The sequence below is a fragment of the Muscardinus avellanarius genome (assembly GCF_963383645.1).
Source record: "Muscardinus avellanarius genome assembly, chromosome: 12".
NCBI classification, from domain to species: domain Eukaryota; kingdom Metazoa; phylum Chordata; class Mammalia; order Rodentia; family Gliridae; genus Muscardinus; species Muscardinus avellanarius.
In genome coordinates, this window is record NC_137798.1 from 25,133,281 (window position 1) to 25,194,228 (window position 60,948).

At 40.8% G+C, this 60,948-nt stretch overlaps 2 protein-coding genes across 4 annotated transcripts; both read right to left on the reverse strand.

Annotated features, from left to right (window-relative positions):
• Positions 1–33,050: 33,050 nt before the first annotated feature.
• On the reverse strand, positions 33,051–49,724 carry TTC5 (tetratricopeptide repeat domain 5; the record flags this gene model as incomplete). Of its 3 annotated transcripts, none has more annotated exons than XM_080707265.1 (10): positions 33,051–33,170; positions 35,484–35,628; positions 39,837–40,051; positions 40,189–40,335; positions 41,002–41,058; positions 43,477–43,568; positions 44,242–44,392; positions 44,773–44,984; positions 45,837–45,969; positions 49,659–49,724. In XM_080707265.1, the coding sequence occupies 10 exons, from the start codon at positions 49,707–49,709 to the stop codon at positions 33,051–33,053; spliced, it is 1,323 nt and encodes a 440-aa protein (XP_080563391.1). The 3 variants fall into 3 exon arrangements, with proteins under 3 accessions (XP_080563391.1, XP_080563392.1, XP_080563393.1); XM_080707266.1 differs by having other exon boundaries at positions 44,218–44,392; positions 49,659–49,709; XM_080707267.1 differs by lacking the exons at positions 43,477–43,568; positions 45,837–45,969; positions 49,659–49,724 and having other exon boundaries at positions 44,773–44,816.
• A 3,486-nt stretch (positions 49,725–53,210) lies between these two features.
• Positions 53,211–59,582, reverse strand: CCNB1IP1 (cyclin B1 interacting protein 1; the record flags this gene model as incomplete). Its single annotated transcript, XM_080707486.1, has 3 exons — positions 53,211–53,413; positions 57,717–58,050; positions 59,286–59,582. 3 exons carry the CDS (start codon positions 59,580–59,582, stop codon positions 53,211–53,213), a joined length of 834 nt encoding a protein of 277 aa, XP_080563612.1.
• Positions 59,583–60,948: the final 1,366 nt, after the last annotated feature.

Below are 60,948 nucleotides of genomic sequence, written 5' to 3' on the forward strand. Positions count from 1 at the left end.
TGTCTTCTTGATGGTATGTGAGATGCTTCCCATAAGGCGGTTAATTATGATAAGCTTAGGAAAATCACCCAGGGTCCAAATGAAAACCCAGCAGTTTTTCTTAACCAGTTGCGAGAGGCCCTTACACGCTATACCCGTCTAGATCCATCCTCTGAGGCAGGCTCGATCATATTGGCCACCCATTTCATTGGGCAAGCGGCTCCTGACATAAGAAAAAAGCTAAAGAAAGCTGAGGATGGCCCGCAGACTCCTGTTCGAGACTTGATGAACATGGCATTTAAAGTCTTTAATTCCAGAGAGGAACAGGCCGAAGTGGAGCGTACTCTCCATCTTCGTCAGATGGCGGACTTACAGTCCCAGGCCCTGATAGCAGCCTTGAGGCCGGAGGAGGAAGGCCAGCCCTCTGGGTGGCAAGTGCCACCCAGGAGAGGACGACAGTAAAGACAACCACCTCCAGGAGCCTGTTTCAGGTGTGGAGTAAATGGCCATTGGAAAGGCGAGTGTCCTTTAAAAAGCGGTGGACCTCAGGTACCTCACTACAGGGGGTCTACCCTTCTGGACAAGGACCCGCCGCTGGCCCTATTTGGTCTGACCAAGGACTGACAGCTCCTGGAATCCCTCGTCCTCCTTCCTCCATCTTCCTTGCTGGCCCAGGGTAACTGCAGGTACAGGGTAAGCCAGTTTCCTCTTTGGTGGCCTGCTCGATCTTTCAGGCCTTAGTCTCCTTCTCAAATCTCAGTTCAGGGTGATGACGGCAGGGGCAAATTCTCTTGCACGGTGTTGGGACCCACTAAACTTTGTTTCTCTCGACATAACTCTCTTTGATGTTTATGTTTTAGCAGGTCCACTTGTTTACATATTATGGTGCTCTCCCTCCTCGGATGCCAAATTGCCTAAGTATTAAACTTCTAAAATGGGTAACTGATGCTCCTAATGCAGTAACAGGTGTTTGACCAGACAAATCCATACTCACTCAATGCTGAAAAGAGTGGTGTGGGGTCTGCTTCGGGAGTTGCTGCTATTAATAACTCTGGTCTAATGAAAAACTGCTAAAGGGGTGGTAGACGTTCTCCTCAGGAAAATGTTGCTATTTAAGTTAGTAGATCTAGTGACTGCCTTGCGTCTAAAAGGGCTTCTGCCCAGCCTGGGTTCCACTCTCACAATTTTCTTTTTCTTTAATAGCACCTTGCCTGTTAGTCACCTCAAAGCAAACCAGCCACCGAGCTCTCCAGGGTAACCTCCAACTCTTGCTGTGACCACAGCTATCTGCTCCCTTCCAGCGGCTCAGATTCTGGTTTCTCCCGACCTGGGGCCCTGACTGACTGACTGACAGCGTCCCTTCTCAGCAGGAAGTCACTAGATGAAGAAAAACCCCACCCTTCTGCACCCCTTAGTCAAAGAGGTCGGGATGAAAGGTTTGAGTCCCCCTGCCCCGCAGGGGGCAGGGCCGGAAGCTAGGAGGTGGAGCTCTGCGATTCCGGGTGCTGCTTCTTCCAGCCCTCCCGGTCAGGAAGAAGAGAGTGCAGAGTTCAGAGAGGAGACCGAGAGGGAGGGAGGCACTCTCCCCCCCACCCCTGCCACCAGCCCCCGCGGCCGCGGGGGCTGGAGGCCGATCTCCCACGAATAAAGGCATCCATAATATATTTAAAAAAAAAAAAACATTTACTTAGCAGGGTGTAGTGAAGCATGCCTGTAATCACAGTACTTGAAAGGTTGAGACAGGAGAATTAGAGGTTTGAAATCAGCCTCAGAAACTAAGTGATATTCTCAGCAACCTAGAGAAACTGTTTCAATTTTCTTTTTTTCCTTTTTTCTTTTTTTTTTCTTTTTTTTCTTGTGGTACTGAGGATTGAACCCAGGGGCATTCTACCTACAAGCTACCAAGCTACAGCCCTAGCCCTATTTTTTTTTTATTTTGAAACAGGGTCTCCATATTTACTGAGGTACTCCATACAAACCTGCAATCCTCCTGTCTCAGCCTTCCAAGAACTGAAATGACAAGTATGTGCCACAACACCCAGCTTTTAAATTTTATTAAATAAAATAAAAAGGGCTGCAGGTATAACTCAAAGATAAATGGCTCTGTATTCAATCCCCAGCTCCCCCATACACACACAGACATAGACATTTACATGAAAACATATATAAATGTTCATAGCAGCATTATTTGTAATAATCAAAGAGTAAAACAAACTTATTATCCATCAACTGATGAGTAGATAAATAAAATGGATTATATACATATAGTAAAGTTACTCAGCCATTAAAATGGGATCAGGTGTAATACATGCAACAATACAAATGAGCCTTGAAAACATAGTTAAGTGAAACAAACCACACTGTGCTCAGAGAAGCTCCCATTTTCTATGATTCCATTTACATAAAATGTCAGAATGAATGAATCCACAGAGACAAATAGATTAGTAGTTTCCAAACACTAGGGGAAGGAAAGAAAAACAATGACTCCTAATGGATGCCCAGTTTCTTTTTGAAGTGATGACAATGTTCTAGAAATAAATAATTGGAATAATTGCACAGTGTTTGTTGTACTGGTTGTACTGGTGAACTGTACACTTTTAAGGGGTGAATTTTTCATTGGGGAAATACAGATTGAGCCACCATGAGAGACTGCCTCACACCTATTAGAATGGCTATTATCAAAAAGATGACAAGTGTTGACAATGCTGTGGAGAAAGGAGAACCGTTGTACACTCTTGGCAGGAATGTAAATTAGTACAGCCATTGGAAAACAGCACAGTGGTTCTTCAAAACTAGAACTACTATCAGAACCAGGAATGACACTTCTGGGTATATGTCCAGAGGAGTTGAAATCAAGATTTTGAAGAGATATCTGCACTCCAATGTTCACTGCAGCACTATTCACAATAACTAAGACATGGAAGCAATCCACATGTCCATTGATAGATAAATGGGTTTTTTAAGTGCTGTATATACATACAGTAGATATTATTAAATCTTAAAAAAGAAAAAAATTGCCATTTGCCACACATGGGTGAATCTGGAAAACATTATGCCAAGTGAAATAAGCCAGACACAGGGCAACAATAAACTTAAAACAGTAAGCTCACAGAAGCAGAGAGGGAAATGATAAACAGGAAAGTATTGGTAAAAGAGTACAAAGTTTTGGTTATAAAAAATGAATTAAGTAGATATCTGTGTAACATAGTACCTGTATTTAACAATATTGCATATTTAAAATCTTCTAAAAGGATAAATCTTATATTGTGTTCTTAGCACAAAACAGTAATAATAAAGATGATCAATAAGAAGTTGAAATAAACTTTTTGAAGGTAGTGAATAGGTTTATGGCATAGATTGTGGTAATGATTTTACAGGTATATATTTATATCCATCACCAAGTTGTATATGGTAAGCATGTATAACTTTATATAAATCATATCTCAATTTTAAAAATTTAACCTAATTTTTTTCCAAACAAATCTGGAAGTGAAAGAAAGAAAAAGAAAGGAAGAAAGAAAGAAAGAAAGAAAGAAAGAAAGAAAGAAAGAAAGAAAGAAAGAAAAAAGAAGGAAAGACCAGACTACAAATTACAAATGACCTGTTAGAGGACAGAACATGTTTTTACCAACCCATTTGTGTTCTGCTGCTCTCTGGTGGCCATTATTCTTCCATAGTATACCTAAACAAAAACCAGAAAACCTCCACCCACACAAATTTAATATGGAAAAGAGTGATTCGTTGAGTCTACTAGTTTCCTTAAGGCTAAACAGAAAAAAATGTCTGATATAGAGTATTAAAACATTTCTAAAATGCATTTTGTATTTCCCCCAATTTTAGACCTTAGTATGTTAAAAAAAAATTTAATCTTTTACCCCATAAGAACTCAGGAAGTATAATGTGTTAAGATAAACAGTGGAATAATGTACTATTGGATTATAACCCAAGTATTAAATAAGCATGCATGAGTATATAAATGAGTATAGTATGCATTTCATATAAATGCTCAAATAAATAAGCAAGAAGAGACCAGTTTTTCCTTACAGATTTCCAAATAATATATGTAAATGTGACCATAGGTGATAGAGCTTAATCCTTTTCCTAACAGATGGCCTAGACTTAATGATTCGCTTCCAAAGACCTTAAGAAAGGAGAATAACTTTTCAGTGGAGAAACCATCAACTAACTGATACAGGTTAACATCACCAGTATTCTCATGTGGAGATAATATAGCTAATGTGATATGACAATAAGGGCACTTTCCCTGCATGGTATCTCCCCCAGGCCCATTCTACAAGATGCCTGCCAGTACTGCTCAACACCATCACAGTCATGACAAATAAGGACAGACTTGGACGATGTCAGAGGGGACTGGAGAGGCAGGACAACTAAATGAAATGTGGTACCCTGGATCAGATCCTGGAACAAAGAAAGAACATTACTAGAAAACTAGTGAAGTCCAAATAAGTCTGCAATTCAGTTACTAGTAATATACTAGTTAGCGTCTTACTTAATATACAAAGAAAATCTCAAATGTTAACAATAGGTGAAACTAGATAAGGAGTATATGCAAATTATATTATCTTTGAAATTTTCTTGAATCTAAAATTATTCCAAAATAAAAATATTTTTAATATCTTACCTGATATCTCTTACCACCTGGATAACCTCATTCAAAAATACCAAGGCCCACATTATTTTTGTTAATGTACTAAAAATGTGTACAGATTCAAAACAAAAAAACAACTTCTAAAAAATGAACTTTTTTTATTATTTGAATCTGAAGATTTAGTAACACTAGTATCATAGCATCAGTTTCTGTTTGAGGAAATTAATAGCCTATAATACTTGATATGAGAAGATTTGATTAAACCTTAATCTACTATTAAACATTTCCTTGCAAGGTCTTTTTATGTATTTATTTATTATTTCCATTGTTGCATCATAATTATAGATCTTAATAAGGTTCAATGATATAAACATACATGCACACAAAAACTTAGTGTGTTAACCCCCAGATTTCACCCCATTCCCTCCCCTCCCTGTATATAATATTGAAATTGGTAGTTATAACTTCACATATGAACATAGCATTATTTGAACTATTTCCTTCATCAAGTCTCCCCTTTTACCTCCCAACTCAAATACCCTTCCACTATTCTACTAATATTTCCCTTTATTTATCTGAAATCAACCTTTTTTTATTCGTGCATTGTAGTGATAAATCTAAATGGATAAAACACTTGTGGAGACATACATGCACATATTACCCATTTAGCCCTTACCCAATCCCCACCCCATTCCTTCCCCCCTCCTACCCATGCTTGGCTTAGTGATTGAATTGATATGCTTGTGTAAGTACATCATATGCTTTAGAGAGTTTCCCTCTTCTCCCCTCCCATCCCCTCAGTTAGGTTGCCTTATTTGCTCCTCTATAGGATCTCCTTCTTCATCTAGAGTTCCTCCTGTTACCCATTTCTCCCTAGCTTTCATATATTAGGGAAAGCATCCAATTTCTTATTTTTTGTGACTGACTAATCTCATTTAGCATAATTTCCTCCAGTTCTATCCATTTCCCAATAAATAATGTAATTGTGTTTTTCTTTAGGACTGAGTAAAATTCCATTGTGTACATATCCCATAGTTTTGTAATCCATTCATCTGTTGATGGACATCTTAGCTGTTTCCATAGTTTGGCAATGGTGAATTGTGCAGCTATGAACATAGATATGCATGCATTACTTTGGTAGTTTTCTTTCCTTTCTTTTGGGTAGATACCCAGAAGTGGTATTGCTGGATCAAATGGTAAGCTCGTTCCCATTCTTCTGAGGATCCTCCATACTGTCTTCCAAAGTGGTTGCACTAATTTGCAATCCCACCAACAATGTTTTAGAGTTCCCACTTCTCCACATTCTCACCAGCATTTGTTGTTGTTTGTGTTTTGAATGATTGTCTTTCTAGTTAGAATTAGGTGAAATCTCAGAGTAGTTTTGATTTGCATCTCTCTGATTGCTAATGATGTTGAGCATATTTCATGCATTTAGTGGCCATTTGAATTTCTTCTTTCATGAAGTGTCTATTTAATTCACTTGCCCATTTTTTAATTGGGTTATTTTTCTTCTTAGTGCTGAGTTTCATGAGTTCTCTGTATATTCCAGGTATTCATCCTCTATCGAAAGGGTAGTTGACAAAAATCTTCTCCCATTTTGTTGGCTCTCAATTGAGGTTCTTGACACTTTCCTTTGCTGTACTGAAACTCTTTAGTTACATGGAATTCCATGTGTTGATTAGTGTTTTAGTTTCTTGTGCCTTTGGGGTCTTGTAGAGAAAGTTTGTATCTGTGCCGATGTGTTGCAGTGTTGGACCTATGCCCTTTTCAAGGAGCATCAAAGTCTCTGGTCTAATTTCCAAGTCTTTCACCCATCTTGAATGGACTCTTGTGCAGGGTGAGAAAGTGGAATTCATTCCATTTTTCTGCATATGATTAACCAGTTTTGTCAACACCATTTGTTGAGTATGCTATCTTTTTTCCAGGGTATTTTTTAGACTATCATTTTAATTTATTTAATTACAAATATTTTAATAAATCATGAAAAAGATCAAATAATTTTTTTCTTTTTTTTAATTTATTTTTATTGGTGCATTGTAATCATATGTCACATTGGAATACAAGACTTGAGAGGATATACAAGCACACATCATCCAATTAGCCCTCATCCACTCCCCATCCCATTCCCTCCCCCTCCCTCAATCCCATGCTTGTTTGGTGATTAACTTTGATACATTTGTTTATGTATCTCCTGCGTTTTAAAGAGGCTTCATTCTCCCCTATTCCATACCCTCTGATTGGTCACCTTAATTGCTTCACTATAGGGCCCTATATATAGCTCGACCTCTTCCTATTGCCCCTTTCCTCCTAGTTTTTGCTGATTAGGGGAAGCATCTGGTTTTAATTTTCTGCGATATTTCTCTGTGCATGCCACGTTGCAAGTACCATCCCACTCTTGACGGCCCCATTAGTAGCCTAGCTACCCTGTGGACTGATCCAGACCTCACTGGCTCAAGCAGCGGACTTGCCTCATGGGAGACCCCGATTCTGGTTTTACAGGCCCCGACACCAGCCTAACCACTCTGCTGGCTCCAAATCCGGGCTCGGTGGCCCCAGCACCGGCCTAGCCTCAAGGCAGGCTTCAATCCTGGCCTCGGAGGCCTCAGTAATGGCCTTGCCTCACGGCAGGCTCCAATTTCGGCCGCTGGCACTGGCACCAGCCTAACCCCTCAGCAGGCTCCGATCCCGGCCTCAGAGGCCTCAGTAGCAGCCTTGCCTCACGGCAGGCTCTGATCCAGCCACGCTGGCCCCAGCACAAGCCTAACCCCTCGGCAGGCTCCAATCCCAGCTTCAGAGGCCCCAGCACTGGCCTTGCCTCACGGCAGGCTCCAATCCTGGCCTCGCTGGCCCCGGCACCAGACTAACCCCTTGGCAGGCTCTGATCCCAGCCTCGGAGGCCTCAGTAGCAGCCTTGCCTCACAGCAGGCTCCGATGCTGACCGCTGGCCCCGGCACCGGCCTAACCCCTCTGCAGGCTTCGATCCCGGCCTTGGAGGCCCCAGCACTTGCCTTGCCTCACGGCAGGCTCCGATTCCAGCCTTGCTGGCCCCGGCAATGGCCTAACCCCTAGGAAGGCTCCGATCCTGGCCTCAGAGGCCCCAGCACCGGGTCTTGCCTCACAGCAGGCTCCGATCCTGGCCTCGCTGGCCCCAGCACCGGCCTAACCCCTCAGCAGGCTCCAATCCTGGCCTCGCTGGCCCCAGAACCAGCCTAACCCCTAAGCAGGCTCCAATCCCGGCCTCAGAGGCCTCAGTAGTAGACTTGCCTCACGGAAGCCTCCGATGCCAGCCACTGGCCCCAGCACCGGCCTAACCCAGGGTATGTTTTTGGCCCCTCCCCCACCCAGGAGCATTCTACCTCCAAGCCAAACCCCCAGCCCTATTTTTTATTTTTTTTTTAAACAGAATATCACTGAGTTACAGAGGGCCTCACTAGGTATCTGAGGCTGTTTGCAAACCATGATCCTCCTCTCTCAGCCTCCCAAATGCTGGGATTAGAAGTGTATGTCACCACACCCGGCTGAAATCCACCTTTTAAGATTACATTTCTAAACAACATAAAAGTAAGAGTTGTAAGACTCAAAGAGTGATTATAATCCACAGAAACCAGACTATCCAAATTCTGATTAATGTTCAGAAAGATGTTTCTTGGTATAGAAAAACAGAAATCTAGAAAAATGATATAAAATTTCTTAAAAGGAATAAGAAAAAAAGAGAACAGCAATATATACCTACCATCACTTGATACCATGCACTTTTGCAAAGAAAATTTCTCATCAAAGGTGATTATCTGACTTCCGGGAAGATGGTGACTGAGAAAAGCAGTGTTTACAAGTCCCACTAACAATCAATTTGTATTGCCACAAAATCTGCATTTTTCATAGCCAGAAAACACCATCAGCAGAGAAATAAAAACTGTAAATACAAGGGACAGAGAAAAAGAAGACTAGAAGAATAACCAGAGATCAGAAAAGAAACCAGACCGCATTGCGGCAGTGGAGCCATGCCGGCGCCATCTTGCCACGCAGCACCAGGCTCCAGAGAAGAAAGGGACTCAGAATGGAGCTCAAAACCAGAAAAGAAATACACCAGCCTCATAGCAGAGGGCGCAACAGCAATACCATATCTCCAGCAGTGGCGGTGAGTCCACCGCACCCACGACAGCTCCAGATCAACACACTCAACAACCCACCAGGCTCCAGAGAAAAAAGGGAAACAAGGAGCTGAAGTGAGCAGCTGCGGATCATTCAGGTGTAATTCAGCAGTTTATCCAGTGCAAAGAATGTCTAAAACTCCCAGTGGCCAAGCTCATCACGCCCTCCAGGGACTCAGAATGGAGCTTAAAACCAGAAAAGAAATATGCCAGCCTCATGCCTGCCGAGGGGGTGGCAGCAGAACCATATTGCCAGAGGTGGTGGTGAATTCACTGCACCCACGACAGCTCCAGATCAGTGCACTCAATAACTGTAAGTGAAATTGCGGCCCCTAGAGGAGAAATCCCAGTACTGTACCCCCAGGGACTTGCGCAGCTTTGTTAATCCCCCGGGTCTGAGATTTTGCAGTTCAAACCAGTGAAGGAGTAGCAGTGGCAGAGATACTACACCCTAGTTGCAGCTACCCGTGGGAAAAGACCCAGCCTGGTACACCACTTCCCATGGTCTCTCACAACCTCAATTAACTCCCTGGGTCTGAGACTTTGCAATACAACCCAGTAGAGGAATCGAGATCCAGAGCACCCTAAGTGAAGTTGTAGTGACACAGGGAAGAACCCAGAGAAGGCACAAACTTCTGAAATCATGGGTAAGAGGAATAACAATGGAGCAATGAATGCCCACAACCCCACAACATCAGAACCTGATAACACAGAAATTCAGCAATCTCCAGAAGATCAAATCAGGAATATAACTGTAGAAATAATATAGGACCTTCAAAAAGAATTTAGAGTAAGTTTAAAAGAAATAAAGGATGCAATCATTGAAGTAAAGGCCTCAATTCAAAGTAGAAACAATCGATTAGACCACATGAAGAACAGAACCTCACTCTTAGAAGATGATCATTCCAAAAAATGAACACATAGTTTATAATTTAGAAAAAAAATCTGACAGCAGGAACTTGACATTGAAGAAATATGGGCCCATTTTAAGAGAGCTAAGCTAAGAATAATTGGAATAGAGGAGGGAAAAGAAGGTGAAACCAAAGGGATCAATAATCTCTTCAGGGAAGTAATAGAAAATTTTCCAAACATAGAGCAAGAGGTTGATACACAGGTTCAGAAAACTTATAGAACTCCCTTTAGACAGGATCAGAGAAGAGGTTCCCCATGCCAAATAATTGTCAAAATGACCAATGTGGAAGCCAAGGAGAGAATCCTAAAGTCAACAAAAAACAAAAGGCCAAGTGACATTCAGAGGCAAATGAATTAGAATCACTCCAGACTTCCCAAACCAAGTCATAAAAGCCAGAAGGGCTTGGAGTAACATATTTCAAACAATTTCCAGCCAAAATTTTTCTACCCAGCAAAACTATCTATCAAATTAGATGGGGAAATAAGAAGCTTCCATGACAAACAGAAGCTGATGGAATTTATGTCTTCAAAACCAGCACTAGAGAAAATGCTCAAGGAGATTAACTGCAAAGAAGAAACAGGTAATACATACCAGAACCAAAGAAACAAGATTTCCCATCCAGCAGACAACTAAGCAAAAAAGAATAAACAATATCTCAAACAGAAATAAAATCTTAACATGTTAGGAATTAAAATTTATCTCTCCACAATCACACTGAATGTAAATGGCATCAACTCCCCAATAAAAAGACAGAAAGTGGCAAAATGGATTAAAAACCAGGATCCATCCATCTGTTGCTTACAAGAAACACACCTTACAAGGAAAAATAGGAACAAACTCAAGGTAAAAGGCTAGAGCGAGGCAATCCATGCTAACAAAACTTGAAGGCAAGCAGGAATAGCAACTATGATATCCAAAAAGTTAGACTTCAAACCCAAACTTACTAGAAGAGACAAAAAAGGTCATATTTCATTGATAAAAGGAATAATCCGTCAAGAGAAAATAACAATAATCAACATCTATGCCCCAAACATAGGTGCAGCTACTTTCATAAATCAAATTCTCTGTAACATGAAGTCACAATAAAATAATACTGGGACACTTCAACACACCTCTCACAACATTACACCAATCTTCCAGACAAAAGGTCAGTAAAGATGACTCAGAACTAAAGAACACCATTCATCAAATGGACCTGTTGGACACATATGGAATATTTCACCCAACTACAGCCGAGTACAGATTTTTCTCAGCTGCTCATGGAACCGTTTCCAAAATAGATCACATCCTGGGACACAAAATGAGCACTAGCAAATTCAAAAACTGTTACATACTTCCCTGTGTCATTTCAGACCATAATGGAATGAAACTAGAAATCAACTATAAGAAGACCCAGAGAAACAACATAAACATGTGGAGACTGAACACCACACTTCTGAATGAAGAATGGGTCACAGAAGATATAAGAGGTGAAATCAAGAAATTTCTAGAAACAAATGAAAATAAAGATACAACATATCAAAACCTCTGGGACACTTTGAAGGCAGTACTAAGAGGAAAATTTATAGCACTGAGTGCTCACATAAGAAAAACAGAAAATCTTCAAATAAATAACCTAACAACACACCTCAAAGCCCTTGAAAAGCAGGAACAATCAAACCCCAAAACCAATGGAAGACAGGAAATTATTAAAATTAGAGCAGAAATTGCCAGGCGTGGTGGCGCACGCTTGTAATCCCCGTGCTTGGGAGGAGGAGACAGGAGGATCGCACAGGTTTGAAGCCAGCCGCTCTGGCTTAAGAGACCCTGTTTCCAAAAATAAAATAGGTCTGGGAGTGTATCTTGGAGATAGAAGGGCTTTCAGGAACCCCAGGACCACCAAAAAAAATGGAGCAGAAATTAACGAAATAGAGAATAAAAAAAAAAAAATACAGAAAATCAACAAAACCAAAAGCTGGTTTCTTGAAAAAATTAACAAGATAGATAAACCACTAGCCAACCTAACTAAAAAAAAGAGAGAATCAACCCAAATTATGAAGATAAGAGATGAAAAAGGAGACATTACTACTGACAGTGTAGAAATCCAGAGGATTATCATAAACTACTTGGAAAAACTATACTCCAACAAAATGGAAAATCTCGAGGAAATTGACAACTTCCTAGATAAATACAATCTTCCTATACTGAGTCAAGAAGATACAGAACACTTAAACCAACCAATAACAATCAAAGAGATTGAAACAGCAATAAAGAGCTTACCATCAAAGAAAATCCCAGGACCATATGGTTTTACAAGTGAATTCTATAAAACCTTTATAGAAGAGCTAACCCCAATACTCCTCAAATTATTTCATGAAATAGAAAATAATGGGACTCTCCCAAATACATTCTATGAAGCCAACATCACACTAATACCCAAACTGAATAAAGACAGTTCAAGGAAGGAAAACTACAGGCCTCTATCTCTGATGAACATAGATGCAAAACTACTAAACAAAATACTAGCAACACGCATTCAAAACCACATAAAGAAAATCATACACCATGACCAGATAGGGTTCATCTCAGGAATGCAAGCCTGGTTCAACATACGAAAATCAATCCATGTAATTCATCATATAAACAGAATCAAATACAAAAATCACATGATCATTTCAATAGATGCTGAAAAAGCATTTAATAAAATTCAACATCCATTTATTATTAAAACACTGCAGAAAATTGGAATAGAAGGAACATATCTCAACATCATAAAGGCAATCTACAATAAGCCCACTGCCAACATCATATTAAATGGGGAAAAACTTCAAGAATTCCCCCTAAAAACATGAACGAGACAAGGATGTCCATTATCACCACTGCTCTTCAATATAGTACTAGAGACTCTAGCCAGAGCAATAAAGCAAGAAAAGTAAATCAAAGGAGTACAAATAGGAAAAGAAGAACTCAAACTTTCACTATTTGCAGATGACATGATACTATATTTAGAAAACCCAATAAGCTCAACCAAAAGGCTTATAGAACTGATCAACAAATTCAGCAAAGTGTCTGGATACAAAATCAATCTTAAAAAGCAGAAGCTTTCCTGCACACCAACCATAAATCCACTGAAAAAGACATTCAGAAAACACTTCCACTCAGGATCTCCCACAAAAAAATAAAATATTTTGGAATAAACTTAACCAAGGAGGTAAAAGATCTCTACAAAGAAAATTATAAAACATTGAAAAAAGAAATCAAAGAAGATCTTAGAAGATGGAAAGATCTTCCATGTTCATGGATTGGCAGAATAAATATCATTAAAATTGCCATCCTTCCAAAAGTGATCTACAGATTTAACACAATTCCCATTAAACTACCAAGATCATTCCTCACAGACATAGAAAAATCAGTCCTTAAATTTATTTTGAATAACAAAAAGCCCAGAATAGCCAAAGTAGTTCTCAGCAACAAAAACCATGCAGGAGGAATCACAATACCTGACTTTAAACTATATTACAAAGCCATTGTAATAAGAACAGCATGGTACTAGCACAAAAACAGATATATAGACCAATGGAGCAGAATAGAAGACCCAGAAACAAGTCCACACACTTTCAGCCAATTGATTTTTTACAAAGGGGCCAAAAACATACACTGGAAAAAAGATAGCCTGTTCAAAAATGGTGTTGGCAAAACTGGTTAACCATATGCAGAAATTGGAAATTAATATCACTTTCTCACCCTGCACAAGAGTTGATTCAAGATGGATCAAAGACTTGAAAATCAAACCAGAGACCTTGAAGCTCCTTGAAGAGGGCATAGGTCCAACACTACAACACATAGGCACATACAACACTTTCTCACCAAGACCCCAAAGGCACAACAAATTAAAAGGCAAATCAATACATGGGATTGCATGAAACTGAAGAGCTTCTGTTCAGCAAAGGAAACTATCAAGAACGTCAACCGCGAGCCAACAGAATAGGAGAAGATTTTTGCCACCTATACTTCCAATAGAGGACTAATATCTAGATTATACAGAGAACTCAAGAAACTCAACACTAAAAAAACAAAGCATCTAATAACAAAATGGGCAAGTGAACTAAATAGACACTTCACAAAAGAAGAAATTCAAATGGCCACTAAATGCATGAAGAAATGCAATCAGAGAGATGCAAATCAAAACTACCCTGAGATTTCACCTAACTCCAACTAGAATGGCAATCATTCAAAACACAGACAACATATGCTGGTGAGGATGTGGAGAAGCGGGAACTCTAAAACATTGTTGGTGGGATTGCAAATTAGTGCAACCACTTTGGAAAACAGTATGGAGAATCCTCAGAAGAATGGGAACAAATCTACTGTTTGATTCAGCAATACCACTTCTGGGTATCTACCCAAAAGACAGGAAACCAAACTACCAAACCAATGCATGTGTATCTATGTTCATAGCTGCACAATTCACCATAGCCAAACTATGGAACCAGCCAAGATGTCCATCAACAGATGAATGGATTACAAAACTGTGGGATGTGTACACAAAGGGATTTTACTCAGCCATTAAAAAAAAAAACTCAATTACATCATTTTCAGGGAAATGGATAGAACTGAGGACATTATGCTAAATGAGATTAGTCAGTCACAAAAAATAAGAAATCAGATGCTTCCCTAATATATGAGAGATAGGAAGAAATGGGTCATAGGAGGAACTCCCGATAAAAAAAGAAATCCTATAGAGGAATAAACAAGACAACCTAAAGGAGGGGGAAAGAAGGAAAATCTCTAAAACATACAATGTACTTAAACATATCAAAGTCAACCACTAAGCCAAGCAAGGGAAGGAGGGATGGGGAGGGAATGGGGTGGGAATTGGGTAGGGGTTAAATCAGTGATGTGTACATGTATGTCCACACAAGTTTTTTACCCCAATATGATGTATGAATATAATGCACCAATAAAAATTGTTTTAAAAACATAAAAAAGGTGATTATCCAGAAGTTGAAGGGACCATCATTTGAAACCTCAGTCAGGAATTTCATGAACTGTACCAAACTTTAAAAATGAATACAAAAAAAAATTACATATTTAAAACTTACATACATTAAAAGAAGCTCAAAGTTTTCACTGACAACTTGGAAACATTTTATTTAGAAATTTAACATTTAATGTGTTTTAGTATTTTACACAGTTTAATCACATTGGAATATGAATTATTCTAAATAAGATAAAAATTGCTGGGTGTGGTGACACACACTTGTAATCCCAACATTTGGAAGACTGAGACAGGAGGATCGCAGTTCATGGCCAGCCTCAGCTACTTCGTAAGGCCCACTGCAACTCAGTGAGACCCTGTTTCAAAATAAAATTGCCCCTGGGTTCAATTCCCATTACTACAACAAATAAATAAATAAATAAGATAAAAAGGCAGTTTATCACCAGAATCTATAGAGACGCCTCCAAATCCATTCTAATTTATTCCACTGTGTCAAACAAACATTATTTTCCTAGTGTGCCTTTCTGTTTTTGTGTGTATGTATGTGGTACTAGGGATTGAACCCAGAGGCACTCTAGCTCCGAGATCCCCGGCCCTATTTCATTTTTATTTTGAAGCAGGGTCTCAATAAGTTAATGAGAGTCTCACTACTTGCTGAGGCTGTCCTCAAACTTATGATCCTCCTGTCTCAGGCTCCCAAGTACTGGGATAACAAGCATGCACCACCATGCCCTGCTACCAGTGTACATTGATAAGCATTGCCTTAAGGAACAGCAAATTTGCTTAACCAGTAATTCTCTATAGTATTCTGGAAAAATAATGTTTCTCTAGCTCTTCCTCCCAGGATTGTTCTTGAAGATAAACACATTTGTAGCTGTATGGTTTTATAAATTCTGAAGGGGTTGATTCCATACCAATACAACATGCCAATATTATTCTGCTTCTTTAAACATACTGTCCCTGAGAATATATCCCTGTCTTTCATAACAGAATTTACTACAACTTTCAACTTGATATGCTCTCAGGATAATAATTTTCTCATCTTTTAAAATAACATTTGCCTTCACTTTGAAGTTTGCTTTGGCTTATTTCTTCCTAAGGTCTTGGACAATCATTGATATTAAGATAAATGATCTAGGTCTTTTCTTTCTCCATATGAAATTCATGATTGATTTTTCTAGGTCTCTGAAGAATAGATCCACCATATGACCCAGCTATACCACTCCTGGGTATCTTTCCAAAGGGGTTGAATTCAGAGAACTACAGCAACATATGCATACCTATGTTCATAGCAGCACAATTTGTAATAGCCAAAATATGGAACCAACCCAGATCACCATCAACAGATGAATGGATAGCAAAACTGTGGGAAATACACACAATGGAATTCTATTCAGCCATAAAGAAGAACAAAATTATATCATTTGAAAGAAGATGGAAAGCCCTGGAGAACATTATGTTAAGTGAGATCAGCCAAGCACAGAAGAAGAAGATACATATGTTTCCTCTAATATGCCCAAACTAGGAAACACAAAGAATACCAGTGGGTCTCCAGATATTGAAGGGGAAATACTAGCTAAGTTTAGATGGTAAGATAGGAGAGGAGGAAGGCCGGTCTTGATTAATAAGGGTCTACACTTGAACATGTGTAAAATTATGAATAAGATATGGTTAACCTGGACAACCGTTGGTGGGAGGGGGGAAGGGAAAATGGGGGCGGGGGGGGAGAGGGCACCAAATATAGTGTAAATGTATACTATTTATGTTCAATAAAAAAATTGTTAAAAAAATAAATAAATAAATAAATAAATAAAAGATAAATGATCACATTTGTTATGTTCTTGTGCTATGAAAAGCTAGATACCCAACAGGAATGGTTTACTAAAAGGCTAAATTCATACAGTTTTATCTTCAATTATATATATTTTTCTGCAAAACAACAAATCTATCTAGCTGGGCATGGTGACACATACCTGTAATCGAGTACTTGGGAGGCTGAAATAGAAGGATCATAGGTTCAAGGAGAGCCTCAGCAATTTAGCAAGGCCCTCAGCAACCTAGTAAGACCCTGCTTTAAAATAAAAAAAAAGCCAGGTGTGAGCCGAGCACAGGTTTGACACCAGCCTCAGCAATTAGCAAGACTGTTTCTAAATGAAAAACAAAACAGGCCTGAGGTGTAACCTGGAGGTAGAAGGCTCCTGGGTTCCATCCCAAGAATCATAAATAAATAATAAGTAAATAAGGCTGGGGGTGTAGCTTGGAGGTAAAATGCCCCAAAATTCAATCCCCTGTGCCCTTCAAATCTAAACACCTCAGAGAATTAGGCACTGTACTTACTAATCTTAATTCAGAATTTTCGTTTATTCGCTTTATCTTTTTATGGGTTTAAATAAGAAAACACAACTTCTTTTTTTTTTTTTTTTTTGAGGTACTAGGGTTGAAACCCAAGGGTATTCTACTTTCAAGCTAGGCCCCCAGCCCTATTTTTAATTCTTTATTTTGAAACAGGATCTCATTAAGTTGCAGAGGGCTTCACTAAGTAGCTGAGGCTGGCCACGAACCTGCAATCTTTCTGTCTCTATCTCCTAAGTACTGGGATTATAAGCATGCACTACCACACCCAGCTTCTTTCACTTTTTTATTTTGACATAACCCAAAAAAACATCCTGGTATCATGTCCAAAGCACTGTGTATGGTGTCAAAACACCCACAGGTCAGCCGAGGCTAACCACTTACTAGCTTGCTCCATCAGTATTTATGAATTTAACTAGAAACCAAATCTAGGTGGGCCCAGTGAGGAAGTAAAGGCTTCCTCACAATGCACAAATTGTGCTACAGCAACAGACAAATAAACGAAGGAAAGGGTATAATATAGCCATTCCTAGTAATTGTTCCACTATCTGGCCAGGCAAGGAGGAAGGAAATAGCTAAGTCCAGACAAGGATAAGCAAAGAAACTAGGCCAAGTCGGCCTGGGATTCCATATCTCCTCGAAGGCATCGACTTTTGCCTGTCCAGCGGGTCCAACTGTTCATTCTCTATCCAGTTGGATCATGTGCCCAAATCCTAGCATCCTGAATCTATATTCATGCTTATCTGGTAGGATTCTGGTATGATCTCTTCTACAGCCACCCACTCGGAGCAAAAATAAAGACCATGGAGCCATATCGTTTACCCTCTCTATCAATATTAACATGTAAAGTATATGAAAAAAGTGAGAACCTGACCTTCTAAATCAAAGGTAAGCAAGAATAGAAATACATGTGTTCAGAGAACTGTAATCAATAACAGGAATGTGTATTCATTCAGCAGTGCATTCTTTAAATAGAGAATCAGAGTCACATCTTAGATATGTTTCCTAGAAGAGACCATCCTCCTGAGCGTTATTTATAATAATTTACAAATCACTTATATAGTATATAAAAAATAAAAATGTATACATCTAGTTGCTTTATCTAGAATACAGTTCATAATGAACATGATGAAAGTAATAATAATGAACATACTGAGACTTCTGCATCTTTCTTGGTCTTGTCTCAAGACTGAGGCTTGTTAAGCAAGTTCATCTGTAGGCTAACAATTACCTTATTATCTAGTAAATAGGTCATAACCCTCAGACAAGTGTTTTTCCATCCAGGATCTTGACTGTAATCTGGCCAGAGTGTTGGTTTAAAAAAAAAAAGTATCAATATCATCCTCCTACAGTGCTTCTCTACTACAATGAGCTAGGTACTAGGTACTAGGTACATTTTCTTTAGTAATATCCATGTGTCAAAAAAGAGGTTATACAGTGAACTTAGATATGCCATAAAAAGATATATTTACTATCTGTACAGCTTTAAAATCATATTAAATTTTTTTGAAATTCCTCTTAAAAATGTAACCCCAGGCCATAGTGGTGACACATACTTGTAATCCCGGCATTTGGAAAACTGAAACAGAAGGATCATAGTTCACAGACAGCCTCAGCTACTTATTGAGGCCCACTGCAACTCAGTGAGACCCTGTTTCAAAATAAAGAATAAAAAAGGCCGGGCATGGTGGCGCATGCTTGTAATCCCCACACTTGGGAGGCAGAGACAGGAGGATCACGCAGGTTCAAAGCCAGCCACGCTGGCTTAAGAGACCCTGTTTCCAAAAATAACAAAAGTATAAAATATGTCTGGGAGTGTAGCCCGGAGGTAGAAGGGTTTCCAGGAACCCCAGTACCATCACCAAAAAAAAAAGAAAGAAAGAAAGAAAGAAAGAAAGAAAGAAAGAAAGAAAGAATAAAAAAAAATAGGGCTGAGGTTGTAGCTCAGAGGTAGAATGCCCCTGGGTTCCATCCCAGTTGCGGTGATTTTTTTTACCGGAAAAAAAAAAAGTAACCCCAGAAGTCAACCTGAAAGGGCCAAATACTCTTATGAGTTCAACTTTATGATGTTCTGGAAAGGGTCATACTACACAAACAGTGGCTCTCAGGAGTGAGGGAGGAGGGCAGGATGAGGAAGTAGGACACAGGGTTTTCCAGGTCAACTATTTGCTATGATGTATAATAGTGGACACCTGTCCGTATACATTTGTCAAAACCCATAACATGTACAACATCAAGGATGTTAAGTCATGGACTAGGTGATGACGTTATGTCAATGAAAGTTCCTTAAGCATAAGAAACTCTATAGTCTGATATGGGATGTTGGTAATGGGGGAACCTGGGCACAAGGTCAGGAAGGAAGTGTATGGAATTCTTTGCACTTTCCATTGAATGTGCTGTGAGCCTAAAACTACTCAAAAAGATAAAGACCTTTTTTGGGGGGGGCGGTACTGGGGATGGAACCCAGGGGCATTCTACCTCCAAGCTACACCCCCAGCCCTAATTTTTTTATTCTTTATTTGAAACAGGGTCTCACTGAGTTGCGAACCTCACTAAGTAGCTGGGGCTGTCTGCAAATCCGGATCCCCCTGTCTCAGCCTCCCAAATGCTGGGATTACAAGCAGGTGCTACCATGCCCGGCTGATAGAGACTATTTTTTAAATAATTTTTTAAAATGTAACCCAGTGCTATGTAGCTAGTGTTTACACTTCACTTTGGGCACTGACAAACAGAAGTAGACAGGAGAGTTCTCCACAGGCCTTTTGCTATAGAGAAAGGGTGTGGGAGCCACAATGTCAAAGCACATACTCCTCAAATGCTATGCCTTTTCACGTACTCATTTCTCCCATCACCCACCAGGCCCACTTTGCACACCTCAGCAGGGGACCTTCTGTTCCTGCTGGCAGGAATGAAAGGCGTAGGCAGAATACAGTAGTTGACAAAGCCAAGAAGAGCTTGGCACCATGCAAGCCGCCTCCGTGAAAACAAGGCCCAAAGGAACCCTATTCTCCCAGGCTTAATCCAGAGACAAAGTTGTTTTAATAGACTAGAAATTTCAACAAGCAGAGTGGTGGCAGAAGAAGCTGGGATCCCCAGGACCCAGCGGGACTCTCTGCACAGCTCTGCCCCGGTGATGCGGAGTCAGAGGCCCCTGAGAGCCAATTAGAGAAGGAAGTCAGGGTCAGGGAGAGAGAAGTGATTCCAACAACTGCCAATTAAAAGTGAGTGGCTCCTCCAGAGCCCAGGGACAGAGTCTCAAACCGTTGCATCAGCCAAGTTCCAATACAACTCCCCGAACATGGGAAGGGGAGAGCAAAGGGGAGGAGTGAGGGGCGGGCAGAGGCACCCCAGCTCTGGCAAGCGCCCACTTCCTATCCCAGGTGAATATGCACCTGACAATTAAGGTGCAAGTGGTATCTCTTGATTAGGCACATGTTACGAGAGGGCGAGACGTGAGCTTGTGCCCTGTAGAGTTCGGCAGGGGGCTGCCAGTACAACAGCTTGCTCCAATTCAGAGTTGCTCTCAGGTCAGATCACGTGGGACTCGCTGTCCTTCGCCTTGAGTGATAGACTTTCGGGACGGCTCTCACTCCATCCTGTACTTGTGAAATACCTGTGGGTTTTCAAAGCATGTTCACTAACACTACTTGATTGGTTTTCACAAAAACACTGTGGGTGTTGACAGGTATGAATTAGTATTTCCATCTAAGAATTTTAAAAATTTAAAGAGTTGATGCTGATGTTCAAGAGATTTCCCCAAGATCTCAGGCAATATTATTTGTATAATTTAAGCAATAGCCACTATGATTATATAAACGTAGAGGAAGAAAATAAGAAAATGGAATAGTTACTCAAGTGAGGGGTCAAAATGAATCTTTTTCTCTTAATGCTCATTAAAACCTTTCGATTTTACAGCACTATATATGATAACTTCTTGAAGTAAAATGAAAAAGAAAGTTCCAATTAGGGAGCAGGAAACCAGATTCCAATTCTTTTTCCCACTGTACAAGTTCATCTCCCATGTGTGGTAAGAGGCCAGAGCAGTTTTCTTTCTCCTCTATCTTCCCACCTATGCCCCAATGTATTCCCACCATCCATCTGTGCATGCACGACTTTCCATCAGAACTTTCCCATTGTTGCCTGGGAAGCTGAGAGCTCTCTGCATCAGCTCTGCCTTATATACTTTTAAGCCTGATTTATGTGTATCTACCAGGAACTGAATATGTGCTGGAAAACCAACCAACTCATAGGGAAATTCAACTATGATTCTGGTTCATAGAATAATTCTCAATGACACAATTTTTATTTGGGAAATTAAAATAGCATCTTTGTCTAAATAGCCTAAGAAAATGGAAAAATAAACTAATATTTCAGCACAAAGAATCAAGATTAAAAGTAACAGAGGGCACAAACTTGCCAGTGCCAGGCACTGTGGCACACTGCTGGCAAAGAGAGACAGGCTCCCACAAAAAGAAAAGTGACAGGACCTTGACACCCTGAGAAAAAGGGCTACATATGTCTGGGGGAAAATGAAATCAATTGACAAAATACTGGAAGAAATTGTCTTTCAGAACACTTTCAATGCTGACACTCCATGAGAGTAAGCAAGCAGGGGAGAAAAGTGCTAGTGGAGTACTGACAAAAGTCAGCCTTCACCATGGACTAAAATAGGAAGACTTCTGTTTGAATTGCACAAATACTCCTTTTAAGTTCATTGGTTCCATGAAAATTTATTGAGCATTTTTGTGAGGTACTTAACTAGGGGCTATAACCTCAAAGACAAAAACTTTCAAAAAGCTCACAGCCTACAGAAGGCGCCAAAGAATTAAAATACAATGTCGTAAGTGCATTGAGAGTATAATGACAGAGACACCAAAATGTACCTAAAATATAACTCATCACCTTCATATCCCCCTGCTTAATTCCATATTATCAGCTAACACCATATAGTCAGTTATCTAAGCTAGAAACCTAGGAAGACACTCAGTTCTTCAACTCCATATCCAAGTCTGTCAATGGATATGTTGACCATGAATCCTAAACATCTCATGTATCTCTCCAATCTTTGCTTAGTAGTTTAGCATTTCTTGACTATTGTGATGGCCTTACTTTCTCTATGGCTGAAAACTTCCTTTTTGCAATTTTCACTTTTCAATAATTGTCATAATAAAAGTATTGTCCAAATTTATAAGCTAGTAATAGAGTCAGGATTTAAAATTGTAATTATTATTCTTCCTCAAACGCTAATGTTTTGATTTGGGTTTTTGTTTCTTTTGCAGTGCTGGGCCTTGCACATAGGCAAGCTCTCTACCACCTAGCTACATCCCCAACCCCTGTGGCTGTTTATGTCAAAGATAAAGCAGGACATGAGTTAAAGCAGAAAGGACAGATTTTATTAAGTAATACATTATTGTAAGAGGGAAAAGAGTCCAGTGTGAACTACACCTTGATTTATACAGAGGCGGCTGGGCACTTTAAAGGGAGAATGAGGGATGAAAAGCAGGATAAAGGGTACTCAGTAAAGTCAGGAAAGCAAAATTGTACAAAAAGCGAAAATGAGCTGGTCCACATGAAAACCCTTTGAGTTTGTTAATTGACACCTGTCAATATTTGGCTCCCATCTTCCCACAGAACCTGAGAAATAAGGGTCCTATCTTCAGATGTTGACAGGAATAAGGTAAGTAGGCAGCCTAGAATTTTCTCATCTAGGCACTTTAAAGGGCACTGGGGCCATCCCGGGGATGAGGCTTTGAGCTGTTCGAAGGCATGTTAGTGTTCTGTGAAAGAGCTCAGAGGAGCCTGGCTATAGTTTGGCCAAGGAGAGAACGTCTGTCATTCACAATACAGGGATAATACTACCTACCCTGTAGGACTGTTGTAAGGATTGAGTTAACACACACCCAAGACAGGGTACAGGACAGAGAGAAGACACAGAACTGGAACCACAGCTGTATGAGAGCAGGAGTTTGAACCAGGCGTGCCGTCTCTCAAGCTCACCCTCCTATCCATTATGCCAAAGCGCTCCTCTGCTGTCCATCTCGGAAGGGGGCTGTGCTGCTAACCGCTTCATCATTCTCACACACAAATATGAGCATACAGTTTCTTGTTTTAAAGCCCTCACCAAGCAGGGAGTGGAGGCACATGCCTGCAATCTCAATATTTTAGAGGCTAAAACAGGAGGATTGAAGGTTCAAATCCAGCCTCAGCAATTTAGCGAAATACTCAGCAAATTAGTAAGACCCTGTTTAAAAATTAAAATTAAAATAGGACTGGAGCCGGGCGTGGTGGTGCACGCTTGTAATCCCCGCGCTTGGGAGGCGGAGACAGGAGGATCGCACTGGTTCGGAGCCAGCCACGCTGGCTTAAGAGACCCTGTTTCCAAAAAAAAAAAAAAAGTTAAAAAATAGGTCTGGGAGTGTAGCCCGTGGGAGTGTATCCCGGAGGTAGAAGGGCTTCCAGGAACCCTAGTACCACCAAAAAAAATAATAATAATAAATAGGACTGGAGGTGTAGCTCAGAAGTAGGATGCCCCTGGGTTCAAAGCCGAATCCCACACAAAAAAAAAAAAAAAAAAAAAATGCATGCAGCCGGGCATGGTGGCGCTTGGGAGGCTGAGACAGGGGGAACACGCAGGTTCGAAGCCAGACTCAGCTGGCTTAAGAGACCCTGTTTCCAAATAAAATATAAAAAATAGGTCTGGGAGTGTAGCCCAGAGGTAAAAGGCCCCTGGGTTCCATCTCCAGTACCACCAAAATAAAAAGTAAATGCATCCATACACAAAACCCTCACCAATGTAACAATTCCAGTAGACACTCCTTTGCTAGACCCACAGCCCTAGTGACTTGGTTTGCTTATTTGTTACCTCCTTCCTGCCCTCATGTAACTTTAATGCAAGGCTCCCCTATCACATCATTAGCATACAGAAATCCCCATGCTCTTTCTATCTCAGTACTTTTGCACAAGTGATTCTTTCTGTTTGAAACATGTGTTCACTGCTGCAGTGCTCCTGGTTATCCTTTAGGATTCAATTCAAGCATCGTCTTTTCTGTAAGATTTCCTGAGTGTACCTGCCATGTACAGACAGGAAGACTGGCTTTGCTGTGTCTCTAAGTTCTCAGAGCACTTGTAACACTGTGTTTTAATTATATCTGCCTCTTGTAGACTCAGCCTTCTGAGGTTTCTCATCTTTGAGGTCAGAGCTACCAGTTTAGTATCTGACACAAGTGCTCAATATATTTATGTAGAACCAATAATCTTTAAGAGAGCACTTGTTGTCCCCGTAGTAATCTATTTTAGTCCACTCGCAAAAGCCCCATTCAGTAGGCTCTCCAAGCCAACAGACTTTAAAAATCACTTATTCTGCCTAAAAGGTGTCAGTATCCTCTATCTAGTTTCATATATAATGCACAATATATCTAGCCAGTCATTCATTACTGCATTGAGCAATGTCTAACACAAATGTCTAGAACTCTAAAAGGATACATTTAGTCCTTAAAAGAGTTCAAATCATAGCCAGGTGTGGTGGCACACGCTTGTAATCCCTGCGTTCGGGAGGTGGAGACAGGAGGATCGCACAGGTTTGAAGTTAGCCGCGCTGGCTTAAGAGACCCTGTTTCCAAATAAAATAGGTCTGGGAGTGTAGCCCGGAGGTAGAAGGGTTCCATCCCCACTACCAGCCCCCCCAAAAAAGAGTTCAAATCATATAATGAAGAAATTATAATAAAACATGATATTCAGAACGTATAAAGTGGCATATCATTTCCTAAACATTATCTTTCTAAATTTTAATACAATTTTCTGTCTTGTGTGTCCTCTTTTACATTTCACATTAAATTCCTAAGCACCTAACAAGTGGCTTAATAAAGACATACAAAGTCAGTAATAAGGAAATGCAAACTTAAAACAATGAAGAATCATGGTGCCTATCAGATATAAAAACCATACTCCAGCTCATAAAAAATGGGCATTTGTATAACAGTTGATAGAAGTATAAACTAATATCCTTTATGAAATACAAATTAATATTTATCAAATCAACAATTCTACTGCATGATATTTATCTCATACTAATGATCCATAAGCATATAAAATTATGGATGTTCATTGCATTTTCATAATTTTTTAAAACAAGTGACAAAGAATGAGGACTTACTAAACAACTGATGATATCTATTAATTGAAATGCTATGCAGCCATTTTAAAATTATGTAATAGATTCATATTAACTACCTTGGAAAGATAGCCACCATAGATGAAGAGAGAGATTAAAGGAACCAATATAGAGCAGATACCACAAAAAAATTACTGTGTTTCATCAGATCTAAGATGTACAAACATAGAAATACCATTGCTTTCAAATATTGTCCACATAAGAAACCCTCACACACATAGACCTAGGATGGTGAATAGTTTCCTGGAAAACTGACATAGCAGTGCAGAAGCCACTCAGCACCGAAGTTATTCACAAGACATTTTTCTATTAGCCAGGCGTGGTGGCACACACTTGTAATCCCAGCATTTGGGAGACTGAGACTAGAGGATCACGGTTCGCGGACAGCCTCAGCTACTTAGTGAGGCCCTCCACAACTGTGAGACCCTGTTTCAAAATAAAGAATAAAAAATAGGGCTGGGGGTGTAGCCTGGAGGTAAAATGCCCAAGTTCAATCCCCAATACTGAAAAAAAAAAAAACTAAAAAATAGGGCTCTGGCGTAGCTTGGAGGTACGATGCCCCTGGGTTCCACCCCCAGTATGGAAAAAAAAAGTTCGCTACTTAGAAATTCAAAGTGTGAATTGGGCGTGGTGGCGCACGCTTGTAATCCCCACGCTTGGGAGGTGGAGACAGGAGGATTGCGCAGGTTCAAAGCTAGCCTCAGCTATTTAGTGAGGCTCTCAGCAACTTAGTGAGACCCTGTTTCCAAATAAAATATAAAAATGGGTCTGGGAGTATAGCCCGGAGGTAGAAAGCCTCTGGGTTCCACCCCCAGTGCCACCAAAAAAAAAAAAAATTCCAAGTGTGTTGGTAAGATACTCAAAGTCTAAGGCCTTAGGAGAAAATAAGTACTTGATTTACAGAGATCCAAAGCTGATTCTAAAGGTCTCTTTGTCATTTTTCGGTCTGCAAATATTTTCAGTCTAAATAGATTAATACCCTGCTACTTTTCACTGGTCTGAATGACAGGTTAGAGCTGTAAAAGAAAGAAATAAGCTCCACTGAATCATAAAGTGTTGGAAATGAAAGCAATCTTTTTGGGGGTTTTGGTAGTACTGGGGATTTAACCCAAAGGCATTCTACCTCTGAGCTATACCCCATTTTTTATTCTTTTTTTTTGTGTGTGTGGTACTGGTTCCTGGAAACCCTTCTACCTCCAGACTAGACTCCCAGACCCATTTTTATATTTCTATTTGGAAACAGGGTCTCTTAAAGCCAGAGAGGCTGGTTTCGAGCCTGCGTAATCCTCCTGTCTCTGCCTTCCAAGAGCGGGGATTACAAGCATGCGCCACCACGCCTGGTTTTATTCTTTTCTTTTCTTTTCTTTTCTATTTTTTTTTTTTTTTTTTTTTTTTTTGTGTGTGTGTGTGTGGTACTGGGGTTCCTGGAAACTCTTCTACCTCCGAGCTACACTCCCAGACCTATTTTATACTTTTTTTATATTTGGAAACAGGGTCTCTTAAACCAGCACGGCTGGCTTCCAACCTGTGCAATCCTCCTGTCTCCACCTCCCAAGCGTGGGGATTACAAGCCTGCGCCACCACACCCGGCCTTATTCTTTATTTTAAAACAGGGTCTCATTAGGTTGCAGAGGGCCTCACTACGTAGCTGGGGCTGGCTGTGAACCTGTGATTCTTCTGTCTCAACCTCCCAAGCACTGGGATTATAAGCATGCACCATCATGCCCAGCTCTAAAAGTAATCTTAAATCAATTATATCCAGATACAGGAGTCTCATTCAGTGCCCTCGATAATGTATCTAGCAGTCTATTTGAGGAAGAATTCCCATCTCCTAAGAAAGCAGTTCAGTTTTTGATAGCTGTCAGCAGTAACTTCTTCATGCTGAATTGGAACATCCATGCCCAGAAGTACAGCAGGCTCCTAATCATAAAGGATCCATCCAATTAAAACAACTAACATGACCCGAGTGTGGTGTAATCCCAGTACTTGAGAGGCTGAGACAGGAGGATTGCAGGTTCAAGCCCAGCCTAAGCAACTTAGCCAGCTGGTTTCAAAATAAAAAAAAATTAAAAAGCTGAGGGTGTAGCTCAAAGGTAGAACAACCCCGGGGTTCAATCCCCAGTTACACACACACACACACACACACACACACACACACACACAAACATGCTAGATTAAAATACCTAAAAGGTAAAATAACACCAAGCAGAGAAGAGAAAGCATTAGGAACACTTGTCCCTCAATAGCAGTGTTTATATCATGATGAGGCACAAATGGACATCAAAGGTATCAGTGAAGCTGGGCATGGTGGCGCGCACTTGTCATCCCAGCATTCGGGAGGCTGAGACAGGAGGATTGTGGTTCATGGCCAGCCTCAGCTACTTAGTGAGGCCCTCTGCAACTCAGTGAGACACTGTTTCAAAATAGAGAATGAAAAATAGGGTTGGGAGTGTAGCTCAGAGGTAGAATGCTCCTTGGTTCCACCCCCAGTACCACACACAAAAAAGTATCAGTGATATTCTAATTTTTAAAGCAGATGTAGCCAGGCACCAAGGAGAAAATCTCTAGTCCTACTACCTGGGAGGCTGAGACAGGAGGATGGCAGGTTCCAGCTCAGTGCACAACAAGACAATTAGCAAAACCGTTTCAAAATAAAAATTAAAAGGGCTCAGGATGTAGCTCCGTAGTATAATGCCCCTGGGTTCAAGCCCCAGTACCACAAAAAAAGAAAAAAAAGCAGATAAGCATTTCATAGGTATTCTAATTATTCTTTAAACCATACACACATATTTCACATATTTGTTTATACTTAGTGCTTCTCTCTAGTTGCTAATCTTTTTTTAATCTGGCCCTACATTGATTATGTCAAATCATCTCAGGATTTGAGTAATAGGACAACAGTTATTGGGTCTCCTCTCTCTCTCTCTCTCTCTCTCTCTCTCTCTCTCTCTCTCTCTTTCTCTCTCTCTCTCTCTCTTTTTGTAGCACTACAGATTGAACCCACAGGCTTTCTACTTTCAAGCTATACCAGGTCTTTTTATTTATTTTGTTTTGAAATAGGATCTTCCTAAAGTTGCTCAGTCTCACTAAAGTTGCTGTCTACTATCTCTTAACACTTACCACTCTATACTCCCCAGTTGCTTTTAACCATTATTCAAATCATTTTATACCGCCACAAGCTCCTGATCACTCCTTTGACTGTAGACTTCAAAATGAACACTCGACATTGGACTCAAGACTCCAATGGGGTCTGACAGGATGATCTGTATTAAAAACTGCATCTGAAAAAGAAAAAAAGGGCTTCTTCCGGGAAGATGGCGACCGAGAAAAGCGGGGCTTAAGAGCCCCGCTAACAACAAATCTCCATTACCACAAAATCAGCGCCTTTCATAGCCAGAAAACACCATCACCAGTGAAACAAAAAATCACCAGGCTCCAGAGAGAAAGCGGACTGAGAACAGAGCCACAGAGGAGATAACCGGCCTTGCGCCCGAGGACGTGGCAGACGCGGCAGCAGCGCCATACTGCCGGCGGCACCGGCGAATTCACGGGTCGGCTACAGCAAGCCAAGGTGAGCCACTGCGGAACAGCCAGGCGGGATTTCTCCGCGCAGAGAGCATCTAAAGCTCCCAGTGGCCGAGCTCAGCACACGCTGCAGGGATTCAGAGTAGAAATCAAAATCAAGAAGAAAAACGCCAGCCCCATAGGCGAGGGCGTAGCAGCGGCACCATATTGCCACTGGCGGCAGCAGCAGCGAATTCAGCGAGGCCAGTATAGCTACATCTGCGTACTCAAGAACAGTGAGTCAAATTGCGGGCCACAGAGGAGAAATCCCAGTACTGTACTCCCTGGGACTTGACCCAGTGGGGGAGGGGCGGTGGCAGAGATATCACACCATAGGAGAACGTGCAACCTGGCACCCCCCACAGTCTAAAGCAGCCTCTATCGACTCTCTGGGTCGGAGACTCTGTGATAAAACCCAGTAAAGGAGTAGTGGGGTCCGAGATACTACTGACTCGAGATCCAGAACACCTTAAGGGAAGTCATAGTGACCCAAGGGAAGAACCCAGAGAAGGAACAAACATCGGAAATCATGGGAAAGAGGAATAATACTGGAGCAATTAATGCCCACAACCCCACAACATCAGAACCTGATAAAACTGAAAATCAGAGATTTCTAGAAGATCAAATCAGGAAAATAACTGTAGAAATAATAGAGGTGCTTCAAAAAGAACTCAGAGAGAGCCAAAAAGAGATAAAGGATGCAATTAATGAAGTAAAGGCCTCAATTCAAAGCACAAACAACCGATTAGAACACATGGAGAACAGAATCTCGCTCTTAGAAGATGAGCAATCCAAAAATGAACTCATAGTTTCTAATCTAGAAAAAAATATCCGACAACAGGAATCTGATATTGAAGAAATATGGGCTCATTTTAAGAGAGCTAACCTAAGAATAATTGGAATAGAAGAGGGAAAAGAAAGTGAAACCAAAGGGATCAACAATCTCTTCAAAGAAGTAATAGCAGAAAATTTTCCAAACATAGAGCAAGAGGTTGATACACAGGTCCAGGAAACTTATAGAACTCCCTTTAGACAGGATCAGAGAAGAGGATCCCCACGCCACATAATTGTCAAAATGACCAATGTGGAAGCCAAGCAGAGAATCTTAAAGGCAACAAAAACAAAGGGCCAAGTGACATTCAGAGGCAAACCAATTAGAATCACTCCAGACTTCCCAAACCAAGTCATGAGAGCCAGAAGGGCTTGGAGTAACATATTCCAAACTCTGAAAGAAAACAACTTCCAGCCAAAAATTTCCTACCCAGCAAAACTTTCTATCAAATTAGATGGAAAAATAAGAAGCTTCCATGACAAACAGAAACTGAAGGAATTTATGTCTTCAAAACCAGCACTAGAGAAAATACTCAAAGAGATTAACTACAAAGAAGAAATAGGTAACACTCACCAGAACCAGAGAAACAAGAGTTTCCATCCAACAGACAATTAAGATTGGTTATCTGTGGAGATTCATTATTTATGTTAGTCTTTTACCTATCTTTAAATGGTATTGTTTGCCTTTATTGTTGTTAATTTTTAGGATTTCTAGTTGGAATATTAATATACCTTCAGATATAGCAATTGGAAATATTTTATCCCATTCTATTAGTAACTGTTAACTCTGTTTACATTGTCTTTGGATATACAATTTTTTTTTTTTTTAGGGAGTCTGTATACTCCTCTGTTGCCTGTGCCATTGAAATCATAACCAAGAAATCACTGCCAATTTCAATGTTGTGAGGTTTTATGACCCAGATTTTCTCCTAAAAGTTTATAGTCTTAAGATTTATATTTAGGCCTATTATCTATTTTGAGTTAATATTTGTATATGGGATTAGGTAAAGGTCCAATTTTATTCTTTTCCATGTAATTATTATTTTTTAACAACATTTAGTTAAAAGATTATCATTTCCACCACCAAATGTTCGTGGAAACCTTGTCAAAAATAACTTGACAATATAGGGAAGAATTTAGCTCTAGGCTTTTATTTAACTCCAATGGTTTATATATCTGCCTTTAGAATAGTACTACACTGTTTCAATTATTGTAGCTTTATATGGTTTGAAATCAGAAAATATATATCTTCTAGCTTTGTTCTTTTTCAAGATCGTTTTGGGTACCTAGACTCCATATTCCATATTAGGATAGATTTTTTTCTGAAAAATAAATATATAAATATATGATAGTTTCACCTAAAAAATAGAAAAAAATATTCTCTGGTAAGAAAGAAAGCAAAAAGAAATATTGAAATGTTATCTTTAAGTCATCAAAAGCTTGGTATCAGACAAATGAAACTGTTATGTAAGATTATCATTTTTAATTTTAGATAAATTGCCATAATACTAGATGTCAACTACTAAGCCAAGCATGGGAGGGAGGGATAGGGAGAGAATGGGGTGGGGATTGGGTGGGGGCTGACTGGGAAAAGTGTGCATGTATGTCTACAAAAGTATGTATCCTACTATGATGTATGAATACAGTGCACCAATAAAATAAATAAATAAATAAAAATAAAAAAATAAAAAATAAAAACTGCATCTGGCTATCATAGGTTCCTTGATGCAGTCCAAGCAGAGAATTTCTGCAATGATATCATACTGGTTACTCATACTGGCTTTACCTTATCTTTGAAAATTCCTAGTAATTTTCATACATGATGTATATCTTCTTTCTGAGTATATATGTCAGAAAGTTAGCCCTTTGGGATCAAAAGAATGGACTCCAAATTTTATTATGTTGTTAGATTCAACCTTTATAACTTCTTTAGACAAATTCTTAATTATCCATTCTCTGAGAAGTTTTGTGTGTTTTACATTCTTTATAAATTTTCATTAATGATACTTAGGTCACTGAGCAAAAAGTCCTAAGCTGTGGTTCATGGACAGTTTCAGCTACTAAGTAAGGCCCTCTGCAACTCAGTGAGACCCTGTTTCAAAATAAAGAATAAAAAATAGGGTTGGGAGTGTAGCTCAGAGGTAGAATGCCCCTGGGTTCCATCCCCAGTACCACAGACACAAAAAAAAGTATCAGTGATATTCTAGTTTTGTTTTTTTTGTCTGTTTGGTTTGGTTTTTTGGTGGTACTGGGGTTCCTGGAAACCCTTCTACCTCCAGGATACACTCCCAGACTATCTATATATATAGTGGGGGGGGGGTGTTTTTTTTTGGAAACAGGGTCTCCTAAGCCAGCAAGCCTGGCTTCAAGCCTGCGAGATCCTCCTGTCTCCGCCTCCCAAGCGCTGGGATTACAAGTATGCACCACCATGCCCGGCATATTCTAGTTTTTAAAGCAGATGTAGCCAGGCATCATGGAGCAAATCTCTAGTCCTACTACTTGGGAGGCTGAGACAGGGGGATGGCAGGTTCCAGCTCAGTGCATAATAAGATAATTAGCAAAACTGTTTCAAAATAAAAAGGGCTCAGGATGTAGCTCAGTAGTAGACATCTTCCACATACATTTATATGCACTGATGTCTGATACCATTCAATTGGCTGTTTATTCTCACACACATTTCCTCATTTTCCTATGAGGATATTAAGAAAAATAAACATTATCAAATGTATCACTAGAACCTAATGAAACTGAGCATATAGCCATGTCTGGTATTTCAGCCCAGGACACTGCTAGAATAGTACTGCTCCGTCACCCTGAGCTGACCGATGAGAAGACGGAGGGAGGCAGGTACCAGCAACCATCTGGAGCTGACATGGCTGTACCAGGCCCTGTGCTGTTATTCTTTTAACTGGGAGAGAAATAAACTCTTTTGTATAAAGATTAGTTAGGGGGTAATACTCCAGTAGGCTAAAGAGATCCTAAACCTAAGAATCCAAGCCTGGAGAAAATAAAGCAGACCAAACTATAGGTATTTTTTTTCCAAAACAAATTTAATTCTGTTCCAGCCCCAGATCAGGAGAACTTAAATCTTAGAAATAAAAATTGCTCAAAAATGAAGCTATTAAAAAGTTAAGCCCCCTCCCTTAGCAATAAATACTGAACTGATATATACACATTAGACTGAGGAAGGAGACAGGAGCAAGGATCTTGGGGGCTCTGCCCCACGGCAAGATCCCAACAGTTCTACCAGTTCTGTGCTCTTTGCTTAAAACAGAGAGCAGTTAAAGAGGCAAGAGTGGTACACCAGGGATGTGGGGCCCTGGAAAGAACTGGAACGTGACAAGGAGAAAGAAGAGACGCAAAGCATCGTACAGGGCAGGAAGGGAACGTCTTCATTTCCAACATCCCCTCCCCGGTGCAGTCGAGTCATGACGTGGCTGGTCCAGTGCAGAGCCCGGGGCTCATATCTTCGCTGCTGCTCCCACCTCACCACGCGAATCAGGTCACTCACACCGCGGCCGTGACGCCACCGTGGCAGCAGCCTGGCTGTTGGAGCCCTGTGGCTTTCCATTCACCACCAGGAGGAGGGGCGTTTCCACACGAACGCTGGAAAAGGAATAGCCCTAGGAAAGACAGACAGGTGCATTACAGCTCAAGGTGGAGGGCGCTCCAGTACAGGACACACCAGCTCTGACTTTCTCCCCACCCTTCCCTTACACTAGATAAAACGGAGCTAACAAGCGAGATATGATTTTCCCAGTCTTCAATCCTCAGAAGGGAGACATGGAGCAGGTGATGTGACTACAAGAATAGGACACTTCTGATTCAAAAATGTCCAGCTCCTCACATTCCCTAACACTGTGAGCAGCAGCGCACACAGAATCCATCCTTCCCCAAGGTGCTTCTTCACAAACTACATACGCAGAGCAACCATCCAGAGCCACTGGAAGTTCTGAAAAACTTAGCCCAGTGTCTGTAAGGCACTAAATTAATTTGCCAATTACAAATTAAAGTTACTTCTCTGTTTTATATTAGGAGGAAGAAACAGAACGTGTAACAGAGTATAGTTATTTTCCTAATAACAGAAAAGATACCAGCTCACTTTCCCAGTTTGAATACATCTTAAGTTGTAAAACAAAACATGCTACTAAAAGATCCTCATCCAGAAAGCACTGTTCTACCGCAGTGTGAAGCTGGCTCTTTAAGTCAAAGTAAAATAAAGAATGCTAGCTGGGCATGGCGGCACACGCTTGTAATCCCAGTACTTGGGAGGCTGAGACAGGAGGATCGCAAGTGCAAAGCCAGCCTCAGCAGCTTGGTGAGGCTCTCAGCAACTCAGTGAGACCCTGTTTCCAAATAAAAAATATACAATAGGTCTGAAGGTATAGCTCGGAGGTAGAAGGCCCCTGGGTTCCATCCCCAGTACCACAAAAAAAAAATAATAAAATGAAATAAAGAATTCTCAAATCAATTTTTTAAATTCTTAACAGGAACATGGGCAAGTGACCCCCAAAAAAGGCAACTTATAGAAGACAAATAGTCAATAAATATATAACAAAACATTCAACCTCACAAATAATCAAGAAACCAAATTAAAAGAGTACTGATGCTACATTTTTCACATAAAATTAGCAAATAATTTTGCAAATGTTTCTTCTCAATTTTGAGAAGAAAATTACAGGGAAACAGTCATATCTACTGTTGAGAGTTAATAACTGGTACAAACAACCATCAAAAAAAATTGGCAATATGCATTAAAAGTCTTAGAATTCTGCATACCCTTTGGACTCAAGAGTCTACATTAAAAATTTGTTTAAAGAAATAATAATTGATATGAGCAAAGATATAAAAATGTTCACTACAGTAATTTTACAAAAGGGAAAAAGTAGAAAAAATCTAGATGTGGGTCAAACCCTTTCTGGTAAAGGGCTGGACATAAGTGGTTGAGGCTTTGTGGATTATTGCACAACGAGTCACCTCTGGCTCTCTGGTGCAGAAGCAGACACAAGCAATAAATAAGTGTGACTGTGTTCCAGTAAAGCCCATGGACACTAAGATTTGGATTTCCTATAATTTCCAAGTGCCATAAAATATTACATTCTTTTCCACATTTTTACTTAAAAATATGAATACCATTCTTAGCTCACAGGCCATAAAGCTACAGGTCATGATGTAGATTTGGCTAATGCACCAGTTTGCTGCCCAATGACCTAAATGGTAAAAAGATGGCTAAATACCTGCCCTATAAGATTTTTGTAAAGCTCAGATCAGGAATATAGCCGTAAACCTCTTAGAAGTGTCTCAGTGTCTTGCATTCAGGTATCATCACTGTCATCACCATGACAATGTGTCAATTGAGAACAATTCAGTGGAATATAAAAACATAAAAAATGTTCACAAGACATTTGTTTATAATATCCTATACATGACTTTAAAGTGAAATGTAGCCAGGCGCAGTGGCCCATCCTGTAATCCCAGTATTTGGGAGGCTGAGACAAGATGATCGTAGGTTGGAAGACAGCCTCATCAACTTAGCAAAATCCTCAGCAATTTAGCGAGATAGAATAAAAGGGATGGGGAGTGTAGCTCAGAGGTTGAATGTCCCTGGGTTCAATCCCCAGTAGAAAAAAAAAAAAAGAGAAAAATAAAAGTAAAATATGCGTACTTATTTCTGAAAAGGAAAAAAGCTGGTGGTATATATGCCAAACTGTTAATACTAGTAATATCTCCATGAAAATATTTCAGTCTATTTTTTAGTTTCTTTTTGCTTACCAGTAGTTTCCCTTTCTCATAATAAAGAGAATATAGCATACACAAATATAATACACACACACATTCATATGTGAATGCACCTCTTTTATGCCTATTTTTCAAAAGAGATAAACTGGCTCCACTTTGAGAATGAGAGTCACAAGAGCATCCTAGCTGCTACTCACCTTTCCCTTGTGCTGAATTTGGTGAAGCCGAAGGTTGGGCTCAGGGATGGCTACAGAGTCCCCAATGAGCACTCCCCAGCTCTGCACCATATTATACACCATCACTGCATAGCAAGGTCCATCTGAATCTACCAGGCCGAAGGTACTGCCGGGTGAAGATGTCAGGAGAGAAAAAACAAGTTACGTGGGCAGGAAAGAAGAGCAGAAGCAACAGTTTTAGAATACCAGCAAAATGAATGCTTTCTCAGTTCCTTCCCCAGAAAACCTCTGACAGTCCCGTCACCCCTGTGTACAACTGAGTCCTCATTTGTCTTGGGTATTATTTATCTTACGAAACATGCACGAGACTCAATCTGTCACTTTGCAAAGAATTTAGGACACGTGCCCTCTGAGGCTATCCAAGAAGTATCAACAAGGAACAAACCCCAAATGTTACAGCTGAAACATTATTCCTGGCCTGTCAATGTAATGAATACACCCTTAACCAAACCCTCCAACCATCACTATCAGCTCAGCCTAATTCCACAAACTTTCACTGAGTGTTACGTGTCACACATTGCATTCAGCATTACAATACCAGTCCAGCTATGAATGACCTCTAGTCTGGCAGAGTCAGACAATAAAACCATCCCTTGGGCTAGGGTATAGCTCAATGCCTACTATGCTTAATACATGCAAGGATCTAGATTCCTTCACCAAAAACACAAGGGAAAAAAAAAACCTTCACTTATAGTAAGTGTGATGGTGTGATGAACAATTGAATAGCTTTTCCCTTGTGCTAAATTCAGGGTTACAGGCCCAGAGAAATGTCTAAATCAAACCTGGAAGGCATGGAAGATTTTCTTGAGAAAGTAAGCCTCAAAGTGAATCTTAAGAGAATGAAAAATTAGCTGAATTAAAGCAGGAAAGCTAATCATTAACAGAATTTTTTTTTTCTTCAAACCCTCTGGGAGATGGAAATAAGACTGACTTGGAAGGAGCCTGAAGGAACTTCCTGAGTGATGGTGACTGTCTCTATCTTGATAGAGCCATTGAGACAGACAGGGCTTTGGATTACAAAGGTGTAGGCATCTGCGAAAACTTCGCAAACAGAGGGATCACAGGTTCAAGGCCAACCTCAGCAACTTAGCAAGGCCCTCAGAAACCCAGTGAAACCAAGTTTCAAAATTAAAAAATAAAAGCCAGGCATGATGGCACACACTTGTAATCCCAGTACTTGGGAGGCTGAGACAGGAGGATCGCAGGTTCACAGCCAGCCTCATCTACTGAGTGAGGTCCTCCACAATTTAGGAAAACTCTGTTTCAAAGTAAAGAATAAAAAATAGGGCTGGGGGTATAGCTCAAAGGTAGAATACCCCTGGGTTCAATCCCCAACACTGCAAAAAAAATAAAAATAAAAATGGCTTGGGGTACAATTCAGAGGTATAGGTTTCCTGGACTCAATCCTCAGTACCCCCACCAAAAAATAAATACAGCCTAGCATGGTGGCGCATGCTTATAATCCCAGCACTTGGGAGGCTGAGACAGGATGGCTGCACAGGTTCAAAGCCAGCCTCAGCTACTTAGTGAGGCTCTCAGAAACTTGGTGAGACCCTGTTTCCAAATAAAGTATAAAATAGGTCTGGGAGTATAGCCCGGAGGTAGAAAGCCCCTGGGTTCCACCCCAACACCACAAAAAAAAAAAAATACATACATATATACATAAAAATTAGCAAATGTATACTTGGATCTGTATGTTTCATTGTAGGTAAATTTCACATCAGGGAAAAAAAAACATAAACAAATCCTAAACTCAGTTAATGACTAAATGCTAATGTATTTGTGTGTGTGTGTGTGTGTGTGTGTGTGTGTGTGTGTGTGTGTGTTTGGGGATGGAACCCAGGGGCATTTGACCTCTGAGCTACATCCCCCTGCCCTATTTTTTATTCTTTATTTTGAAACAGGGTCTCACTAAGTTACGAAGGGACTCACTAAGTAGCTGAGGCTGTCTGCGAACCGCGATCCTCCAGTCTCAAACTCCCGAATGCTGGGATTACACGCGTGCGCCACCACACCCGGCTAAATGCTAATGTGTTTAGCAAGGCCCTCTGCAACTCTGTGAGACCGTTTCAAAATAAAGAAAAAAAAAAGTAGGGCAGGGGGTGTAGCTCGGAGGTCGGATGCCCCTGGATTCCATCCCCAGACCCGCAAAAAAATAAAAAAGAGTAAAATGGACCAATGGATGAATAGTAGGATAACTAAATGTGTGATAAGCTAGGTATGATAAAATGTTAATGGCAGAATACAGGTAGCTGAGTACACAGATGTTAACTGCAAAATTCTTTTGACTTCACTGAATGAAAATTTTTAGAATAAAATATATGAGGAGAGTAGTGATCAAGAAGAAACTGTAGGATTATCTAAAAGAGTAACTGTATAAGTGCACAGGCATGAAAATAGCTGTTCTGAAGCTTACAAAATAGTGCCATGGTTAAAACATTTCTATGTGGGAAAGTGATGGAAGAAAAGGAAAAGAGAGGCAGAGAGCGAGTCATGAAGGACCGCGTGTGCTAAAGAGGCAGCTGACGCGCAGCCCCAAAGCCACAGCAGCACGGAGCACGCAGCAAGTGGCCACGGTCCAAGGTGCAGCTGAGTTCTCTGGCAACACCGTGGAACACTGGATGAGGGGCAGAGCCAGGGAGACATTTGGAAAATGAGAAGAGGCTAAAGAAGTTGGTACAAAAAGACAAATCTAAGGACTAGTGAGTGCTTCACTGCAGGAGAATGGAGAGGTCCAAATGACCTCCAGAAGCCTTCATGTTGTGGCTGAGTAGACGGATGGCACCATTCACTCGATGTGGAGAGAAGCAGATTTAGAGAGGATGATTAGAATGAGAATTCTGAGCACAGTGAGGTTTTTGACCAGAGCCCAGAGGCATCTAGATACAGGGATCCGAAACCTAGAAGGAGACCTGGGCTAGAAACATCTCTGTGAGCAGAGGGAGCAGCCAGGAGCTTGGGCTCATATGACATCACCAAGCAAGATGACCAACAGACGAGCCAGTGAGGAGTCAGCTCTGTGCCACCACCTGGCACACCCGCACTGGCAAGTTAGCGGCTACGTGCCATCCAGGTGTGAAGGGAAGAGGGAGTGAAGAGAGTCCAGGGATCCTAACACTCAGAAGTTGGCCAGAAAAAGAAAAACCACGAAGTGGCAAAATATTTCTTTGTTCTCGAGTTTCTTAAAAGCCTACCTTTGTCTACACAGCCCTTGCTCACTCCTCTTAGCTCTAGGGTCCACTCTAGTTAACTAAACTTTGTTCAATCATCTTCTTGCTCTTCAAAAAACATACCTCTAGAAAATGCCATGGCGAATGCACAGACACACAGTGGGAATTGTCTCAATCTGGATGGAGCAGAGAAGATGGGAAAGGCAGTAGTGAAAAATAGGTCAGAACGTTAGCCACGCCATGGAAGTCACTAGAGCGATGCTCAGAGACACCGGTGATACTAGAAAACAAACCATTTCGGCAGAAAACAGAAGAAACCAATCAAACAGGGAGTAGGAAAGGAGTCAAAGACCAAGGAGTGATGACTCTCACTCAATACTAATTTGTCAAGATTTAAAATGTTTCTAAATGAATCCTTATTCATCCCTCTGCATTTTCCTCTCCCTAACACTTTTATACTAGATAATAAATATTTGTTGGATGATACCTGAAACAATCTCCCCAACCTTGCCTTAAGTTCTAATTTAAAGCTCACCTTCCAGACCTGCCTAAGCACACTGAAATTCTTCAAACAGGACTGAGAATGTGTTCTTCAACTCTACGATAATCAAAACACAAAAGAACAGAACGATTTTAAAGTGTCTATACCTTTAAAAAAGCATGCCCTGTCAAACCCCAGCTATAAATATAGAAATCCACAAAACACCAAAGTGAGGAGTGGGTGCAGGGGGAACAGGCAATGAAAGAATCTACCAAGGCTTCTATCAAGACACTGTTAGATATCACCTGGGTAATTCCTGCTCATGGGACAAGCACAGAAAGAATCAGAATCAGAAGTCACTAATCTGTGACCACTAACAACAACTGCTGAAGAAAGGCCGGAAGTAAAAAGCAACTAGTCAGCCGGGCCTGGTGGCGCACGATTGTAATCCCCGCGCTTGGGAGGCGGAGACAGGAGGATTGCGCTGGTTCGAAGCCAGCCGCACTGGCTTAAGAGACCCTGTTTTCAAAAATAAAAAAGTATAAAATAGGTCTGGGAGTGTAGCCCGGAGGTAGAGGGCTTCCAGGAACCCCAGTACCACCAAAAAATAAATTAAAAAAAGCAATTAGAGGACAGAAGAGAGGGGAGGCTAGAGGCACTCACAAGGGGACCTTCTCCTCTGTGGTCAGGCTGAACACCACCTTTCCCAGGACCACAGCTCCGCTGTTCACGCCGGGCTGAAGCGCACTCAGAGGCTTCAGCTGCAGGGTCACCTTCTCCCCAGAGGCTGACTGATAGCGCCCATCACCACAAGGGCCGAGGTGGGCGGGGCGCAAGCTTCCCAGCATGCTCTGTAGCTTTTTGGCCTTTACCTTTCCCTGCAAAGGAAGGGGAACGAGGTAAGAAGCTGGAAAGTAGTATGTCCTCCACAGTCTAGCCCTTCCCTCCCAACCGCCTACTTGTAAGGCAAACTGCCACCGAAACCTGTTCTTCTCAGCCCTTTATACGCGTTTACCTTGCTCTCCAGGAGGCTGGTTAGTCTATTGAGGAATTCCAGGAGTTGTTGCTCTCGTTGTTGGGGCTCTGGCCAGGTGGGATCCAGCGCTGCAGCCCGGGAGAAGCCCTCCAGGGCCTCCCCATAACTCTCTTCATATTTATGTAACTGTACGAAAACAACCCAAAACCTCCCAATTACAAACATATCAAATGAACTAGGTAAAGGGAGTAACGCCACAACGGGCTAGGAATCTAGAGAAATAGGCTGTTTCCTTCCCAGTTATCTCCCTGGCCCACCAACTTCATCCTTTCTCCTGGCCAAGGTGATAACAGTGCCAAAGATGAAATCATTTCAAAGAAACCACTTTAAAAACTATAAAAAAGTTAAGTTGCATGCACTGAGTCACCTTTTTATATTTGCACTGAATCCTTCAACGTGTCCTAAACCAGCTCCCCATTCTCCATGCTCTCTCCAGCCCCTTCCCCTCTCCTGGATACTCAGGTCAAACCGAACTACCTTGACCAAGAAATAATTTGGCTTTCCTCACACAGCCTGTATCCTTGTTTACTCACAGGCTCAGAACTAAGTATCTTTTTGGGTGTGTATATGCAGTACTAGAGGCTGAACCCAGGGGCATTCTACATCTGAGCTACACCTCCAGCTCTATTTTTCATTTTGAAACAAAGTCTTACTAAATTGCTGAGGTTGGCCTCCAAACTGCATCTCTTGTTTCAGCCTCTGAAGTATTGAGATTACAGGCATGAGCCACCATCCCCAGCAAGGTATCTTTTTTATTTCATCATCCTATGGCTACCACCCCATGGGTCTTACCGTCGCCCTGTTTAGATGAAGGTCAGGATTACTAGATGCTTTCCTGTCAACCTTTTCCTGTAATGAGATAAAAAGACTATCAGTAGATCCTGCCTCGATCTTAAAGATGGCCATGAGAAATACATTCTAGACCTCTTCACCCAAGAAAAGCTGTACTTTCTTATCAAAATCATACCTATACCCACACTGCTATATAGTAACTGCTTGTACAATATATTATTCAGTCTCTGAAACCTCAGGTTAAGACTGTTTGATGTGTCAAACTTTAAAATATATTTGTAACTAATCCATGTAGTAATATAAAGATAGAATAAGATGAAATATATGAAAACATTCTTTTTTTGTAGGGTACTGGGGATTGAAATCAGGGACATTCTGTCTCTGAGTTATAGCCCCAAACCTTTTTATTTTTTATTTTGAAACAGGGTCTCACTAAGTAGCTAAGGCTGGCCATGAACCTGAGATCCTCTTATCTCAGCCTTCCAAGTACTGGGATTACAGGGGTGAGCCAACCATGCTCAGCTCATGAACACAGTCTAATAATAATAATAATAATAATAATAATAGTAATAATAATAATAATAATTTAGCCAGGCATGGTGGTGCACACTTGTAATCCCAGTATTTGAGAGGTTGAGACAGGAGGACTGCAGGTCTGTGCCCAGCCTCAGCTACTTAAGGAGGCTCTCCACAACTTAGTGAGATACTGTTTCAAAAATATAAGAATAAAAAATAGGGTTAAGGGTGTAGCTTGGAGGTAGAATGCCTCTGGGTTCAATCCCCAGTGCCACCAAAAGAAAAACTTAAAAAAAAAATTAAATAGTGACATGCTATAGAAATGAGGAAAATCTAGAACAAAAAAACATGTCCTTCAGCTACTTAGTGTGAGGCCCTTCGCAACTCAGTGAGACCCTGTTTCAAAATAAAGAATAAAAAAATAGGGCTGGGGGTGTAGCTCGGAGGTAGAATACCCCTGGGTTCCATTCCCAGTTCCGCAAAAAAAAATGTCAGTTTAACTCGTCTTTTCTGCCCATGAGGTTGGCTCCAGATACATGCCAAATCAAGTTTCTATATCCAGGTCCCCTCAAAACACACATAAAAAGTCAAATTTTGATTCTCTAAAATAGATGGCCAGAAACCAAAGCACAGTACAGACAAATGTGCTATGAAAAAAATGCTATGTCTGGCTTGTTCATTCTATTTGTTGCCTGGCACACTGCAAACACATAAACAATATGAATTAAAGTTGTTTAAATGGTTGGTTCACATATGTTTAAAAATGCAGGTTTCATTGGAGAAATTAAGAGGTAAAAGCAACTATATGGCAGAAATCAAATATAAAATTTTGAAGGAGCACACCATATTATTCCTTAAAATGTAAATATTCACAAAAATTAAACAATTAGAATAAAACATAACTCTCCTGTCTAAAAGTTACCTGACTGGAGAGAAAAAAAAAAAAAAAGGCAGCAGTCCTTGGACTGCAAACACAAATATATGGCAGTTCATTTCTTTATTCTGCCACACAGAGCAAAAGAAGTAATGATAAGTTAAAAGCAGCTCTCTGTGTCCAGGAGAGCATGAAAGCCAAAGAAGAGAAAGGAACAGGAGGGCTCAAGGAACAGTGCTCGGAAGGCTCCTAACAAGCAGCAATCGGGCCTCAGAGCCTGAAGAAACCCCATGCAAGCGGCTGCTGCTGTAAAAATGGCCTAAAAGACTAAGCAGTGCCCAAGCCAGCACATTAACTCCTGGGACATGATGCAGAATAGACTGCACACTATCTCCTCTTTCAGCCTATGGGAAATCTAGAGCCATACTATCTAGAGGTTAGTTTAGGGAGAGTACTTACACATTACACTTTATCTTACGCATAAATGTTTTCATTTTTCTTTACTATCGGTATTTACAAATATTAATAGGTTTTTTTTTTTTTTTTTGAGGGTCTGGGGATGGAACCCAGGGGGATTTGACCTCTGAGCTACACCCTCTGCCCTATTTTTTTATTCTTTATTTTGAAACAGGGTCTCACTAAGTTGCGGAGAGCCTCACTAAGTAGCAGAGGCTGCCCACGAACCGTGATCCTCTGGTCTCAGCCTCCCGAATGCTGGGATTACAAGCATGAGCCACCACGCCCGGCTTTAATAGGTATTATTTTAATGAAGACTTTTTTCCCCATTAAAAAAGATGACCATGTTGAGCGAGGCTCTGTGATTCAGGTCCACATGCCTGCAAGACACCTACACAGCTAAAGGGGCTATCTGGTACCAAAGAATCACACTCAAGTAGCTGCTAACGCTCAAGTTATAAGAAGAAATAAGTCACCTCTGCAAACACAGCTTTGCAAAACCACCCGCGTGGGATGCCAGCCAACGCTCCACGGTAAGCTGCGTGCTAAAGAGCCACGGGGAGACTGAACAGGGCTCATGCACCTGCTGCCTCCCCTATTCGTTTGCCCTGGGTGACCACAGTACTTACTGCTTGGGCATAGGCACTGAGGGCTTGTTGGGAGATCTTAGGGTTCTGGCCAGTATTGAAGTAAAGAGAAAGGTACGCATTCCCCAGAATATCTGAAAGAGAAACAGCAGCAGATCACCTTAGAGCCCAAGTTCAGGATAGGACCTGAAGGTCTATTTGAACGAACCCCATATCTGAGCCAAGCAAGGAATGTCACTATATTTGGCATACCCCCAACTCCACTGGGATACAGAGATAAACACAGACTCCCAAAGAGAAATTTGAACGAACTTCAGGAAAATTCCCTTGCTGATGTGGAAACATGTCTCCTCTGTTAGATCAAAGAGCCAAAGGCGCCGGGGCTTATGGGGCGCCTCAATGGTACAGTGAGCACTAGGTCCTGGTTTCCATCGTCAACATTGCAAACAAACAGAAACCCCAGAAGCCCTGGCTTCACCCTCAGACTCAAGGGATGGGCTCCAGATGACGCTGGTGTGTAGCCACGACTGAGAACCACGACTCTGAAACTTGGATGTCTTTTGTTTTTTGTATTTTTGTTTGGGTACTGGGGATTGGACCCAGGCCATTCTACATATGAGCTACACCCAGACCTTTTCTATTTTTTACTTTTGAAACATGGTCTCACTAAGTTGCTGAAGGTCTCACTAATTGCTAAGGCTAGCCTCGAACCTACAATCCTCCTATCTCAGCCTCCCAAGTACTGGGATTACAAGCATGAGCCAGCATGCTTGGGCTAGAAACCTGGAGATTTTGGGGTGCACTCACACCAGGAGCGGCCATCAAGGACATCCATCTGCACAGCCAACTTGGCCTGCCGAACACTGTCCATGACACGGTTCGAATGCTCATCTCCAGTGTCCGTCCGCATCTGGCGTAGCACCATTGACAAGTTTTGGAGGGAGACTTTGTTTTTGCACTACAAAAGGGAAAGACACAGTCACCCTTCCTGGTTCTACCTCCTGTCCTGATCTATTATGATGTGGATCTTCTCCTGTGACTGATTTCTCATCTTATTTCTTGCAGCCATCTGCACAGTGGATGTCCATCTACAAGGATCGCCTTGGTTGCTGACTCTTCTTCACTTCTAGTCTACTCCTGATCTAGATCCCATCTCCTTCTTCCTTTCCCAGCCCCCCTGTTCCTGACCTCCTCATCCAGAGGGGCTCCCCTCCCTTTCTCCCTTCAGATTGTTCAAGCCAAATTCAGTTCTGATCTGATATGGCTGTCCTAGAAAAATTACAGAACCAAAGGAATCCTTCCCATCTGTGCTTCCCGAGGGGATGGCGGGCAGCTCACGTGGGTGAGGGCTCCTGAGAAGCAGGTGTAGGCAGCAGCAACATCCCCTTTCTTCCAGTAGACCTCACCCAGCTGGTTCCAGGCTTCCACCAGCTCAGGTTCCAGCTTCACAGCCTTCGACAGCAGCTCCTCAGCCTTCGGGCTATAGTCAGGAGTCACGTTTAGTGCTTTCCCTGTTAGCATAAGAGCCTGTGCCTTGCCCTGGACACAACCTGGGAGATAAGAAAAAAGACGAAGGAGTTGAAAACCCAGGCAGGGGGAAGACCAGGGTACTTTCTCTCAAGAAAGAACTGCATATTAGCTCCAAGAATGAAAAGAGTTAAAGAAAATCTTTATCAACAAGCCATTCACTGAAAGCTTATTGTACGGTTAATTGACTGGGGAACAAAGAAAGTACTAGTCAGTATGACGGAGAAGAGGAAAGCTATGTGTGAAAAATTACAGTAACAGTGAAGAAGTACATGGTATAACTCAATGACTGTGCTTTAAAAGGTCCAGAGAAGAAAAGACAAGACCTTCCAGTTAGAAAATGATATAAACAAAAAGGCAGGAAAACAGGTTCTCATGGGAGAACATGAAAAAGATCCTCGATGAACAAGTACTCAGAAAAGAGGCCAGAAAAAAGAGTGAGACACTTCAATACTAGGTTACGTTAGGCAACGGGAATGTTTAAAGACACTTAAGCAAAAAAGTGGAAGAGAAGGTAAAATTAAATGTATGAAGTAATGACTTAAAAAGAGAATCATAATCGTTGCCAAAGTCCGTATATAAGTTAATCTAGAAGTAAAATAAAGACAAAAAGATCAATTAAGATTACTGCTTGAAGAATACTTCAAGCAACAAAAATGCTCTATTATTTCATACCACTTGCTACAATTAACCTTCAGGAAGTGTCTTAGGGAATGAAAGGTTGCTATCCCTCACACGGGTCTTTAGAAGGAGTATTTTATTCTACCAGCCTATAGCAGCCATAAACAGGATGCCAAAGAATCTACAAAGAGAGAGAGCAAAGCTCTCCTATTTTGGTGAAGAACAGGGGCTCACAGGTTCTTTGGAGCTCATACCCAATACTTCCTCCATCTGCTGCAGGGTCTTCTCCATCTCCGCCAGTACGTCCTGCTGCTTCCGCCCGGCATCCTCAACACTGTGTGTCTCAAAATAGCAGTCTCGGAAGGAATAGAGCTGATCCACCAGTTCCTAGAAAATGGATGAATGGCACCATTAAGTGGGAAAAGAGCACCTGACAAGGAAATTTGAGACTGACTGGACATAACAGCTCTCAGCCTAAAAATAAGGATTCTCTTATCTCACCTCGGGATGACACAGTAGGAGGTAGACAGGAGACAGGTCTATCAAAATACCACAGACCGTGAGGAGAGAGGCCAGCGTCTCAGGCCTGTTTTCATGGTCCAAGTTGTCCCAGTGTCCAAACTATAATACAATTCTTTCTCCCAGCCACAGTGAGCCTTGCAGTATGACTAAGCAACTCGAGTTGGGAGAAGGGGAACACTTTGCAACTTGAGATAAACCAAAGGTTAACAAGGCTATTTTTGTCTGGTTCTGGTACCCCCAAACTAAACTTTCAAGTTTCTTCTTAAATCCGGACTTCCTAACACCTCAATATTAGAGCACTTACCTAATATGTATGAAGCCCTAGATATGATTCCCAGCACAAAAATTTAAAAACTAAACTTTGTAACAACAACCTTATCCCTGATTTTGCACAGGCTGATATCTGAAAACAAGCATGACCTTTCTGAATGTGCTAAACTTATGAAAGAGACATTGTTTTCCAATGCAAAAAGACCAAATGAACTTGGTAAGCTTGGTATTTTTGCAGGGTTTTGTTTACATACTTGCTATGGTTTTGGTTTGGGTTTTTTTGGTTTGCTTTGGTCAAGTCATCTTCTGGCACTCTCACATTTTTTGCAAGTAAATGTTGTCTTTCTGTTTGGCAAAGCCTCTGGGTCTTCCTGTGATACCAGGCAAAGTTTTTTCACTATCTACTCTTTCCTGAAAGCAAACAGCAGCAGAAACACAAAGTCCACTGCCATAAAGTCTTATCAACTACCTCCACGGGCTATCCTAAATTCACCCACCTATCTCCCACTCACTATGCCCATCCCAGACCATATCAGATTCATCACTGGGCTGGACAACTGCAATAACTTCTTAACTAGTCATCTTGCTTCTACTCTCTCCCGTTCTCGTCACTGTAGGCAGAGTGACCTGAAAAAAGGGTACATCATATCACAAACCCTCAACCAGTTTCCGACTGTAGAAAATAAAATCTGTCTCCTTACATGGCCTACTAAACCTCCCACAACCCACCCTGCCACAAATCCCACTTCTTACCACCCTCCGTCCTATAATACTCAGGCCACACTGGCCACCACCAGCGCCTCAAGCCCATCAAGTTCAGCCCCACCTTGAGGCCTTTGCATGTGCTTTTCCCTTTGCCTGGACACTCTTCCCCCCAGAGCACTGCATGACCCAATCCACATTATCTTTAGATCTCAGCTCAAACACCAACTGCTCAGAGAGGCTCCCCTCTCTGACCAAAGTAATCCCACCACCCCACACACACACTGTTAAATCACACTTTTTTCTTTTGTCTGTAATAAATTTTTGTTGTGTGTGTGGTATTGGAGATGGAACCCAGGTGCATTCTACCTCCAAGCGACATCCCTAGCGCTAAATTTTTATTCTTTATTTTGAAAGAGGGTCCCACTGAGTTGCAAAGGGCCTCACTAAATAGCCGAGGCTGTCTGTGAACCATGTTCCTTCTGTCTCAGCCTCCCAAATGCTAAGTTACAAGCGTGTGCCGCCACGCCCGGCTCCACTTTTTCTTCATAGTAACTATCATATCAAATTAGGTGGCCTAATCATTAACTGTCACTTCCACTGGAATACAAGCTTCATGATAGAAAAGACTTTGTTTTGGGTAGAGCTACACACCTGAGCATTAGAACAGGAGTTGGGTCATAATAAGCTCTCATTAAATAAACTGATTAATATACCATCCCTGTCCCTAAAAAGCACGTATGTGTGAAATTTAATGTAAAATCCTACCCAGAAAAAGAGGATGGACTAGCACCTTTTGCAGTAGTGCTTTTCAAATTTTACTGTATATATTATATATTATTTCCAGGCCCTGGCCTGCAGAGGTTAACTTCAGTAGTTGAGCAGAACTCAAAATTCCATTGACAAGCACCCCAGGTGACTGTCATGACAATGGTCTGTGAAACACACTTTGAGAAATATCCTTTTGTGCATTCGTGTACCCTAAAATATATACTGCAATGAAATCAAAGCTTACCACCATTCCAAGGGATGGCACGGGAGCCAATCCTTCCCCTCCCCTCTACTTCATTATTCCATTCCTCCACTTACCCACCCACCTCCAAGACACTCAAAGCATCTAACATAAATTAAACAGGGGGGGGATGGTTCTCAGCAAAAAATTAGACCCAATTTCCTCTTTATCCTACAATCTGCTTGGGTGCAAATTAAGAGTTTCAGAGAGTGTTATTTAGTTAAATGTTAAAGACATACATGCATGTTTAACAGCTAAACGTGTTAAACATATCAAAGTCAATCACTAGGCCAAACAGGAGAAGGAGGGAGGAGGAGGGAACAGGGTGGGGACTGGGGAAGAGCTAAATGAGTGGTGTGTGCGTGTGTGCGTCCACGTCTCCTACCCCATTAAGATGGATGGCTACGAGGCACCAATCACACTTTTTTTTTTAAAGAAAGAAGGGAGAGCTGGGTGTGGTACACACTTGTAATCCCAGCATTGGGGCGGTTGAGACAGGAGGATCACGGTTTGCGGCCAGCCTCAGCTACTTAGTGAGGCCCTTTGCAATTCAATGGGACCCCCTCTTTCAAAATAAATCAAAAATGAGCCAGGCGTGGTGGCGCACGCTTGTAATCCCCGCACTTGGGAGGCTGAGACAGGAGGATCGCACGGGGTTCAAAGCCAGCCTCAGCTACTTAGTGAGGCTCTCAGCAACTTAGTGAGATCCTGTTTCCAAATAAAATATAAAAAAGGTCTGGGAGTATAGCCCGGAGGTAGAAAGCCTCTGGGTTCCACCCCCAGTACCACCAATAAATAAATAAATAAATACATAAATAAATAAATAAATAAATAAATAAATAAAGGGGCCGGGGGTGTAGCTCAGAGGTAGAGTGCCCCTGGGTTCCATCCCCAATAATGCAGAAAGAAAGAAAGAAAGAAAGAAAGAAAGAAAGAAAGAAAGAAAGAAAGAAAGAAAGAGAGAAAGAAAGAAAGAGGGGGGGGGGAGGAAGGTATCAAGCAACTAGGAAACCAAGTACAAAAGTCAAAAGCACAATAACCTGTGGACTGGGTGGAGTCTGGACCGTTCGAAAAGACCCCAAAACTGGGATTACAACGTTCAAAACACTTGGGAAGTCCCAAGGAAATTAACGAGGAGACACAGTACTGGCAGTTCAGGCTAGTACTGTGATTGTTGCCTATCTCAAACCAGACAGATATTAAAGAAACGGCCTTTGTGGGAATAAAAATAACACGTGATGATAGTTCATTCGTATCTGCAATACACATGCATATGCCGCTGGTTACGAAGGGCTGGAGGGGGGACTTCCTAAGAACGTACAGGCCAGTCAGGGGCAGCACGCCCTCTTCGCCCACTAAGCCCTAGGCTGGCACAGGCGCGGCGCCCAGCCCGGCGCCCTCGCAGCCCCAGCTCGCGGCGGGGGCCGGGATGAGGGGTGCGCCCCCCGGTTGTTATAGTAACCGCAGGACGCCGGCGGCGCCCCGAGCCCGCGCCGAGCTCCGCGTAGACTGGGCTCCTAGTCCTTCCCGAGCCACAAAAGCACGGACAGGTTTTAATCTATGGCCTCACCTGCAATTTCTGCAAGATTCGCTTAGCTTCCTCCTCTTCATCAGCCATCATTCCCCAGCCACACTCGGCTTCTCCGCCCCCAACTTTATAACCACAGAGACTCATCCCCGCTCCCACGCCGGAGCCACAGCGACCTCGCGCGCACCGGAGGGTCTCCTGCACCCGAGGGCCCGCTCCAAACCGACTTAACCAACACCTATGCTCTGTAATACCTTCGGATTTCAAAAGCTTCTTTCCAAAATTCTGGAAACAGAATGTTCTCAAATTAATTACGTATATATTCTTGTTTTATATCTTCCTATTTTTTTTTATCAAGACTATAATACTGTAGCCGGGCGTGATTGCATACACCTGAATCTCAGCTACACTGGAGGCTGAGGCAAGAGGACACAAGTTCCTGGGCAGTTTAAGGAAAGACCCTACCTCAAAATAAAATTTAAAAGCCGGACATAGTGGCACACACTTGTAATCCCAGTACTCGGGAGGCTGAGATGGGAGGATCGCAGGTTCGCGGCCAGCCTCAGCTACTTAGTGAAGCCCTCCAAAACTTAGTGAGATCCTGTTACAAAATAAAGATTAAAATAGGGCTGGGGGGTGTAACTCGGAGGTAGAATGCCCCTGGGTTCAATCTCCGGTGCCACAAAAAATAAATAAATTTAATTTAAAAATAAATAAAATAAAAATTTAAAAGGATTTATGTAGCTCGTGGAAGAGAACATGCCTAGTGTGTGTGAGGCCCTCGGTTAGATCCAGTACCACTAAAATGCATTTTCATTTTGTATATTTATATTACATATATAATACCCTAAAAAAAGAAGACAAGTTAAGACAGTGGATGCCTGTTTGGAATTTTGAAAGGAATGCAGAACAATGGTAACTTGTCTGAATCTTTACCAAACTTCAGATTTTCTATTGATAAGTAATCTTATCATTCTGACAGCACTATCCTAACAAATCTTCTACACTTTGAATAGTATTATAAAAGCCTTCATGTTATACACTAAGGTTCATTGACTATTTCCAGAAGGGGAACTGGGAGGTATGGACCAGCAAGGAAAATTCTTTTCAGGATGTACTCTTGACCTTTTTATTACAGACATATATTACCTGCTCACAAATAAACACAATTTTAGAGCTCAAGCCTATAATCCCAGCTACTCTGGAAACTAAGACAAAAGGATCACAGGTTCAAGGCCGGCAGGTTTGAGGCCAGCACACACTAACTTAGCAAGACCTTTACAAAATGAAAGAAATAAAAAAGGGCTAGGGGTGTAACTCAGTGATCAGACCCCCTGGGTTCAATCCCCAGTGCCTCAGAAAATAAATAAATAAATAAATAATAAATAAATAATACATACATACATACATATATATACCTATTTTTTACATAGATTGCTTCTACATAGGTTATCTCTGGAAAGAGATATGTTAGTAACACAGTAACTGCTTCCTCAGAGTAGAACTGTGTGAATGCCAGAGATAAAAAAGGAAATTTCATTTTATGTTTTTTCTGTATCTTTTTACTTTGCATATGTGGATGTATTAAACTGTTGAATCAACTTTTTATATAGCAAGTAATATTTCTGACAGTTTCTTTACCCTTTTAGTTTTAATTATAGCTTTCTTGTATTTCAAACTCATTCTTGAACCTAACAAGGAATAAGCAAAGTACGTAGGCTTTATATTGTAGTATGTAAAATCTATCTCATTGACTATGACATAATAAGGGGTACTTTAAAACTTTGTTTGGTTTAGTTTTGCAGTACTAGAGATTGAACACAGCGGTTTTCTACATCCCTACTCCTATTTTTCACTCTTTATTTTGAAACATGTTCTCTCTAAGCTGTGGAGGGCCTAAGTAGCTGAGGCTGGCTGCGAACCCATGATCCTCAGGTCTCAGCCTCTCAAGTACTGGGATCACAAGTGTGTACCACCATGCCTAGCTTAAAACTTTTAAGTCAAGATTTTTTTAATCAGGCACCATTTTAACTTTGGAGTAGAGTAAAAAATATATATTTTTATTTTACACTCTTCACTTCTAATGAAGAAAGCATTCCTTGTTTATTTACCTTTCTAAAATGGGTATTTATTTACCTTTCTAAAATGACTAAGAAAAAAATTCTTGAAATGATTTCCATATGACTCTTATTACCTAAAAGACAATGATACTTAAGAGAGTAATTCCAGTATAATAAATCCCAAACCAGTAAGAATCAACCATAAAACTCAAAGAGTTAGAAAAGACTTCAAGAATAACTCAACTCAAACCCATTTTACAGATACAAAAACCAAAGCTTTAAAGAAGTCAACTTATTCTCACACAAATATATGAGGAAAAAAACAGAACCTACATGTTCTGCCTCCCCAACAAGTATGCTTTCAAGTCTTGCCTCTTATTGAAGATAAAGTTACTAAGATTATCCTTCAAATTTCATTTTTGGCAGCATATTAAAATTTTTTCATTTTTGGCTATTTTAAATAATTAAATGCAATAATTCAACATAATTTAGTTTCTATAGTAGTCAGAAATGTCCATATTTAATGGAATAAATCTTTAAAATTCTTTTAACTAATATAATTTATTGTAAACAATAATATATTGGTAAATTTTCCACAGTATAAGTACCTTTCTAAATAAATAGTGAAACTGAGCATGGTGGTAGACACCTATAATTCCAATACTTGGGAGGCAAAGACAGGAGGATCGCAAGTTTGAGGCCAGTCTGGGCAACTTTGTGAGACCCTGTTTCAAAACAAAACAAAACAAAAAAGGCTAGGGATGTAGCTCAGGTGTAGAATGCTCCTGGTTTCAGGCCCCAACACCACAAAAATAAGTAAATAAATAATTAACAGGCAAAAATTAATAAAAAGGCAAAAAAAAACATTTAAAAAAAAATACCAAAAAATCAACTTCACAAATAAATTTGTCATTGTAAATTTATTTTTAAGTACAAGAAGGGATGGACATATATGCATCAAATTGTACTCTGATTTACTGCCATGAGCACACCTCCAAACAAGCTAATATGTGAGCAAATACATAAACATATACAAATATATACACGTACCTACAAGCCACAGATCACACACTATTTTCTAAGACCAACATTTTCACATAAATATACTGGCAAATACAGCAAGAATACACTTACATATACATATATGCATAAGTAACAGAATCCAAAGTGGTATGTTATCAATAACACTGGTGCTTACATACATAGGCATAAACACACAGCTCAATCAGAAATGGCCAGACAGAAACAGTGACCTACAAAACACACAAGAATGCTGTGATTTTTTCACCAGCGATGAAAATTCAATAGCATACAAAGAAACTGAGATAATAAAATGTTCATGCTTTAATTAACAGAAACAAATCAGACACTAAAGTCACTCCCCAACTGCCACTCAATTTCTTATATGTTGAAAATGTGAAAACAACTTCCAGTACTTATGAGCACAGGGAGGTTGGTGATTTTTATCTAGAATAAAGACGACAGAGTAAATAAAACCATTGACAGCAAACAGAGAAACATTCTATAGAATGAGCTAAATTCTTTTGACTTTGAAGGCCCTGCTAGACACTTGCTGCTGCTCTAATTCATGACTTTGAGAAGCAAAACTAAAAAAGCTGTTGCTGGCTTCAGGTGCTGTGGGCGAACCCACAAAAAATGGTCTGAACTGAAAATCTCCATCTCCGCCACCCTGATTTCGAACTGGTGTATTGTCCAAAGGAAACTTGGAGTTGTTTCCTAGGGGAAAAAATCAGGGAAGAATATAAGCATCTAATTTCCTCATACATCTTTAGACACAAAAAAGACAAAAGTCATTCAATAAATATTTTAACAACTGCTATGAGATGGATAAAACACACACCTAGTACTAGATAAAGAAAAGAACTATAATGTCTCCCACCCCTCTCTATGACCAGAGTATATACCAAACCTTTGGGGTTGTTGTTGTTGTTGTTGTTGTTGTTGTTGTTGTTGTTTGCAATACTGGGGATCCTACCTCCGAGCTACACTCCCAGCTCAGTTTTTCTTCTTTACTTTGAAACAGGTTCTCACTAAGTTGCAAAGGGTCTTACTAAGCAGCTGAGGCTGGCCATGAACCTGCTATCCTCCTGTCTCAGCCTCCCAAGTGCTGGGATTACAAGTGTGCACCACCACATCCAGTTTACTATATTTTCCTGTATGATACAGTTTCCAATGATAGCCATGATCTCATTGCCAAAAGCAATGACACAATAAAATATGGTTTTAGTACAGCTATAATTAATAATATCATAGTTTTACTCATTTGCTACCTATTTAATCCACTTCAGAAAAATCATCAAATAGATATACATGTAATCTTTTGTCCTAGGTTCTTCAAGAATTTCAGGGAAGCCGGGCATGGTGGTGCACGCTTGTAATCCCAGCACTCGGGAGGCTGAGACCAGAGGATCATGGTTCACAGAGACCCTTCGCAACTCAGTGAGACCCTGTTTCAAAAAAATAAAAAGACTTAAAAATAGGGCTGGGAGTTTAGCTCAGAGGTACAATACTCCTAGGTTCAAAAAAAAAAAAAAAAGAATTTTGGGGGCGAGGGCAGTACAGGAGATTGAACCCAAGGCCTCACACACGGGAGGTAAGCACTCTACCACCACTGAGCTATATTCCGACTACTTTTTACATATTCTATTTTATTTTACTGTACTTTAACTTTTTGCTTTGCCTCTTCATTTTATTTTAGTTCTTTTAGTTCTTTTTAATCCATTTTATTTTAAGATAGAGCCTCACTAAGTTGCCCAGGATGGCTCTAAAATTACAATCCTCCTGCTTCAGCCTCCTAAGTAGATGGGATTATAGACATGGGTCTCTATATCAAGGAAGAATAATTTCTTTTAAACTTCAAAAAAACGCTGGGCATGGTGGTGCACGCTTGTAATCCCCGCGCTTGGGAGGCTGAGACAGGAGGATCGCACAGGTTCAAAGCCAGCCTCAGCTACTGAGTGAGGCTCTCAGCAACTTAGTGAGACCCTGTTTCCAAATAATATATAAAAAAGGTCTGAGATTATAGCCCGGAGGTAAAAAGGCCCTGGGTTCTACCCCCTGTACCACCAAAAGGTAAAAATAAAAATAAAGTATAAAATAGGTCTAAGAGTGTAGCCTGAAGGTAGAAAAGCCCCTGTGTTCCACCCCTTGTACCATAATAAATAAATAAATAAATAAATAAATAAATAAATAAAAATAAACCTCAAAAAAACATAGCAACATACACTCTAGAAAATACATAACAACTATGAAATATTGATTTATATACAAACATATATATGTATATATCCATGACCCAGTATTAATTAACATAACCTTATGGAAAAAACAACGGATCCTATTAAATGAATATTTAACTACTTCTTTCACTGAAGGCTTTTTTTCTTTTTTGGTACTAGGAATTGAACCCAGGGGTATTCTACCCTGAGCTATACCACCAGCCCTATTTTATTCTTTATTTTGAAATATGGTCTAAGTTGTGGAGAGCCTATGTTGCTGAGGCTGGCTGTGAACCTGTAATCTTCCTGTCTCGGCCTCCTAATTTACGGGCATGTGCCACCACACCCAGCTTTTCCTTGACTTTTACAGGCTTTTATGAGAACAGGAAACCAAAGGAAAATGCTGACTGCATCTGCTTCAAGCTAACAGTGTAGCAAGAGGTAAAAAGGTAAGTGCATACAAAAAGAACAGAAGCCAGGTGTGGTGACGCACATTTGTACTTGGGAGGCTGAGACAGGAGGGCTGCAAGTTTGAGGCCAGCCTCAGCAACTTAGTTAGACCCTGTTTCAAAACAAAAATAAAATAAAAAGGGTTAGAGGTATAACTTGGAAGTAAAATGCCCCTGATTTCAACCCCCAGTACAAAGAAAGAAAGAAAAGAGGGAGGGAAGGAGGGAGGAAAGAAGGGGAGGGAAAGTAAAGGAAGAAAGTAAAGCCAGGTGTGTGGTGCATGCCTGGAGTCTCAGTACTTGGGAAGATGACACAAGAGGATCACAGGTACTCGGCCGCCCTCAGCAACTTTGCAAGACCCAGTTTTCAAATAATACATTTTAAAAATAGGGCTAAGGTTAGCCGGGCATGGTGGCGCACGCTTGTAATCCCTGCGCTTGGGAGGCTGAGACAGGAGGATCGCGCAGGTTCGAAGCCAGCCTCAGCTACTTACTGAGGCTCTCAGCAACTCAGTGAGACCCTGTTTCCAAATAAAATATAAAGTAGGTCTGGGAGTATAGCCCGGAGGTAGAAAGCCCCTGGGTTCCACCCCCAGTACCACCAAAAAAAAAAAAAAAAATAGGGCTAAGGTTATAGTCTGGAGGCAGAATACTCCTGGATTCAATCTCTAGAACCAAAAATATAAAATAAGTTTAAAAAGTAAAAAAGAAAAGTAAAAGAGCAGTATAAGTGAGGAGAACTCATGAAAAGAAACAAGATTCATCTATTTGAAAGGCACCTAACATGCAGAAAATAGCTGGTATCATTCTAGATTGTGAACTTCCAGAAGGCAATAATTCTGTCTAGATAATCTTTATATCTATAGCTTAGAATCATTTCTTACAGCCTGACACACAAAACCTAGCTTGCTTAATGGATGAAAGAATAAACAAATGATCAAACCAACCAAACAGCAAACAATAATTTAAATGTGCAGCTGGATGTGGTGGCCCATGTCCGTGATCCCAATACTTGGGAGGCTGACATAGAAGGATCACAGGTTTGAGGCCAGCCTCCGCAACTTAGCAAAACTCTGTTTCAAAATAAAAAAATAAAATAAGGCTGGGGGTGTAGCTCAGAGGTAGAACGCCCCTGGGTTCAATCCCCAGTAACAGACACAATAAATACTATTATAAAGTACACAAATCTTAAATGTACACCTCAAGGAATTTTTACACATGCATACAGCTACACAGTCACCGTCCAGATGAAAATGTAGAGCACTTCTGCTGGCATGATAGTGAATGCCTGGAATCCCGGTACTTGTGAGGCTGAGCCAGGAGGATCGCAGGTTCGAGGCAAACCTCAGCAACTTAGCAAGACCCTGTTTCAAAATAAAACATAAAATAGGACTGAGGGTGTAGTTCAGAGATAGAATGCCCTTGTATTCAACCCCTAGTACCACCCACACGCAAAAAAGTACAGGCTCTTGTGAATCTGACCAAGTTACTTAACTTTCTGTTAATCTGTAATCTCAGCTTCCTTTTCTATAATAACAGGAATAATAACAGTACCTACTTTATAGAGTTTTGAAAATTACAAGAATACATGCAAAACACTTAGAATAGTTCCTAGAATTTAGTTAGGAATCAATACATAGCATGTAGTATTATATTTACTATTGCAACTAAGTGCTTTTGTGTGTGTGTGGTACTGGGGATAGAATCCAGGGGCATTGTACCTCTGAGCTACACTCCCAGCCCCAGTTTTTAGTCTATTTTTGAAACAGGATCTCACTGAGTTGCAAAGAGCCTCACTAAGTAGCTGAAGCTGTCCGTGAACCAGTATCCTCCAGTCTCCACCTCTCAAATGCTGGGATTACAAGTGTGTGCCACCACGCCCAGCCTTAAGCTTTTAACTTAAAGTGCAATTTGCAAACTTGTTTTACAAAGATGAACTCTGCTCAAATTAAGGGTACCTTAAATGTAAGCAAATACAATAGATTAAAATCATAAGTTGAGGTACAAATGAAGAATTCACAGCCTACCATGACTCTAAACACTTAAGAGTCTCTACTGATGACTTGAAACTATACAGAGTATGAAAAACTAACATAAAGAACAGATATTGCATAGCCAGGCATGCGTGATATTGGCACATGCTTGTAATCTGAGCAACTCAGGAGACAGGTAGAAGGATGGAAAGTTTGAGCCTAGTCTGGGCAACTTGGAGAGATCCTGCCTCAAAATAAAATTGAAAGGGATGTAGTTCAATAGCAGAGCACTTGCCTAGCTTGTGCAAGGCCTTGAGTTCAAACCCCAATACTGCAAAAGAAAAAAAAAAGATATTGGGTATCACCTGTCCTTTCTTACCTAATGGGAAGCCAAAAACACCAGACTGTGCTATCATAGATGGCTCAAGGGTGCTTTCTTGGTTAGCAATAGTGATATTTCGTAGCCTAAGGCTATCATAGAGGCCTTGGAGCTTTTGATACTGTCTATTTCGCTCCATAAGTTTCTCAGAGATGTCACTGAACTTTTTTTTGTATTCTTCTAGCACTTTCTTCATGGATGTGACCTCCCCCTTCATAGAGGTCAATTCTATATCTTTGCTTTGTATTTGCTGAGTATATATCTTCTCCATCTGTTTTAGATGGCTCTCAGCCTTGCTGAAATTGTATTCTTGATAGAGACGTTCCTGATGTACCTGTCTCAAGAAAGATATTCAAGGTAAGAAATACAAAATTATATATTGTAAAATTTTGAACAAATATAAAAAGGAAAGACACTTACACAGGCATGTTATTACTGCAATATTTAGAACCAGGTTAAAAGCAACTTGATATCTGTATGTGGTGGCCACACGTGTACTTGGGAGGCTGAGACAGGAGATCACAGGTTTGAGATCAGCTTCAGCAATTAGTGAGACTCAGCAACCTAGCAAGATCTTGTTTCAAAACAAAAGTTAAAAAGGACTGGAGGTGTAGCTCAAGGTAGAATGCCTGGGTTCAATCATCAATACCGAAGGGGGCGGGGAGGCAAACAGGATATACAATGAGGTGATTATTATAGAAAATAATAAGTTTTGTACTAAATGCATAGAAAATAGCAGAGGAGTACTCTCAAACCACTACCATTATACCACTATAAGAAGTATTTGGCCAGGCGTGGTGGCGCACGCCTATAATCCCCGTGCTTGGGAGGCTGAGACAGGAGGATCGCGCAGGTTCGAAGCCTGCCTCAGCTACTTAGTGAGGCTCTCAGCAACTTAGTGAGACCCTGTTTCCAAATAAAAAAAATATAAAATAGGTCTGGAAGTATAGCCCAGAGGTAGAAAACCCCTGGGTTCCACCCCCAGTAACACTAAAAAAAAAAAAATTATTTATCTTACTTTATAAGTGGTCATTAACCAAGATGTGCAGAATTATCCTATTTTGTACAGAAAAAAATATATATATATAATGTGAATTTATGCACAAATGAAAAATTAACAATAGAAATCTGAGTAATAAAATTATGGGTTTTTACTTCTTTCTCTTAGAGTTTCAATAATAAACATATAGCCAGGCATGGTGGCGCATGCTTGTGATCTCCGCGCTTGGGAGGCAGAGACAGGAGGATCGCGCAGGTTCAAAGCCAGCCACGCGCGCTGGCTTAGGAGACCCTGTTTCCAAATAAAAATGTAAAAAATAGGTCTGGGAGTGTAGCCCGGAGGTAGAAGGGCTTCCAAGAACCCCAGTACCACCAAAATAAAATAAAATAAAATAATAATAATAATAATAATAATAATATTTTTGGGAAAAAATGAAAGCCATTTATTAAAAAAGGAAGTTTCCCATACATCCATAAGAAATAAATATAAAATGGCAAAGGAAAAACTTTTGGAACTCCCATAGGTGACTCAAGTTTTATTCTAAAAGAGAAACTATCCTAAGCACTAACCTGATATGTCCAGAAGGCCAGTGCTCGCGAGCTAATGTCCAACACAGTCTCTGGTCGCAGCCCTGCCAATACCATAGCTTTGTATTCCTCTGAGGGACTGAGTTCTGTGCGGACAATATCTAGTTTCCCAGAAAGGGTACTGTTACAGGCAGGGCAGATAGCTGGTGAACGACTAAACTCTCCACTGCCATGCTGATCACAGAATATGTGGGAGCAGGCAGTGACCCACGCATAGCCAGAGAGTTTGATTCGGCACTTTCGATAATTACAGAGTAGCATGTCTTCACACAAAGACATGATGATGAGGTCTCCAGATGCTGGAAAGTCCTGACAAGGAGTAAATGAAAGGTAGATGAGTCACACTGCAATGAAAAGGAAATAAATAAATAACAAGAGGTAAGTAAATACTATTTTATTTTGATAAAATTGTGTATATTTTGTTTTGTATATATTTTTCTTTTTGTTTTGTTTTGCAGGTATGGGGATGCAACCCAGGAGCATTTGACATCTGAGCTACACCCCTTGCCAATTTTTATTTTTTATCTTGAAACAGGGTCTCACTGAGTTGCAGAGGGCCTCACTAAGTAGCTGAGGCTGTCTGCGAACCGCGATCCTCTGGTCTCGGCCTCCCGAATGCTGGGATTACAAACATACGCCACCACGCCCGGCTTGTTTTGTATTTATTATAACTCAGATACTATAATGTCAGTCTCTCAATATTGTGCTTCTCTGTGCACAAAGGCCACAAAATATTAATTTTTTAATTTTTTATTTTTATTTAGAACCATAGGTGGTTCTAAATCTCATTAAAGTACCTAGAAAAAAAGTTTAGAAACATTTACAAAGTACAAACAAGTAAAAATTAAATCAGTACTTTTTGTTATTCCATACCTAAACAAAAGTCCAATTTACTATGCATTCTTTCTTTGCTACAATGTTTTGAGTATCACATATCACAGTTGGTAAACATATAAGTGAAGGAGCAGCCGGGCATGGGGCACGGTTGTAAACCCCACTCTTGGGAGGCGGAGACAGGAGGATCGCGCAAGCCAGGCGCGCGCTGGCTTAGGAGACCCTGTTTCCAAATAAAAATATAAAAATAGGTCTGGGAGTGTAGCTCGGACGTAGAAGGGCTTCCAGAAACCCCAGTACCACCAAAAAAAAAAAAAAAAACCCAAACTATAAAATAGGTCTGGGAGTGTAGCCCGAAGGTAGAAGGGTTTCAAGGAACAGTTTCAAACAGACCTTATTTTTTGGTTAAAAATAGTGTCTTGCCTAGTTGCCACAGGCTGGCCTCGAACCTGCGGTCCTCCTGTCTCAGCCTCTCAAGTACTGAGCTTACAGTTGTGCACCACTGCTCCCAGTCAGGTTAAAATACTTTTCAATAGTTTCCACTTTGGTTGGAGTTTGTGTCTGAAAGTGGAGAGCAATTTTCTGAACCTACCAAAACAAGTCATACACTCTATGAAATAGTGAAGCATCAATTTTACATCAAGGAAAAGAGGACGCATTTGTCAATTAACAAATGCTGTAGAGAATGCTGCTTTAGCTGGGCATGGTGGCACATGCCTGTAATCCCAGTACTTGGAGGCTGAGATGGAGGACCGCAGGTTAGAGACCAGCCTCAGTAACTCAGCAGGACCCTGTTTCAAAATAGGGAGTG